Here is a 72,089-nt window from a genome sequence, read left to right on the forward strand (position 1 = left end):
ATCAGCTTAAGAAGCTTTTGGGCTGAGACAATGGTGTTTTCTAGTTATAGGAGCATGTCATCTGCAAACAGGGATTATCGGGGGAAAACCCACCCCCAATATTCAATGTGGGTTATTTTCTATTTGCCTAACCATCAGCTGCTCTGAGAAATAAAGGGAAAGAGTACAAAAGAGAGAGATTTTAAAGCTGGGTGTCCGGGGGAGACATCACATGTTGGCAGGTTCCATGATGCTCCCTGAGCCGTAAAACCAGCAAGATTTTATTAGCGATTTTCAAAAGGGGAGGGAGTGTACGCATAGGGTGTGGGTCAAGAGATCACATGCTTCACAAGGTAATAAAATATCACAAAGCAAATGGAGGCAGGGCGAGATCACAGGACCACATGACAGGGCGAAATTAAAATTGCTAATGAAGTTTTGTGTACGCATTGTCATTGATAACATCTTATCAGGAGACAGGGTTTGAGAACAGACAACCAGTCTGACCAAAATTTATTAGGCGGGAATTTCCTCGTCCTAATAAGCCTGGGAGTGCTACAGGAGACCAGGGCTTATTTCATTCCTTCGTCTTCAACCATAAAAGACAGCCACCCCCAAAGCAGCCATTTCAGAGGCCTACCCTCAGGGGCACATTCTCTTTCTCAGGGATGTTCCTTGCTGAGAAAAAGAATTGAGCGATATTTCTCCTATTTGCTTTTGAAAGAAGAGAAATATGGCTCTGTTCTGCCCAGCTCACCGACAGTCAGAGTTTAAGGTTATCTCCCTTGTTCCCTGAACATTGCTGTTATCCTGTTCTTTTTTCAAGGTGCCCAGATTTCATATTGTTCAAACACACATGCTCTACAAACCATTTGTGCAGCCAATGCAATCATCACAGGATTCTGAGGTGGCATACATCCTCCTCAGCTTGCAAAGATGACAGGATTAAGATATTAAAGTAAAGAAAGGCATAGGAAATCATAAGGTTATTGATTGGGGAAGTGATAAGTGTCCATGAAATCTTCACAATTTGTGTTCAGAGATTGCAGTAAAGACAGGTGTAAGAAATTATAAAAGTATTAATTTGGGAAACTAATAAATGTCCATGAAATCTTCACAATTTATGTTCTTCTGTCATGGCTTCAGCCAGTCCCTCCGTTCGGGGTCCCTGACTTCCCGCAACAGGGATAGCTTTACTTCCTCTCTTCCTATTCAGATGCCCTTTATTTCTTTCTCTTGCCCGATTACCCTGGCCAGAACTTCCAATATTATGTTGGATAGGAGTAATGGTAATGAGAGAGGGCATCCTTGTCTTGTTGCCGGTTTTCAAGGGGGATGCTTCCAGCTTTTACCCTTTCAGTATGATGCTGGCTGTGGGTTTGTCATATATGGGTCTTATTATTTTGAGGTATGTTCCTTCAATGCCTAGTTTATTGAGAGTTTTTAACATGAATGGATGTTGAATTTTATTGAAAGCCTTTTCTGCATCTATTGAGATAATCACGTGGTTTTTGTCTTTCGTTCTATTTCTGTTATTAATCATACTTATTGATCTGCATATGTTGAACCAACCTTGCCTCCCAGGGATAAAGCCTACTTTATTGTGGTGGGTAAGCCTTTTGATGTACTGTTAGATTCAGTTTGCTGGTAGTTTGTTGAAGATTTTTGCATTGATGTTTATCAAGGATATTGGCCTGAAGTTTTTGTTGTTGTTGTTGTTGTATCTCTCCAAGGTTTTGATATCAGGATGATGCTGGCCTCATAGAATGAGTTAGGGCAGAGTCCCTCCCTCTCAATTTTTTGGAATAGTTTCAGTAAGAGTGGTACCAGCTCTTCTTTGTACATCTGGTAGAATTCAGCTGTGAATCCCCTGGTCCTGGGCTTTTTTTCGGTTGCTAGGCTAATTTATTACTGCCTGCATTTCAGAGTTCACTATTGGTCTGTTCAGGAATTCAATTTCTTCCTGGTTCAGTCTTGGGAGTGTGTATGTGTCAGGAATTTATCAATTTCTTCTAGAGTTTCTAGTGTATGTGAGTACAGCTGTTCATAATATTCTCTGATAGTTGTTTGTATTTCTTTGGGGCTCAGTGGTAATATCTCCCTTGCCGTTTCTGATTGTGTTTATTTGAATCATCTCTCTTTTCTTCCTCATTACTCTAGCTGGTGGCCTACTGATTTTATTAATTTTTTTCAAAAAACCAGCTCGTGGATTCATTGATCTTTTGAATGGCTTTCCGTGTCTCTGTCTCCTTCAGTTCAGCTCTGATTTTGGTTATTTCTTGTCTTCTTCTAGCTTTGGGATTTGTTTACTCTTGATTCTCTAGTTCTTTTGGTTGTGATGTTAGATTGTTAGCTCAAGATCAATCTGTCTTTTTGATGTGGGCATTTGGTGCTATAAATTTCCCTCTTAACACACCTTAGCTGTGTCTGAGAGATTCTGGTATGTTATATCTTTGTTTTGATTACTTTCAAAGAACTTCTTGATTTCTGCCTTAGTTTCATTATTTACCCTAAAATCTTCCAGGAGAAGTCTTTCATGGAATTGTAATACAATTACCATGTCCATGGAATTGTAATACAATTACCATGTCCATGGAATTGTATGATTTTGAGTGAATTTCTTAGTCTTGATTTCTAAGTTGATTGAGCTGTGGTCCAGGAGATTATTTGTTATAATTTCAGTTGTTTTCCATTTGCTGAGCAGTGTTTTACTTCCAATTGTGTGATCAATTTTAGAGTATGTGCCATGTGGCAATGAGAAGAATGTACATTCTGTTGTTTTGGAGTGGAGAGTTCCATAGATGTGTATCAGGCCCATTTGATCCAGTGCAGAATTCAGGTCCCGAATGTCTTTGTTAATTTTCTACTTCAATGATCTGTCTAATATTGTCAGTGAGTCTCCCATTATTATTGCATGGGAGTCTAAGTATCTTTGAAGGTCTCTAAGAGCTTGCTTTGGGTGCTCCTGTGTTGGGTGCATATATATTTAGGAGAGCTAGATCTTCTTGTTGAATTGAACCCTTTACCATTATGTAATGCCCTTCTTTGTCTTTTATGATCTCTGTTGGTTTGAAGTCTGTTTTGTCAGAAACTAGGATTGTAACACCTGCTTTTTCTGCTTTCCATTTGCTTGGTAGATTTGTCTCCATCCCTTTATGTTGAGTCTATTTCTGTCATTGCATGTGAGATGGGTGTCTTGAAGATAGCATACCAATGGGTTTTGGTTCTTTATCCAGCTTACCACTCTGTGTCTTTTAATTGGGCCATTTGGCCCATTTACATTTAAGGTTAGTATTTATCTATGTGGATTTGATCCTTTCATCATGATGTTAGCTGCAGACTTGGTTATGTGATTGCTTTATAGTATCACTGGGCTGTGTACTTCAGTGTGATGTTGTAGTGGCCAGTAACAGTCTTTCCTTTCCATATTTAAGGCTTCCTTCAGGAACTCTTGTAAGGCAGGTCTGGTGATAACAAATTCCCTCAGCATTTGCTTGTCTGAAAGGGATCTTATTTCTCCTTTGCTCATGAAGCTTAGTTTGGCTGGATGTGAAATTCTGTGTTAGAATTTCTTTTCTTTAAGAAAGTTGAATATTAGCCCCTAATCTCTTCTGGCTTGTAGGGTTTCCACGGAGAGGTCTGCTATTGGTCTGATGTGTGTCCCTTTATAGGTGACCTAGCCTTTCTTTCCAGCTGCCTTTAACATTTTTTATTCCATTTCAACCTTGGAGAAGCTGATGATTATGTGTGTTAGGGATGATCTTCTCATGGAGCATCTTACTGGGGTTGTCTGCATTTCCTGAATTTGAATGTTGGCCTCTTTAGTTAGGTTGGGGAAGTCCTCATGGAGGACATCCTGAAATATGTTTTCCAAGTTGATTCCATTCTTCCCATCTCTTCCAGGTACACCAAGCAGTCATAGATTCAGTCTCATTACATAATTGCATATTTCTTGGTGGTTTTTTCATTCTTTTTTATATACTGTTATCTGCTTGTTTTACTTCAGAAACAGCCCTCAGGTTCTGGGATTCTTTCCTCTGTTGGTCTATTCTGCAGTTAATACTTGTGATTGCATTTTGAAATTCTTGTAGTGTGTTTTGCAGCTCTATCAGGTCAGTTACATTCTCTATACTGGCTATTTTGTTTGTCATCTCCTAAGACATTTTATCGTGATTTCTAACTTCCTTGCATTTGGTTACAATGTATTTGTGTAGCTCAGTGAACTTCTTTCCTATACTTCTATCATTTTAGCCATCTTAGCCTCAGCCTGGTTCCAAACCTTTGCACGAGAGGTGATGTAATCATTTGAAGGAAAGAAGGTACTCTGGCTTTTTGAGTTTTCAGTATTCTTGTACTGATTCTTTCTCATCTTTGTGGGCTTATCTACCTTCAACCTTTGAGGTTGCTGACCTTTGGATGGGTTTTTTTTTTTTCTTTTATCCTATTTGATGACCTTGAGGATTTGATTGTGGTATAAGGTGGATTCAGCCATCTGGCTTTGTTTCTGGAAGATTTTAGGGGGCCAACGTACAGCTCCCAACCCCTGGACTGCATGCTCTACCTCTGGGCACTTGTGTTGGGCCCCAGCTTTGTTCTCTGGCTCCTTGACATTTGGAATCTACTGTACTGGGGGGATCAAGGTGCAGTAGCTGCAGCCAAGTGCTAGTGGATGCAGAGGTGCCTGCCTCCCTGTGGGCATTCATCACAGCAGCAGAGGCAAAGCAGCTGTGGGGAGCAGGGAGCAGGGGGCCGCTGCTGGAGACTGTGTGGGCTGTTACAATGGAGGTAATGTTGGTTTGGGGCAGAGTGCTGGCTAGCTCAGGTCTGGGTGCCTTTCCTGTGCCCCACAAGCAGGAGTGATTGCTTAGGGTATGGGCAGATCCCCTGATCGCTATTTGTTGGTGAGGTGAGGCTTGCTGGCTCTCTTCCCACCAAGGCTTCATCTCCAATGGTAGTCGGCAGGGTTTGGGGGCCTACTGCACTCTCACATGCTGGCAGGGCAAGTAAAGCAAAACCCACCCGTGCAGACAGGTGCCTGCAGAGTGATGTAGGGAGTTGCTGTGGGCTTGGGAGTAGCTGCTGTGGGCTTGGGAGTTAACATGCAGGCTGGTGCACGGCCATAGGAGCTGCCATACTGGAGCTCTCCACCAGTCAAGCATGATCCACCAGCACAGAAGCTATGGTGTGGGCCCCTAGGGCACGCAAGACTGCCCTGTAAGCAGGTGTGGCCAGGCTGCGGCCCTGGGAGAGGACAGCAGACCAAGGAGTGCTCAGGTCTGACCAGCCCTGTCTGATGTGCAAGACTGCCCTGCACACATCAGGTCAGACAGTTCCCATAGTGCTAAAGTCTCTTATGGGAGCATGTTGAGCTTGAAGGGGTGGCCATGCTTGGCCATTCTCTGCTACAGATGGTCCTGTGCCAGAACCTCTGGGCTCCACATCAGCTTGCTTGCTGCTTCACCACTTTACTTGTCTCCTGGGGGCTCCACTCCAGAGAAATGTGAGTCAGCAGTAGCTCAGTGCAGTTAGCCTAGGATAGAGTTTCTGTGCTGTAAGCTCAAGCCAGGGGTTCCCTGTCTGGTGACAAGCAGTGGATGGTATGTGGGACCCGTGAGAGACAAACTGGCCTCCTCTCCTTGGGTTAAGTGTAGCTTGTTGGAGGTGTGGATAAGACACTTAGAGTCTCTGCTTCTTTGTTAGTCCGAAGTTAGCAAGGACGGTTTCACTGCCAAAGCAGAGGCAGAGAGGCTTTCACTTGCCCCTGGAGACTCTGTCCAGGAAGTTACTGAGTTGCTAGTGGCTCTAGCAGGAGGGTAGTTGGAGTCCCAGTCCTGGAAGACCTGTCTGGTGAGGAAGGTATGGGAATGAGCACCCATGTAACAGTCTAGCCACTTTTCTACAGGGATGCTGTGCTATGCTGGGGGTCCACTCCAGTCCCTAGTCACCTCAGATGTTCTAGTACCTGGAGGTATCACCAGTGAAGGCTATGAAACAGCAAAGATGGCAGACTGCTCCTCCCTCTGGGAGCTCCATCCCAAGGAGGTATGGGCCTGTTGCCAGCCCGAATACAACTGTTGGAGGTGGCTAAAGACCTCCGTAGGGAGGTCTCACCCAGTCAGGGGGAATGTGATTGGGGACCTGCTTTAAAAAGTAGCTGTTCTCATAGAGCAGCTGTGCTGTGCTGGGGATCTGCTTCAGCCCCTGGTCACCTAGGACACTCCAAAGCCTAAGGCTGGAACTACTAAGTTACCCAAACAGCAAAGATGGTGGCCCACCCCTCTCCCTGGGAGCTCCATCCCATGGAGGCCTGAAACTTCAGAGACACACCAATGGGTATAGCTAGAGACCCTGGTTGGGAGGCCCCACCCAGTGATGAGAAAGGGGATTGGGCGCCCACTTAAAAAAGCAGTGTGGCCATGCTTTCATAAGGCAGCTGTACTGTGCTGGGGTACCGCTTCTGGCCCTGGTCAATTTGGGCTCTCCAAAGCCTGAAGGCTGCAATGGCTAAGTCATCCGAACAACAAAGATGGTGGCCTGCCCTTTCTCTGGGAGATCTGTCGCAGGGAGTTTTCAAATCTTTGTCACCCACAGAACACCAGCAGGGGTAGCTGGAGGCCCCAGTTGGGAGGTCCCTCCCAGTGAGGAGGAACAGGATCAGGACCCACTTAGAGAAGCAGTCTGGCCACGTTTTGGTAGAGCATCTGTGCTGTGCTAAGGGATCCCTTCTGCCCCAGTTGGTTTGGACTTTCCAAAGCCTGAAGGCTGGAAGGGCTAAGTCACCCAAACAGCAAACATGGCGGCCTGCCCCTCCCCCTTGGAGCTCTGTCCCAGGTAGGTGCAGCACTGCTACTGGTGGCTAGCTGGAATTCCAGACCAGTAGGTCTTATCCTGTGCAGTGTTGTGGAAGTGGGGTCCGCAGACTATGGCTGCTTGGCCCCCTGGATTCAGCCTCTTTCCTAGGGGTAAGTACAGGGGTCTAACCTCTTGCTTTGCTGGAGTTGCAGTTACTTTTGCCGGAATGCCCAGGTAGCCAGAGTATATGAAGTTCCTGGTTCTCCACATACACCTGCTGTCCTGCCGGGACTCCATATAGCTCTGTGTGTGAGACTGAAGGCCCTGATGGAGTGGGCTCATGAGTGGATCTCCTGACCTGTGGGTTGCAAAAATCCATGGGAGAAGCATGGGTTCCCAGGACCACACATTCACTCACCACTTCTCTTGCCAGGGAGCTTCCCTTGGCTTTGTGTTGCTCCTGGATGTGCTGTTGTCCTGCCTTGCTTTTCTCTGTTCTCCACGGGACAAGTTATTTCCTTGATTAATCCCAATGCGAGAACCTGGATGTTTCCGTTGAAGGTACTATGTCTACTCTCACCTTCCATTCCACTCCGTGAGAGCTGCACACACTAGCTGCTTCTAGTCAGCCATCTTGGCCCTCTGGCCTATTTTTCTGTCATTACAGATTAATGTGATTTCTGAGCACAATGAAGGAGCAAAATGAAGCCTTATCTGAACCAGTGATCCAAGTCTAAGACCACACCCCCCACATCCCTTGGAGTTGACAGGAAGCTCCAGATACCCACCTCTCCATAGCCCAAACCTCAAAATCCTCCCACCCTGATGTCCCTTGAACCTATTATAACTCAACTAATGATAACATTTATCTCCATTTGTGACAGTCACCACGAGTATCCCAAGACACCTCTCAACTGCTACATTCTAACCTCCATAAGGTTGTGTCCACATCCCCTCTTTAGGTCACTCTCTCACCCCTCCCCTACTAATAAAACACAATGCACCCACGATAATTCCTCCATAGTCGAAGCCTCTTCTCTGAATGCCCCCTCTCCTGAGGACTCTGGATCCCCTGAAGCCCACTCACAAGGAGCAGATGATTTTTCTCTCCTACCACCACTGTACCACAGATCCTAAAAGTTGTGTAAGTGACTTTACTGCTTCTCATTGCTGCCTTTAGAGAGCAATCCCTCTCCTACCTCCCTAAAAACTTCCAGCTTTTGACAGCTAGTGTCACCAACCAGCTCTTATTGCTGTTGTCAGAAATATTCTCCCCTCATTTCTCAGACATTTTGTCTCTGAGAACATGGTCATTCTCAGTGGTAGTTGTCCTATCTTAATTCTTAGTGAGTTCAATGTCGATCATTCTAAAGCTAGACATGGTGGCGCTCACCATAGTCCTACCTACCCAGAAGACTAAGTTGGGAAGTTTGCCCAGGAGTTTGAGCCAGCCTGGGCAACCTAGCAAAACCCCCATCTCAAAAAAAAAATCATTCTGATAATCTGACAAACTAGCCCCTTCTGTTCCTTGAGCATTTCTCCTGCATGACATTGTCCTCAACTCCACATCAGTTACTCACTCATGTACTCACTCATGTAGCCATACCCTAGCCCTTGTCACTATAATTTTGGGAACCCCTCTGTAATCTCAATTTCAGACATCCCTCTTTCTGACCATACACCCCTCTCTTTTTAGCCCACTCACTTTGGACCCTATTTTCTTTCATCCTCACCAGAATCTCCAATCCATTGACCTTATCAGATTTTTACTGTCTCTTCTTCCCTTTATTGTCTTCTCTCTTCTCCTTTCCTAGCTCAGATGTCATGCTCAATTTACAACCACTCCTCTACATAATACCCTCCAGTATCCTGCCCCTCTCTCACTTTGTGTTGCTTGGCAAAATCACAACCCCTGGCTAAATCCAGCTATGTCCCCATGAGCCTGCACCCACACAACTAAAGCTGGCTAGGGGAAAATTCACAACCACATGACAACTCTCAGTTTAACTTCATGACCATGAACTTCAACCAGACTTTAATGCTGCTAGGCAATCATGCTACAGGTCTCCTGTCCCTTAATTTTCTGACTTTTCCAAGTTATTATTTTGTAACGTCTTTCTCCTCAAACTCCCAACACTATCTCCATATCCTGACTAACTCTTCCACTGCTTCCTATTTCAATAGAAAATTGAAGCCATCAGAAGAGAACTTCTACAGACTCCTACCACCACATCACTTCACCTACCTGCACCCACATCCGTATACATGGTCTTCCTGTTGATATCATACATGATTATTATGGGCTGAATTGTACCCCTCCAAAATTCATATGTTGTAGTCCTAACCCCCAGTATCTCATAATGTAACATAATTACCTCTTAAGTCAAAGCGAGGTCATTAAGATGGGTCCTAACCCAATACTACTGGTGCCTTTGTAAGAAGAGATAAGGACACAGATAACACAGACTGAGGGCTGACCATGTGAAGATACAGGGAGATGATGGCCATCTGCAAGCAAAGGAGAGAAGCCTCAGAAGACCAACCCTGTGAGACAATAAATGTGTGTTGTTTAAGCCACCCAATGTGTAGTATTTTGTTATAGCAATCTTAGCAAGTTAATATAATGATATTTCCAGACTGCCCTCTAAAGCCAGCCCCTCTCCTTTCCCACTAGATATCTTCTCCTATCAACTGAATGATATCACTACCTTTTTTCTCTCCCTTATCTCCAGCATTATCAATGTTGTGTTGTCTATTGGGTCATTTCAGTCAATCAGGATTAAATTATACTGTTATTTCTCATCTTTATTATATAACCCACACAAATATATATATAATCTTGGCTCCACTTCCCCACCTGCCATCACGCAATTCCCTTGCTCCCCTTTGATGCAAATCTCTTTTACAGACACATATGAAATATGTTTCTATCCATAATATAAGACATCACTTGAACCAGTGTTCCTGTCTAAGACTATACTCCCCTAGGCCTTCTACCTATATCAGTTTGGGGCCAAGAGGGAGCCCCAGATGACCATACTTTTCTATCTCCCACTAGCTCTGCCTGTTCTCTTCCTTACTCACTCTGCCCCAGCTGTAGCCTCCCTGCTGTTCCTCAAACAAGCCATACTCATTATTGTCTTAGAGCCTTTGCAATGTCTGTTTCATCTATCAGGAAAGTTCTTCCCCCAGGTAATGAGTTTGACTACTCTCTCATCCCCTTGTAATAGTGGTCTCTATTCAGTGTTCCCAATTTTTCCCCTCTCATTCTCTCTTGGGCACATTCTAATCAGGGGTCCACCTCCACAAATCTGTTGAAATTGCTCCTGTCATGGTCATGATCATGGCCATGAATGACTTCTTGTTGTTCAATCCAATGATCAATTCTTAGTCCTCACCTTACGTATCACCAGCATTGGGCACTGCTAACGAGTCACTCCTCTTTGGTTCACTTTCTTCCTGTGGCTCCCAGTTCAACACACTGTCTGATCTCACTGGGTGCTCCTTCTCAGTTTCCTTTACTGGCTTCTCCTCTTCTTCCAAACCTCTTAAAATGAGAATGCCGCAGGGCTCCGTCCCTGTTCTTTGCATTTCTGTGTGCACTCCCTTGGTGATCTCTTCCAGTCCAATAGCTAATATAAAATATTTCTAGGTTAACTTCCAAATTCATGTTTGCAGGCCAGATCTTCATCTTAAACTCCTGTCTGATACGTACAACTGCCTACTCAGCACCTCCACTCAATGTCTAATGGACATTTCAAACTCAAAATGTCATAGGCAGAACTAATCTGCTCTATAAAACCTATTGTTCCTATTGCCTTCCTCACTTCAATTGATGGCAACTCCATCTGTTCATCTGCTTGGAGCCAAAAACCTTGACATCACCTTCAATTTCTTTCTTTCTCTCCCACTACACATCCAATCCATCAGAAAATCATTTTTGCTCCACTTCAAAATGCATCCAAAATCCAACCACTTCTCACCATCTCCATTGGTACATGTAAGGTCAAATCCACCATCATATCTCTTCTGGATAACTGCAACAGCTTTCTAACATGCCTCTCTGCCTCCACGCTCATTCCCCTATGGTGGCACATTCTCAATGCAAAAATTAAAGTGATAATTTTAAAATATAAATCAAATCATGGCATTTCTCTGCTCAAAATCCTGCAAAGACACTGTATTCCACTTGGAATCAGAGTCAAAGTCCCTGCAGAAGCCTGACATTTTCTGGTTCTCCATTATATCTCTGACCTCTCATCTGCTCTCCTCATTCTGCCACAGCTGTGGCCTTCTTGCTATCCTTGAAACAGCCTGGGCTCACTCTTGCCATAAGACCATGGCAATGTCTATTCTGCCAGGAAGGAGTGCTGTTTTCCAGTAGAGCCACTCATTTAAATTATCTCACATTTTTCAAGGCTCAAATCTCACTATATCAATGAGACCTACCTGAACCATCCTACTTAATGCTGCAAACTGCCCACCCTGTTTTCTCTATCCCCCTTACCATCCTCTGTTTTTGCTTCATCACCATCTAACACACTATATAATTTATTTACTTATTATGCTAATTATCTTATTTCAGTCTTCCCCCATTGAAATGTAAGGTCTACAAGGGAAGATATCTCTGCTTTCTTCAATGATCCCAGGTACCTAGAATTGTGCCTACAATAAATATTTGTTAAATGAATCATTTTCTGGTGATTTTTGCATTATGACAAGTTAGATCATATCTGTGTGTAATCTTCTACAGTTGTTTTTTTCGCCTAACATTATGAATTTTCACCTAATATTATGCATCTCTAAACATTTTACCTGTGTTTATACTGTAACCAATAGAGGTGCATTTAAATGATATATAACATTCCATTATATGAATATTCCATAGCTAACTAATGCATTTCCATCCTCCTAGACATTTAAGTTGTTTCCAATTTTTTCTGTTACAAGCAATGCAGCAGTTAATGTTCTTGCAATAGCCTCCTCTTGGTCTATAAATGTCACCTAGAATTGAAATTGTTAGATGACATAGTACATGCATCTTCAACCGACTACACACTGCCAAATAAGTTTCCACAGTAATTGCATCAATTTACATTCATACCAGCAGTGTATGTGTCCCATTTTCCCCATATTCTTGCCAATATTTAGTATTTTCAGACTTCTTTAGCCAATTAAGTGGGTGAAAGTGAGTATCTCCCTAGTGTTTGAACCTGTATGTCCCAGATTATTTCATAAAGATGAGCATCTTTTTAAAATTATACTTTAAGTTCTGGGATACATGTGCAGAATGTGCAGATTTGTTACACAGGTATACATTTTCCATGGTGGTTTGCTGCATCCATCAACCCATCATCTACATTAGCTATTTCTCCTAATGCTATCCCTCCCCTAGTCCCCCACCCACCGACAGGCCCCAGTGTGTGATGTTCCCCTCCCTGTGTCAATGTGTTCTCATTGTTTAACTCCCACTTATGAGTGAGAACATGCAGTGTTTGGTTTCTGTTCCTGTGTTAGTTTGCTGAGAATGATGGTTTCCAGCTTCATCCATGTCCCTGAAAAGGACATGAACGAGTATGAGCATCTTTTTATAGGTTTCCTGGTTATATATATTTCCTCTTCTGTGAAGTATGTTTTCACGTCATTTGCCTGTTTTTCCTATAAGTTGTTTGTTTTTTAAGTATTGCTTCTTAGGGGTTCTTCCCATATTCTGTATCTAATTGTTGGTCAGCAATATATTTTGCAATAAGTTTCTCTAAGTCTGTTGCTGATCTTCTTTTTCAAATCCATGTTATGTTCATTTACAACAAATGTAACTGGAATAAAACTGTTTGAGGAAAAACATGACTTTTGGTATGTATGCAACTCTGCTGGTGAGAGCCATATATAAGAAAGTATCCTGTTAGGCAGATTTTCAAAATGTTTTATTTAAGTACAATATACATACACACATATCTTAGGTGTATATCTTGATAAATGTTTACAAAGTAAAGACACCCATGTAACCAGCTCTCAGATCAAGACACAGTACATTACCAACCTCCCCCCACCCCACCACAAGCTTCTTTTGTGCCCGTTTCCAGTCACTATGCCCAAGGATGATAACCACTCTCCTGACAATTAGTTTTGCCTCTTTTCTGCTTTAAATAAATGGGATCTTTCAGTATATACTCCTCTGTGTCTGGCTTCTTTTGCTCAACATTAGGTTTATGAGATTCATCCATGTTGTCATGAGTTTGTAGTTGTAGTTAGTTTATTCTCCTTTATGTGCTACGTTTTAATGTATACCACAATTCATTTATTCATTCTACTGTTGGTGGATACTTGTTTTTTTCAGTTTGGGACTATAACAAATAATGTGGTTATGAGCATATTCATAATATCTTTAGTGAATATACATATGCATTTTTCTTGGGTATATACCAAGAAATGGAGTTTCTGGTCATAAGGAATGCATAGGTTCAGCTTCAGTAGATAGAGCCAACTAGTTTTCCAAAAAGCTTGTGCCAATGATTGCTCGTCTTTTAACACTGATGTTATTTCTCATGTCTTTTATTATACAATGTTTGTGAAATCAAATATATCGATATTTTCCTTTAAAACTTGTTTTGGGATTTTGTTTAGGAAATTCTCTACTCTGGGGACATGATTTTTTTTTTTGGTTTTAAGATTTTGGTTGTGTATTTTGGTCTTTTATACATCTAGACTTTATTTTGTATAAGGCATGGATCTAGATTTTTCTTCAAGAAGAGAAACAACTGTCCCAATCACATTTATTAAATTATTCATCCTTTTTTCACTCCTTTGCAATGTCACTTCTTTCATATAGCAATTTATTGTATGTGCCTTTTCCAATTTTGTAATCAATGTTCCAAATTCCACAAAAAAATTGGCCCATTAATATTTTGATTGGAATAATATTGGATTTATGGATTAATTTGAGAAGAATGACCAATTTGCTGACTTAAAGTCTCCCCACATACAAATGGAGTATTGTTGGGAAAGACAACCCATCATGGTCCCTAAGCATTCATGCATGTTTTTTCTGAGTAGGCCAAAAATGTAAGGCACTGATGACTCTTCACCTTGGCCATTCTCAGGGCCATGTTTGCAGTGAGAAACCCTGAAGGATAAGGAAACATCACAAAGAGCCAGCTTATTTCCATTTTCTATAAAAGCAGTGGATCCTCCAAATGTGTTGTTTCTTTCCTGTAATGCAACCCACTGTGCAGCCATCCATCATTGGTCCTTTGCATTGCCCTTGTGGGATCTGGGGGGCATTGGGTACAAACACAAGCCAACAAGAAGTTCTAGCTACTGCTTTTTCTGAGTAATAAAGTCCTTTGCCTCTCACCCAAGATTCTCATGTCTTCTGACAGAATATATGAAACTGTGTGTGTCGTGTCAGGCTAATTTTAAGTTTGTAAATAGGGTCAAATTCTAGACCTTTGGTAGTTCCTGACAAGTATATTCCTCCACTTTCTGATTTTTATTGATTTTCCTTTAGTACAATCTCATACTTTTCTGCATAATGGTTTATACATCTTTGTTAGCTATCTTCCTAGTTGCCTGATAGATTTTGGGAATATCATGAATAGGTTATTTTTCCTATTGCATTTTCTAATTGATTACTGAATTCCACAGGCTTATACATGTCATTAGTATAGCTTCTCACATGGAATAATGCACTGTTTCCCTTAATAGAATGTTGGCTTCTCTTGAGAGCAGAAACCATGCTTTATTCATGTCTATATTCTCCTAATGAAACATTTAATTCAACTAATATTTATTGAGCATTGTTATGATTTAAATATGGTTTGTGCCCACCAAAACTCATATTGAGACTTAGTCCCCAATGTAACAGTGTTGAGAGGGGGTGGAACCTTTAACAGGCTTCTGGGTCATTAGAGATTCACTCTCATGAAGGGATTAAAGCAGTCTGGTGGGAGTGAGTCAGTTCTTACTCTTTGTGGGACTGGATTGGTTATGCAAGTGCAAGTTGTTGCAAAGTGAGGTTGCCTCTTGTGTTTTGTGTTTTACTCTCTTTGCCGGGACCTGGTTTCCCTTCCATTTCTCTGCCATGTTTTGCCACAGTACAAAGCCCTCATCAGAAGCTACCAGATGCAGCTGCCCAATCTTAAATTTCCCAGCCTGCAGAACCATGAGCTAAATAAACCTCTTTTGATTGTAAATGGCCCAGTTTCAGGTATTCACTTATAGCAACACAAAATGGACTAAGACAAGCATCTACTATGTATCAGATGCTAAATAAAAAGAAGTATACAATCATAAATAAAGTGGCTGCTCTCAAGAAATTTATAAAATGTGAAGAAGACAGAGCTGCAAAATATTTCTGTTAAGAAAGTCAGATTGGCCAGGTGTGGTGGCTCACGCCTATAATCCCAACACTTTGTGAGGCCGAGGCTGATGGATCACCTGAGGTCAGGAGTTCAAGAACAGCCTGGCCAACATAGGAAAACCTCGACTTTACTAAAAATACAAAAACTAGCCGGGCATGGTGGTGCACACCTGTAGTCCCAGCTACTTGGAGGCTGAGGTGGGAGAATTGCGTGAACCCAGGGGAGGCAAGATCACACCACTGCACTCCAGCATGGGTAACACAGTGGGGCTCCGTCAAAAGAAGAAAAAAAGAAAAAAAAAGTAACATTATGTATCATAACAAAGGTATGAACAAAGTACTGTGGGAATAGGGGCAGTTCATCGTGACTTGGAAGATTCTGGAAGTCTTCAAACAGTAAGTAGTGTTTCAGTTGGGCCTCAGACAGTGATCTAGACTGGTGCAGATGGAGAGCTAGGGAAGGGAGGTAACTTCTGATACCATACCTGGCATTCAGAGTCTTCCACAATATAGTCCCAAACTATCTTCCCAAACCTAGCTGCTATGTCCTCCAGGAAATAAAAGTTAGTCTTTCATGCCAAATTAATCCATCAATCATATTCTAAACTCAAAATCTTTGAGTTCCCACCTTACTGTTTTGCACTATAGCACAATGACTAAGAGCAAAGTATCTAGAGCCAGAGGAATATGGATTCTGGCCCAGATTCTACAACTTACTGGCTATGAAGTGTTGGGCAAGTAAAGCTAGAAATGGTGCTTATCTTATAGTACTGTGTGATCAATCAGGTAATTCTTGTAAAACTGGCATGGTACCTGGTGCAGAGTACAATATTATGAAGGCTACCTCTACTGTATCCATCCCTCTAATCTCAAGTCAATTAAAACATACTTACTGTATATCCACTATGTGCAATAGATTGTATTAAGTATCATGAAGAACAAAGATGAATAAGACCCTATTTCTGCCCAGCGACATGTCAGGTGGAGAATAAAAAGTATGCACACAAATAGGCCAGGTGCAGTGGCTCACGCCTGCAATCCCAGCACTTTGGGAGGATGAGGCAGGAGGATCACTTGAGGTCAGGAGTTGGAGACAAGCCTGGCCAACAGGGCAAAACCACGTCTCTACTAAGAATACAAAATTTGCTAGGCGTGGTGGCCTGCGCCTGTATTCCCAGCTACTCAGGAGGCTGAGGCAGGAGAATTGCTTTAACCCAGGAGGTGGAGGTTGCAGTGAGCTGAGATAGTGCCACTGCACTCCAGCCTGGGCAACAGAGTGAGACTCTGTCTCAAAAAAAATGTGTGTGTATATATATATATATATATATATACACAAATAATCATGAGGCAAAGCAAATCAAAAGAACTGGATTCTTCTAGCTCTGGCCCTTGATAGCATGAAAAAGTCAGACCACATGATCATCAAGACCACTTCTAAGTCTAATAATTCTATGACATCTATGATTTTAAATGTTACATCAAGGTTAATAAGTACCAGGGGAAAGTGAAAAAGAGGGAAATCTGATTCTACCTAAGGGAGTCCAAGAAGCCTGCATAGAGGAAATGACATTTGAATTGGGCCTTTAAAAATGGATAGCATTTGTTGAAGGAAGAAATGGGTGCAATGGAATTACAGGAAGAGGGGAAAAGAACAAAGAGAAATGTAGGGCGCACTTGGGAAACATCCAGTAGTCTTATGTGGTTGGGACATCGAGATTCATAATATTTAAGTAGAGGAAAATCAGGTGAAAAAAGTAAGCTGGTGTCAGATTATGGAGGACCTTGAATGTCATGCCAAGTGGTTTGGATTTTATCTTGTAAGCTATTCACATTGGACAGTGACAAGAAAATCCATTGAAAAGAGTTGTGGTAGTTGTTCAGGTATAAAATAAGAAGAGACTAAACTAAGGCTGTGGGTCTAATAATTGAAAATTAAGGAGAGAAGTCTTTTGGCGGTTTTTCATATACTACTCTGTGTATATTGTTGAATGATTTTTAATCAAACAGGTTTGGAGAGCAGGACCCATTCATTCATTCATTCTACAAATATCCATTGAGCACTTAGTATGTGCATGACAGTCTGGGCACTGGAAATAGAGTGATGAGTGAGAGAGTCAAGTTCCCTATATGTTAGTACCCTTTGTGCTGAAAGTACCAGAAAATGATGATACCATTGGAAATGGGAAGGCTAGGGACACATTGGTAGGGAGAATAAAGAGTTTAGTCTTGACATATTTGGAATGCCTATATATCAGTGAAAATATCAAGTAGGCAGTTAGATACAGATATCTTGAGCTTTTATGTACTCTATCTCAGAGTTGACCTTTTTTGTCAACTCCATCTCCATTGTCATAATACATTTTTTTAAGGTTTGCTGTTTACTTTTTGAAAACCTAAGGAATTAGTGGCATCTTTATAGATAATAACATAGTTCATTATGTTAATATATGTTATACTGAATATGTCAACATGAGGCTTCAACACATATAAATTGATTTCTTAACAGATATATATTTTTTCTCTTAAAATAGAAGGACATTGTATGTAAGAAACTCATTATAATCCCATTTATGATAATCTGCTTTACTGCTAGTAATTGTTTAAAAACAGTAAGGAATAAATAAAAATCCCAAAAAAGATGTATTGAACACTATGAAGGATATTATGAAACTTGGAGAAACATTAAAATTAGAATTTCAACCATTATTTCAACCATTATTTTTGTTTACATTAAAACTCAACAGTTGGCCGGGCGTGGTGGCCCACACCTGCAATCTCAGCACTTTGGGAGGCTGAGGCTGGCAGATCACGAGGTCAGGAGTTCAAGACCAGCCCGGCCATCATAGTGAAACCCCGTCTCTACTAAAAATACAAAAATTAGCTGGGTATGGTGGTGTCTGCCTGTAGTCCCAGCTATTCAGGAGGCTGATGCAGGAAAATCACTTGAACCCAGGAGGTGGAGGTTGCAGTGAGCCGAGATTGCGCCACCACACTCCAGCTTGGGCAACAGAGTGAGATTTCGTCTCAAAAACAAACAAAGAAACAAAAAAAAAAGCTCAACAGTTACGTTTTGCTGAAATTAAAATCTCAACAGTAATTTTGTGAAAAGAAAATCTCAGCACCTATTTCTGTACTTATTGATAAGAATAGTTAAGAAACTCTTGAGGAATAAGAATGAAGCGGGAAGACTTTCCCTATCAGATATCAAGACATTTATTATTATTACTGCTACAGGTAATAAGGCAATGCTGTACTGGCACAAGATTAGATAAATAAACTGGTGGAATAGAACAGACAGGTCAGAAATAGTCCCAATAATATATGAACACTTGGTATTTGACAGAGTTGGCATTGTAACTGAATGGGAGAAGGAAAGACTTTTTAACAAATGATATTAGGGCATTGGATATTCACAAGGAAAAAAATTAGACCTCTATTCTCATACTCTACATGAAAATTAATTCCAAGTATATTAAAAACCTAAATGTGAAAGTCAAAACCATAAAAATTGTAAATGTTATCATAGTATAAAGGAATATTTCATGATATTTTAGTATAGGAAGATTCCTTTGAAAAGACACAAAAAGCACTTACCGTAAGAAAGGATTGATAACTTCGATATCTATCTTATAATTAGAACTTATGTTTATCGAAAGAAATCATTAAAATGGAAAAGTAAGTGACAAGGTGGGGAGAGATGTATGGAACACATATAAAGGAGAAAGAACTAAAATTAAAACAACTTCTACAAATTAACTTGAAAAAGTCATACAACTCAACAGGAGAAAATGACAAATGTCTAGAATAAATGCTACACAAAAGAGGAAATCCTAATGTTCAGTAGGCATGTGAAAAGATGCTCAACATTATTAGTCATCAGGAAAATCAAATTATGAGATGCCATTTACACCAACTAGATAGGCAAAAATTAAGAAGTCTGATGATACCAAGTGTTGGCCAGCAGGTGGAGCAATGAGAACTGTTAAACCTGGCTAGTAAGGGTGTGAATTGGTACATGCCTTGAGGAAGTTAGGTATCATCCAATTAAATTGAAGGTGCTCATATTCCATAAACCAGTAATTCCATTCTTACATAAGTGCCCTAGAAATACCTGTGTTTATATACACTACCAAGAACATTGATGGTAGCACCGTTTTGTAACAGTCAAAAATAAGATTTCATCTCACCCCAGTTAAAATGGCCATTATCAAAAAGACAAAACAAAAAAAAAAAAACAGAATCTGGCAAGGATGTGGAGGAAGGGGAACTCTCATACACCGTTATTGGGAATGTAAGATGGTACAGCCATTATGGAAAACGGTATGGGTGTCCCTCAAAAAACTAAAAATAGCACTACCATTATGATTCAGCAATCTTGCTGCTGGATATATATCCAAAAAAATATTTAACAATATATTGAAGAGATATCTGCACTCCTATGTTTATTGCATCACTATTTACAAGATCCAAGTTATGGAATCAACCTAAGTGTCCATCAGTAAATAAATGGATAAAGAAAATGTGATAATATGTACACGATTTAATAGTATTCAGGTATTTAAAAAAGAATGCAATCCTGTCATTTGTGGCAACACAGATGAGCTTGAAGGATTTTATGTGAAGTGAAATAAGCCAGGCACAGAAAGACAAATATCACATGTCCTCACTCATGTGGGAGCTAAAAAGTTTCAAGGAGGTGGAGAGTAGAACTGTGGTTGCCAGAGGCTGGGAAGGGTGCTGCAGAGGGGCGAATGAAGAGAGATTGGTTAATGGGCGCAAAAATACAGTTAGAGAGAAGGAATAAGTTCTAGCGTTCAATAGCACAACAGAATGACCACAGTGTTTTGTTGTTGTTGTTGTTGTTGTTGTTGTTGTTGTTTTAGACGGAGTCTCGCTCTGTTGCCCAGGCTGGAGTGCAGTGGCATGATCTCAGCTCACTGCAAGCTCCGCCTCCCGGGTTCATGCCATTCTCTTGCCACAGCCTCCCGAGTAGCTGGGACTACAGGCACACCCCACCACGCCCAGCTATTTTTTGTATTTTTTAGTAGAGACGGGGGTTTCACCATGTTAGCCAGGATGGTCTCGATCTCCTGACCTTGTGATCCGCCCGCCTCGGCCTCCCAAAGTGCTGGGATTACAGGCGTGAGCCACCGCTCCCAGCCGTGTATTTCAAAATAGCTAGAAGAGAAGATTTGTAATGTTCCTAATGCAAAGAAATGATAAATGTTTGAGCTGATGGATATCCCAATTACCTTGATTTGATCATTACACATTGTACACATGTATCAAAATATCACGTGTACCCCATAAACATATACAATTATTATACATCAATAAAACTAATAAACTGTAAAAATAAAACCTGCAAACAACCAGAATGTTCCTCAAAGTTATCATGAATAAATCATGGTATATTTATACAATGGTAAACTGTACAGCAATAAAAATGGATCAACTACAGCTATCTGCAATATCGATGAGTCTCACAAGCAATGTGGAATGAAACAAGATAGTCACAATTCCAAGTTTAAAAAGCATTTAATGTTTGAACATCTGTAAAACAAAACTGTTGTTTAGGGATGCTTATAAGGAAGAAAACGTATAAACATACGCAAAGAAATGATTATTACAAATGTCAGCATAGGGGCTACACCTGAGATGGAGGGAGGGATGTCATCAGTGGTGGGGGGAGAGGAGTAGGTTATTAAAGGGCTCTATTTCTTGCCCTGGCTGGTTATTACATGGGTGATGGCTTTATAAATGTTCTTTAAACTGGTAATTCTCTTCTGAATGTATGTTTTCCTAATGAAATAGAAAGTAGGGTCACTAGTTGGAAATGATGAGGGAGGGAGTATTAAAAGATTTGAGGAAAGGAAGATGATATGAAAGAACCAGAGACATTGGAGAGTGAACAGACTAGAGAAATACAGTATTTTTATCTTTTCTGAAAGCTTTTTATATTGTTTCTGATTTATTATGCTTTTTCTCTCACATGCAACGATATTTTATTAACTTTAACATACTACACTATATATAGTTATCCCAGTAAAATTATAATGCTATTTAATGTTTAAAAATAAATTGTAAACGCAAAATTAAGTCAAAATATACCATATAATGATTTGTCACAAAACATTAGTAATTTATTATTTCAACTTGAGCTTTAGAAAAGCTGATGTCGTTTATATTTAGAAAAAAATGTATATCATGCATATATTGTGTTGTATGATGGCTTTTTATTCTTTTACTTTTGACTTTTTATACCAAGTAATTTTAGTGTTAAATTGTATATTTTATGTGTTTAAATAGATATAGATATTTATTACCTCCTTATTTTATTGATCTCAACTCCTAAAAGTCATTTTTAATATCAGAAAACATAGCCACATTAACATCACTAAACTAAATATTAACATTGACATTTAAAATTACTTGAAAACGACTATGCCCTTAAATTTTGCTGAGAACATTTAAGTGGAAAAAGTTGTCAGGTCTGTATAATTTTACAGTATTGCCTAGGGTTTCATATGAACCGATTTGAAAAACTCAATTATTTAAATTACAACTTACTTTAGTTGTAAATCCACGTTTATATTATAATTGCATAGCTTCAGGCTTCAACATACACAATGTAAAGTTTTTATAAGGGCAAATATAGTAAATTTAAGCAATTATTAGCAATTTAGCTTTAAAATATACTCTGAGGGGAAAGTACCCTAACTTTTTCCTCTGCTCTCACACCATGGCAATCAACACAGAATATTTCCATGTCCAAATGTGTGGGGTTTTCCCACACACTAAGTGAGCAATCAGTTCTGCAGCGAACACCAGATGGGTGTACTCCAATTCCATTCTGACACAATCTACCTGTAGATAGCGTCATATCCCACAAGCTGAGGACTGGGTTTCACAGGACTGTTCCCAGACCCTTCAGACACCAGTTGCAAATCCAAGCCTCCAGAACTTCTGACAGATGGGCTTCAATTTTTAGTTCACATGACCCCTTCTTTGGGTTTAATTTGCCAGAAAGGGCCACAGAACTTAGGGAAATACTTAACGTTTACCACTTTATTATAAAGGATATATCAAAGGACACATGAAGAGATGCATAGGGTGAGGTACTGCAGAAGGGGCTCAGAGCTTCTGTGCCCTCCCTGGGGCACCACCCTCCAGGAACCTCCACATGTGCAGCTATCTGGAAGCTCTCAAACCCCAGTGCTTTGGGGTTTTTATGGAAGCTTCATTGCATAGGCATGATTGATTAAATCATTGGCCACTGGTGATCAACTTAACCTTCCACCCCTCTTCCCTCCCTGGAGGTCGGAATGAGGTTGTTAAGTCCCAACCCTCTAATGGTGTCTTGGTCTTTCTGGTGACTAGTTCCCATCCTGAAGCAACCAGGGGCTGCCAGCCATTAGCCAATCATTAGCATACAAAAAGATATCACTTTGGAAATTCTAAGGATTTTAGGAGTTGTATGCCAGGAAACAGGATCAAAGACCAAGTGTGTATTTCACAATATCACATATACCGTGTGAGTTTTCATTTCATTATATTCTGTAATAACTGTGGCATTGTCAGAGATAAAACACAGTCTTTTAAAAAATAATTTGGATCTACAAACATTGAATCTAGGAATATTGAAAATTGATGTATGCAATTCTCAGATAGTTCAGGGAAAAAATATCCTGTGTGTGTATAGACAGAGTGCACACTTAAATAATAAAGCAAATGGGGAGAAATATTAATAATAGGGGAATTAGGGTAAAAGGGACATGGGTGTTCTTTCAGCTTTATTTATGCTTGCAACATTTTTAAAAGTTTGAAATTATTTTTAAAAAAGAAGTTAAAATGAAGAAAGGGACATGGATGGACAGAATGACATAAGTGGAAATCACCAGTGTACTTGGGAGATAAATGCATCTTTTTCCTTTCCTTATGCAGACTCTGCGTTCATACTTTCTTGAATCCACAAGTTGAGTACTGTCCCAACACATCCCGATCTGCAGATGTGGAAACTCATCTTCAGCTCTCCTGGAGCAGCCATTTTCTGCCAACCTTGGTGGCAAATGCTCTCTGACATCATACCTCCAACAATTGTATCTTTAATTTCTGTGGCATTCAGTGAGAAGTTCTCACTGCTAAATCTACAACCAAGTAAGACAAATACAGGACAAATTTGGTTCAGTAAGGACATGCAAGAGGAGGGCATTACTAAGATATCTGTAGGGGGAAACTATAACACATGTCATCTTGGAAATCCTCAAAATCCTAGAGTTGAAATAAATGGGACAGTTATACAGTGTGATTCTGTTTGTGAAATTTCAGTTCCTGAACTGGTGCTAAGAGCAAACATGCCATCAGTAACACAAACTCATCAAATGTTCCAGTTGAAAGTAATTTTTTATTATTGTTATTATTATCAGCAGCAGCATCATTATCATTAGCACAAAACTAAATCCATTATTAAAAGAAAACAAAAACACAGCCCAAAGGCATGTGTCCTGCTGACAGTGAGTCAATAACTTTATCTTTGTGTACAAGGGACAGCACCCTGAGGATATACCACATCACAGCTTGATAATCAATTCAATAATTCGACCAACGTTATTGAGCACCTAGGCACAATGGAAGATTTAAAAATGCATACAAGAATCCCTGCTTTCAATGAGTTTTACAGTCTAGTAGGAGGTATTGAAGAATACAAGAACACAGGGTCACATGAGATTAGTGACATAATGGAATCAGTACCATGTATGAAATGCTGTTAGAATCGGGCATCACAGAGGCCAGGCGCAGTGGCTCAGGCCTGTAATCCCAGCACTTTGGGAGGCTGACGTGGGTGGATCACCTGATGAGGTTGGGAGTTCAAGACCAGCCTGACCAACATGGAGAGACCCGATCTCTACTAAAAATACAAAATTTGCCGGGCATGGGTGGTGGGCGCCTGTAATTCCAGCTACTCGGGAGGCTGAGGCAGGAGAAGAATCACTTGAATCCGGAAGGCGGAGGTTGCATGAGCCGAGATCATGCCATTGGCACTCCAGTCTGGGCAACAAGAGCGAAACTCGGTCTCAAAAAAAAAAAAAAAAAAAAAAAAGAAAGAAAGAAAAGAAAAAGAAAGGGGCATCACAGAGACTAATGTTAAAGAGACTAATGTCACAGAAATTAATGTCACATTCAGTTGGGGGAAATCAAGAGGCTCCATAGAGAAGGTGACCTCTGAGCTGGGCTTTGAGGAGCTGGAAGGATTTTGGTAGACTGGCATGTGAAGAAGGAGCACTGCAGGTGGAAAGAATAGTGTGGGCCAAAGTATGGCCATGGGAAAGTTCATGGAATGTCTGGGGAGAGAACAAGAGTTCATTATGGCTAGTGTTTGGGGTTTATGTAAGTGGAGTGACAATATGTTGAAAGTTATATAAGGACCATATTTTGAATGGCTCTGATTTCTAAGGCTAAGATTAGTGATCTTTATGTCATAGTAACTACATTAACCACATCAACAAAATATGCAATTATCTGTGAAAAGATATGGTCACTTCACTTCCAGGTTTTTTAGGGAAACTCAAATGGTTTTTAGGCAATGTTATCACCTTGCTCTCAGAAATGTCCTAGCAGATAACACCAAGCAGACTATAGCAAATGTTTCTATTTTGCATGGAATTAAATCTCTTCTTTCAAAGTTTTATCCTTTCCATCCATGGGCCACACTTCTTCGCACTCCCATCTCCAGCCCCACTAGTTCTTGTGGCACCTGATGAGTTCACACAAGCCTAATTTGGGATTTCCAGTCACAGCTGCTACCCTGAAAGTAGGACCCACAGCCTTGAGAAGTGAGAGGTGGTGGTAGAGGCAGTGAACAATGTCATGAAAATGTAGCCATCTGAGTTTTATGGAATTCCCATCCTAAGAGTCAAGCATAGTTCTTTGAAATTGGAGTTCCACTCAGTTTGGTCTGGAGGACACCTAGAGGGGCCCCAAAGCTCAAAGTGCCTAAGTAAGGTCATCTTTTTAAGTTTCCACTTATTGCCAAGGAATTCCTTAAAGGAATGACACTTAATCTGGGTTACATGTTATTTAAAGGCCTCCTGGCTCTGAGGCTACTGAAGCTGTGGAGAGACTGGGGCGAACATTTCTTTTTGACTAAGGAATCCTGTTGGGCTTTGTCCTTGCTCAACAGGTTGGTAGTTGGGAACTTCTCCCATGCAATGAGTTTACAGATGCTAAAGGATGGCTGTATTAGGCAACTGAGCCAAAGAAGTAAGCTATATAGAACCAACCAGGGAAGATTTAGAATAACAAAGCTGCCATGGCCACACGTTCTGCAGCTAGTCAGTCTTCAGCTCTTTCCTGGAGTGCGACTTCCTCTGCAGGAAGTCATGGATTGCTGTAGTGAGGCCCCATGTCACACTGGACCTTAGGATGACCAGGGAGCCTCCACGGTAGATCAGGAGCAGCTTTCGACCCCGAGTGTTCCACACATCCTGGGCAGAGGCCCACAGGCTTGGCATGTTCTGCCATCCAATATGGGACTGCATATTAGCAACCAGCACAATCAGAGGATACAGAACTAGGCAGGTGATTGTTCCATTGACACTACCAGACACCAAGGCAGGAACCCAATGGGGCAGGCCTTGCTCTGCCAGGCCATCCTGGATGGGGTCCTTGAAAGAAAAATATAGAGCACTCCCCAGGCTGTTCCTGGCCAGGACAGGCCAGAAACCACGATAGTAACCCAGTGACAGCCGCCCCCAAAGCCCATAAGAGTTGAATTCCTTGAGAATGCTGAAGGTGCTGGGGAAGCGAGCTTGCTTGCGACCATCCTGGAGCACATTTTGCACCCTTTCAAAGGGACTGAGTGCCACAGCCTCCACCACGCCAGACATGAGCCCTGCAGCCCAGCGGTGTCCCAGGGTGTGTGGCCCAACAGGAGAGAGAAAGCACAGCAGGCTATCATAAGTCCCAAACAGAAGAGTCCCTTGCAACGTCTTGGAGAGAAGAGGAGGGTAGATTCCCCGGTAGAAGTATTGAGGACCTTCGTGCCAAAGCTGTCTCACAGCCTCTGACACTGCCATGGCATGGATCTGTTGCCGGAACACAACCTTATAGATAGGAAACGTCAGAAAAGTAGACATAAAGTTGGAAACGGCCCCAAGGGCGTAGGCCTGGGAATGCCAGCTTTTCTTTCCTGGAGCCTCTGCTCGTGTCCTGTGCTGAAGCTCCTTCCCGGGAGAGTGGTTCTGCTCCCCCATGCTGAAGACAACTGTGTGCAGATGGAAGAAACTGGCAAGGGTGGAAAAAAAGAGATTAGACTGACCAATTAATTCTGTTGGCAAGCATTTTCATTGCTTAATTAGAAATGAACCCTAAGAAACTCAGGTCGACGGAAACAAGCAACTCTTTGAGCCAGTTTCTGATATATAAGCACACCCTTAAGAAATTAAGAATTCATTAACTTTAAATTAAAAGAAAGGCAATCAGTTTTTCTGAACAGAGCCACCACTACAGTATTTTGCTGACACAGCAAATATTCCAATATTCAAAGGATTACAACGGAAAAACATGAAATAGAGGAGGGGAAGACTCCAAAACTTAATGCATCAACTTTCATGACATGAAACTGCATTTTATAAACTACTTGAATAATACATTACTATTCTCTTTTTTAAAAAATCTGGCACTATCTTGTAGAGGCAGAAAGGCATTTAACAGTTGAAGTGCAATGCTTTCTCTAAAAGTTGGTATTAAATTTGGGGAGGGGGAATCTCCCCTCGCCTTTCTCTCCATAGATTCCTGCCCAAGTTGTAGCTGTTTCATGGCAACGCCCAGCCCCCCTCTAGCAAGTGAGGAAAGGAAAGAGCAGCTGCTTCTGGAAGTTCAGTGCCTAAAGACTCAGCACCTGGCAACTTCTAAGCCTAACCTTGAAGACCTGTAGCTATATAATAGAGCAAGGTTTCTTAACCTCGGTGCTATTGACATTTTGGGCAGGATAATTTTTTATTCTTGGCGCCTGTCCTGTGCATTGGAGGATGTTCAGAGGCTCCCTGGCTTTGGCTCAGTGCGTGCCAGTAGCACCAGTGGTGACTTACACAGTGTGATGACCAAAAATATCTTGAGACCTTGCCAAATGTCCCCTGGGAGGCAAAACCTGGCTTAGAACCACTGTACTAGATAGAATAGGCAGTGCAAGGACCCCAAACTATTGCTCCTTACCCCAGAAAGGCCAGGAAGCAGATGGCTAGTATGAGAAGCAATTTGGAAGCCAGGACATATGAAGGAACTTTGGGATCTAAAGAAAAAATGAATGCTCAGTGCAGATCTGAGGGAGTTTGCCGGGGAGGAAAGAGGGGTTCCCTGGGCTGACGAGACAGGGTGTACAGTAGCCAGAGCTGCCACCTCAGGGAAAGGAGCACAGAGATGTGTGAGTGTGGGGCAGGAGGACAGGGGAGAGGGGGAGGGGCACGATGGCCAGGATGGAGGGCTTCCATCTACAGTGACAGGGACAAGAAGTCTGGCAGGATCTGCAGACCTACAGGTTTCATACAGAACCCTGGGCTATGTGGTGGGGGGCATGAAGGTTGGGACTCTAATTAAGCTAGCAGGCTGATGGGGGACCAGAGAGTCCAGGCTGAGGTCCCCAGGGAGGAGTGGAAGTCACACACTGCAAGAAGCCCAATGCAGCCTTCCCGAGGCTGCCAGGCCAAGAATCCGCCTTGGCGTACTATTCCTTCCAAAATCACTCCCATCAGCTCTGCTCTTCCCTAGCCCCTTCTCCCTGCTCCATCCATCTCCCCACAATCCCATTCCTATCCCCACTGCTCCATCCATATCCCCATAATCTCATTCTATACCCCCTGCTCCATCCATATCCCCACAATCTCATTCGTATCCCCCTGCTCCATCCACATCCCCACAATCTCATTCATAACCCCACCCTGTTCCATCCATATCCCCACATTCTCATTCCTATCCCCTTTGCTCCATCCATTTTGTCACAATCTTACTTTACCACCACTCCCCTCCCATGGAGCCACACTCACCTCTTGGTGGAGGGAGATGGAGGCTCAGCCTCCTGTACTCTGCCCATCACCATGTCCCCCTACCCCCACATTCCATGATGGCCTTAAGCCTCAGCCTCCTTTACCCTCATAGCCAGTACACTGGGAGGGCCCCTCTGCCTCTGACCCTTTAGCTGAGAACAGAGCAGGAGTAAAAGCTCAAGAGGCCCACTATTTGCATCCCTTTAGGCCACCTCTGGCCCCTGGCAGCCCCACTTCCATTTCTCCAGAGCCAAAGGGGACTCCTCCCAGATACCCAGGCCGCTAAATCCACAGAAGCCCCCAACAGCCCTCAGCTCTCTTACTAAAGATCTTCTTTCCAAAGTCTTACCTTCACCTAAATAAGGACAGGTGGTGAGGTAAATATTTGTCCTTTCTTCTACCTCAGAGTGCAGTAATGTTCCATTTCCTCCCTACCATTTATAAACGTGTTCACTGACACCATGAGGCAGGATGATTTAGCAGAAAGAAAACTGGGCTAGGATTTGGCAGTACAAGGATTCCCAACTATTGCACCTACCCCAGAAAGGCCAGGAAGCAGGTGGGGTAGTATGAGATAACTAGCATTCTAAGTGAGTTTTGTTATTAACTTGATGTGTGACCTTGATGTGTGACCTTTAGAAGTTCAATGACATCTTGGAGCCTTACCCACCTGAGCTGTAAATGGAGAAGAAAGGGCAAAATAATTTTTAGTCATCTCCATACTGTATCTGTCAGAGGGTGTTGATATGGGGGCATTCAGGTCAATAGTTGATAGAGGGATTGTACTTTTCAATCCCCAACTCCTGCCATTTTTGTAAATCATTTTGAGGGATTAAAGGTGAACAATAATTGAGAAACATCAAACCTTAATATGTAATCCATTTTATAAATCCAATCCTTTCCATTTTATGGGAGGGGAGTTCGTGTTTCTCCCATGTATTTTCTGTTAAGATGCCAGGCTTTTGAAAGGGCAGACAGACCCGAGACTGAATTCTGCCTCTGCCACTTACTTAGTTGTGTGACCATGAACAAGACATTTCATTCAGTCTCAGGTTCTTCAGCTACAAAACAGGGATATTAGGATCCACCTCAAAACGTTGTGGCAGAGATTAATAACATGAAATGAGAGAAAGTGGTTGAGAGGCCATAACATGGTGGCTTTGATAAGAAGTATCAAAACAAAAATGCTTCTGGACTTCAGTATCTGTGTCCACAGAACACATGCTCCTTCTGGACGCTCTCAGGACAACCATAACCAGACACAGGGGCATTTGGGAACAAATCTTCTGTTCCCAAGGGAGGCAGGGAAGCCCTTACTTCCACGAATGGGAAGGCGCAGCATAAGCAATCTAGGAGAGCCTGGCCCCTTCACATGAATTCAAAGTACAGACCACAGAATGGACCTAGAGTTGGCCTTAAGCAGATATCATCTGTACCCTATGACCTGCCTCCTATGTTTACAGCCTAGTAAAATGAGCCCAGAGGATTCCAGACTCTCCCAGCCAGTCTAGTCCACATGGGTAGCCTGTGTGACTGCCCCAGGATCCAGCCACAAATGAACGTATTTGTCTGTTCATTCAGGGTATCTCTCAGCCAGTCCTTTGGTCAGCTCACAAACATGTATTGATCATCCACTAAATCATTGCGGGTAAACCACCATGGAGCTACAGTGAATAGAATTTGGTGCCTGCCCTCAACTGCCTGGGAATCTAGCAGGGGAGACAGGTCAACAATGAGCTAAACTCTACAGAAAAACAAAATAAAGGGTACACTAATGAAGGTGGAAGCAAAAAGACAAGAGCAATTTATTCTACCTGAGAAGGGGCATATGACTCAATCCTTAACTGAGTAGAATAGAATATGCTGTTGTTAGGTAGGGGAGTAAGAGCAAGCATTCTAGGCTGAGGAAGTGGCCTAAGGTACATAGGCTTAGAAGTGTGAGTTGTGCATGGGGCTGGCCTACCCCATGTGTGAGAAGCAAATAGAGCTGTGGTTGACAGAGAGGAGCCCATTTAAGATGAGGGCCACATTTGTCTTCCCCACTGCATTGTGCTGTAGGGCACAGACATGGGCTCTGGATTCAGCCAGCCCTGGGTTTGAATTTCACTCTGTCACTTCCTAGCTTTATAACCTTGGCCAAGTTTCATCATCTTGCTGATCCTCAGTATCCTTATATGTAAAATGATTGTCATGAAGGATGCATGAGACAAAGTACAGAAAGTGCTTAGCATAGCACCTGGTATATAAGTTGCTCCATAAGTTATATTAGTAGTTTCATTTTTAAAAAATGAGATCAGGTAATTTATAGATTCAATGCCATCACCATTAAGCTACCAATGACTTTCTTCACAGAATTGGAAAAAACTGCTTTAAAGTTCATATGGAGCCAAAAAAGACCCCGCATTGCCAAGACCATCCCAAGCCAAAAGAACAAAGCTGGAGGCATCACGCTACCTGACTTCAAACTATACTACAAGGCTACAGTAACCAAAACAGCATGGTACTGGTACCAAAACAGAGATATAGACCAATAGAACAGAACAGAGCCCTCAGAAATAATACCACACATCTACAGCCATCTGATCTTTGACAAACCTGAGAGAAACAAGAAATGGGGAAAGGATTCCCTATTTAATAAATGGTGCTGGGAAAATTGGCTAGCCATAAGTAGAAAGCTGAATCTGGATCTTTTCCTTACTCCTTATACGAAAATTAATTCAAGATGGATTAGAGACTTAAATGTTAGACCTAAAACCATAAAAACCCTAGAAGAAAACCTAGGTAATACCATTCAGGACATAGGCATGGGCAAGGACTTCATTTCTAAAACACCAAAAGCAATGGCAATAAAAGCCAAAATTGACAAATGGGATCTAATTAAACTAAAGAGCTTCTGCACAGCAAAAGAAACTACCATCAGAGTGAACAGGCAACCTACAGAATGGGAGAAAGTTTTTGCAATCTACCCATCTGACAAAGGGCTAATATCCAGAACATACAGAGAACTCAAACAAATTGACAAGAAAAAAACAACCCCATCAAAAAGTGGGCAAAGGGTATGAACAGACACTTCTCAAAAGAAGACATTCATACAGCCAACAGACACATGAAAAAATGCTCATCATCACTCGCCATCAGAGAAATGCAAATCAAAACCACAATGAGATACCATCTCACACCAGTTAGAATGGCAATCATTAAAAAGTCAGGAAACAGGTGCTGGAGAGGATGTGGAGAAATAGGAACACTTTTACACTGTTGGTGGGATGGTAAACTAGTTCAATCATTGTGGAAAACAGTGTGGCGATTCCTCAAGGATCTAGAACTAGAAATACCATTTGACCCAGCCATCCCATTACTGGGGATATACGCAAAGGATTATAAGTCATGCTACTATAAAGACACATGTACACGTATGTTTATTGCAGCACTATTCACAATAGCAAAGACTTGGAATCAACCCAAATGTCCATCAGTGACAGACTGGATTAAGAAAATGTGGCACATATACACCATGGAATACTATGCAGCCATAAAAAGGATGAGTTTGTGTCCTTTGTTGGGACATGGATGCAGCTGGAAACTATCATTCTCAGCAAACTTTCGCAAGAACAGAAAACCAAATACCGCATGTTCTCACTCATAGGTGGGAATTGAACAATGAGATCACTTGGACACAGGAAGGGGAGCATCACACACCGGGTCCTATTGTGGGGAGGGGGTAGGGGGAAGGGATAGCATTAGGAGATATACCTAATGTAAAGGACGAGTTAATGGGTGCAGCACACCAGCATGGCACATGTATACATATGTAACAAACCTGCACGTTGTGCACATGTACCCTAGAACTTAAAGTATTATATATATATATATATATATATATACACACACACACACACACACACAATTTTAAAAGTCAAAAAAATTAGATAATAGGAATAAAGGCACAATTACAATTAAATTGTTCTAAAGGCTGCAATTGGTCTAATGAACTGGGTCATCTGCAGAATGCATTTTGGACTGCTTGTTTGGAAGGCAGCAAAGAAGAGTTTTCATGGGCTTTGGTGTTTGACATCCCTGGCCTGCAGTCTCAGTGCCTCCACTTACAAGTTGTGAAGCCTAACACAAGTTATGTAACATCCCTGAAATTCAGTTTCCCTGTCTGCAAAATGGGATACAATGGCTGTCTCAACAGGGTTACTGAGAAGCTTAAAAGAGATAACAGATAGAAAGTTCCTGGCACAAAGGAGGCAGGCAGCCAAAGGCAGCTATTATTGTTTCAGCTGAAAGCTTTATCTCCAAACCTTCAAGCCTTTAAGGTTTATTTTTTGAAATTAGAAAATGTGGTCTCATTAGAGCCATCAGTTGGAACACACTCACACACATGAGGCCAGAGATAGGATATCCTGTATCCAACTTGAGCCAGGTTGCTAATATTCCCCCCATCCCTGCATGAAGAGTCCCTTGCTTTGTTCTAGTAGCCCAACCCTGGCCACTTTACACAATCCATTTCCCATCATTATTTTTGTCAGAGCTCTGAGACCTATTCTTGGTTTTATGTGATTCCATCCCTACCAAGTCCAGCTGCAAATACCTAATTTGGTGATGAAGCCAATTTAAACACTGAACAAGAGTCTTCTGGGAGGCAAGAGTCAGATGTCATGGGACAGGGGAGCAGAAGCAAAAGTCTGAAGGAAACCTAAGAGCTACTGCCAGCATCACCCCTGAGTGTGCAAGGTGAGCAACCTGCCTTATCCATACATCCACACTTTCCACCCTCCACCACCACTACCCCACTATTCCATCCACAGGCCGTGATCCTGAGATGGAAGGTGCTTTATCTCCAAATTTATATTGTTTACTCCAAGGAACTCTAGATCTTGGGGTTGTAAATAAGAGGGTGGAAAGGAGCAAGTGAAGTACCTTGGCAGACTGAAGATGAAGCCAACAGCAGCTGAAGGGCATCAGACTGTTTACTTGCTTCTAAACATCAGGAGTCAAGAACAGGCCCCACAGGAGCCTCCTAGCCACACTATACATAAAGGAAGTAATACCTGCTCTCTAAGTCAGGGAAAAATGGAGCAGGTTTTCCAGCCACTGCCTTCACGGCCATTCACTTTGGACAACCCTGCATGCCGTTTCCATGGAGTTGCTCCTTCTCTGGGGCCAGTGATGCCAAATCCAGCAAAGGAGAAGTCCCCTGAAGAGCTCACAGAAGGGCAACCTAGCAACCTGTCCTTGAGCCAGGAAATGAAAGAGCTATATCAGCAACAGAGAGCTGTGGTTTGGGGGTTAGGTTAAATGGGGTTTTATTTCTCACACTTCTTCGTCAAGCATGGCTTGAAGAAGGAAGATGTTATGACAGACCCATTTGAAAATCTGCAAAGCTGTGGACTCAGAAGAATGTACGGAGTCCAGATTCTTTGCATACAATTCCAGGAAGGACCGCGGGTAGGAATCTGCTCTGGAGTTACATTTCATGACAGATATGCCATGGACAGATACACTGATAACAGGCCCATTTACTTATAACCTTCAGCATCACGTGGTGGTGTTTAGAACAGTGGTTCACGAATCTCTCTACACCTCAGAATCAACTACAGGGCTGGTTAAAACTACAAATCACACTCTTCATGCCTAGTCCTAGTACATCAAAATCCCCCAGGGGTAAGGCCCAATAAGCTGCATTTATAACAAGCTCTCCAAAATGGGTCGGAGGCAGCCCACCTTGTACTCACACTTTGGTTAATAGCATGAGTTCTGGATTCAGAGACTTGGTTCAAATTTTGGCTTCACCTTGTATTTTCAGATAAATCATTTTACCTCTCTGAGCCTGGCCTCTTTGGGGTCACAAAGGGCTGTAGAAATAATGTTGCTTTTAAAAAACAGGCAGCTTGTGTTAAAAAAACAAAAAAGCAAAAGAAAAAAAGATTAATAATAATAAAAAAAGAAACAAGAAAGAAAAGTGTCAAAAAGAGTTTCCTCTTCTGTACAATGGGCACCATAAAGGTTGCCTCCATCTTCCCTCAGCCCTGTCCCCACTACCTCCTCACCCCCTCCCTCAGCACTATCATCACATTGAGACTGCTGTTGAGATGGTTTGAGACTACCTGTGCAAAAATACTCTCCAGGCAGCGCTGCAGGGCAAAGAATTAGCATCTAGAGAGCAACATACAGGTGCTAGGTTGGATGCTGTAACTTATTTGCTGCAGGATACAGGCCAAAACGAGTAACCTCTCTCTCTCTGGCTCAGTTTCTTCATCTGTGAAATGGAGATAACGGTTCTTGCTCACCAATTCTATGCAATCCCAAGTTGGTCCTCCCATCCTGGCCTTGGTTTTTCTCCACTATCCCTTAATCTGACAGAACAGAGGAGTGTTGGCAAGGGGCAGCCTTTGAAGTCAGACATGTTGACTTGGGTGTCAGCTCTTAGCTCTGCACTTCCTAACTGTACTGCCTGGGTGCTTCAGTCCTTTCCTGTTAAATGGGTACGCTGCTACCTCCTTCACAGGGCTGCTGAGAAGAGGAAAGGAGATGTCCACGCAGGCGCCTCTGCACACAAAAAGCACTCAGTAAACGCTGTTTCCCCCCTTCCGCCTATACAAAGGTGAGGAACTCTCATTGTTCACTTGGTTTCTGTCCCACCTCGTGTTTAAGGCATCCGGTCTCAAAGCCGGGAGGAGAGCCGAGGTGGAAGGGGATAGGGAGAAGGGAAGCGATGGGGTAGCAGCAAACTCACGGATGAAAGGGAAATGGGCCCAGTCCGTGCTTCCGAGCTGCACTTGACGCCGTGCCGGCTCCCGCGCCTGTCTGCCGCAGCCCCCGCCCTCCCGCACCCCCTTCTTGCTAGCAGTAGCTTCGGGGCCGGAGGCTGCGCGGGGAGGCCGCCCCCTCGCCCCGCTGATTGGCCGCGTCGCCCGGCTCGTCACGCTCTTTTGTCTCAATGGGCAGAGACTGAAAGCAACCGCTGCTGCCCGGAGGGCCGAACTGGAGGGTGGGCGCAGCCTTGGCTGCCTTGGGAACCGCGCTGCCTCAACTCGGCTACCCCTTGCTGGGCGGTCATGCGAAGCTCTCGCTAGGTCTGGCAGCCCCGGGTCGCTTAGCGGCCGAGGAGGCGCCAGAGATACCGTTCCCCTGCAGAGCTACGGGGACCGGAAGGCAAAACAGAGCTGTCGACGCGGGAGCACATGCTGCCTACCAGTGGAGCGCAGGTAAAGAAAGAGCGCGCGATTGCCCGGCGCGGAGAGGGGTGGTGGAAGCCCCGCCAGGACTGGGCGGCGCCTGGCTTGGAGAATCAGTAACTGCGAGGCAGGGGATGGAGCATTCCCTTGGCCTGGTTGCGCTGAGGAAGGAGTTGTGGTTCATCTGGATGCTGCCAACTGGGTAGGATTTAGGATTTGCCTGGATTAAGGTGGGTCGTGGTGTTGTCGGAGATCGGGGGTGTTGTCGGGCATCGGGGGTGGGGGTGTGTTCGGGGAGGTGGCAAGGGGCGGGAGGAGACGATCGCAAGCTGTCTTGAACCCCTTTTGCATCTCCTCCTCTCTTCCTGGGAAGGAATATGGGGGTGGGAGGTTATCCAACTTCCAGTCTCTTTCTCCCTGGCAGGTCATCAAAGCCAAATCCGAACTTGGATTCTGTGCGGCGGATTGCAGAGCTGGTAGGGCGAGGGTCTCCCGGAGGAAATGTAAGGCGGGGTGGGGATGGGGGCAGGAGGCACTTTGGCTTGCGTTCAGAAGGGAACTTTCCGCCTGGTGACAGTGAAGCTGGTGGAGAGGAGGTATCAGGTTTTCAGATGAAGCTGCTTCCAATCCTTCCTTTCCCTCCTTCGCGTCACAGTCTTGAGGCCCTGAGGACTGGGACCTGCGACCCCCAGTGGACAAAAGTCGGCTCTACCCCAGAGGTTAATTTTCTCACGGCAGGCACCTGTTGCAGAGGCTGCACGTAAAATAAAGGCGAACGCTAGTTTCCGAGTTCATGTAAGAATCTGAGAAATAACGGGGGAAACGTTGACAAGGGGATGTGATTGAGACCTGAGGCCATGAGGTTAATGGTTTCTTATTACCATAAATCTGTGACCCACAACCATTGAGTTCCGTTTTGAGGGCCCAGTATAAGCTCCAAACACTATGTCATCTAGAATTAGAAGCAACAGTTGTCGCCCCTCCTGGAGTACAGGCAGGAGTGGATGGATGTGGCTCTGAAAAACTACCTACTAGTCCAAGGAAACCTGCTAGCTCTGGAATGTTGTAATTGCCAGTCTCCTGCAGGGTATTGTTAAGGCACTGGGCAGATATAAAATGCACTACAACGTTATTCAGGAAGATCGAGAATGCTACTACAGACTGCTTCCCCACAGCCCACTATCTTATTAACCGTTTTTATTTTCCTTAGAATCCCTACTGAAATACAAGGCAGGCACAGCCCATGAACGTTGCTTTGGAGAATCCTGCAGATAAGGCTTATTCCAAAAAGCGCGAGTATCTTGTTGTATTCAGATACCCTATCGTCGTCAGTCATGGCTAGCATCATTGCGCGTGTGGGTAACAGCAGGCAGCAGAATGCACCTTTGCCGCCTTGGGCCCATTCCATGTTGAGGTCTCTGGGGAGGAGTCTCGGTCCTTTCATGGTCAACATGGCAGAGAGAAACATGAAGTTGTTCTCGGGGAGAGTGGTGCCAGCCCAGGGGAAAGAAACCTTTGAAAACTGGCTGATCCAAGTCAATGGGGTCCTGCCAGATTGGAGTATGTCTGAGGAGGAAAAACTCAAGCGCTTGATGAAAACACTTAGGGGCCCTGCCCGGGAGGTCATGCGTTTGCTTCAGGCGGCCAACCCCAACCTAAGTGTAGCAGATTTCTTGCGGGCCATGAAATTGGTGTTTGGGGAGTTTGAAAGCAGTGTGACTGCCCATGGTAAATTTGTTAACACCCTGCAGGCACTAGGGGAGAAAGCCTCCCTTTATGTGATCCGTTTAGAGTTGCAGCTCCAGAATTCAGGCTGGCATCCTAGCTGAGAAAGATGCAAACCAGACTGGCTTGCAACAGCTTCTTTTAGGCACCGAGCTGAATAGGGACCTGTGCTTCAGGCTTAAATTTAAGCATCTTCTCAGGATGTATGCAAATGCGCAGGAGCGGCTTCCCAATTTCCTGGAGTTAATCAAGATGATAAGGGAGGAAGAGGATTGGGATGATGCTTTTATTAAACGGAAGCGGCCGAAAAGGTCTGGGCCAATTATGGAGAAGGCAGCCAGCCCTGTGGCATTTCAGGGTGCCCAGTCAATAACAATCGGCAGTGCTAACTGTAACTGCAACGTGATAGAAATAGATGATACCCTTGATGACTCCGATGAGGATGTGATCCTGGTGGTGTCTCTGGACCCTCCACTGACACCCACAGGTGTCCCTCCCTTCAGAGGAAGAGCCAGACCTCTGGATCAAGTGCTGGTTATTGATTCCCCCAACAATTCTGGGGCTCAGTCTCTTTCTACCAGTGGTGGTTCTGGGTATAAGAATGATGGTCCTGGGAATATTTGTAGAGCCAGGAAGTGAAAATACACAATCTGCTGTTCATATTGTGGTAAGGAGGGCCACTCAGAAGAAACCTGTGACAATGAGAGCAACAAGGCCCAGGTTTTTGAGAATCTGATCATCACCCTGCAGGAGCTGACACATACAGAGGACAGGTCAAAAGACGTCCCTGGAGAACACAGTGATGCTTTTGAGCCACAGTAAGGATCTAGACCCAGCCCTAAATGAGTTCTTAACTGTATTCAGAGTAATGGGAATAACAGGAGAGGAGGGTGGGTTTCTAACTGCATGAATCCACAAAGCAGTTTTCCTTTGGGAAAGAGAAGAGGTCTTGCATACCAGCACAGTGGAGGGGAATGGTGTGACCTCTGTCCATGCTCCCTTCTCTGCTGGCTTAAGAGTCTGTTCTCCATGTGTCTATTTCTTTGATGACTTTCTACTTTTTATGAAAGGAGCAACTTTTCAATAAACCTTCAAAAATAAAGGAAGATACAAAAACTAAAGTACAAATTACCTGAAACTCAGCACCCTTTTGTAACCATTGTCAGCCCTTTGGTGAATGTCCTTCCAGATATCTCCCTGTACCTGTGTACCCAGATAGATACATGTATAGATAAGAGTGATCAAATATAAATGCTGTTCTATACTGTGTATTTTTCACCAAATAATATATCTTGTGGACTTCTATGTCAATGAATATATATAAACATCTTATTTCATATCTCTGTGTGATGTTACTTTTAGAAAGATAAAGAAAAATGAAACTAAATATAGAAGCTATAAGTGGGGGTCATACTAGGAGGATGGGTTTTTATCAACCTCATTTATAGGAAAGGAGAAAGGAAACTGAAATGGACTGAATATCTCCCATACAACCCCTTAACTGACCTGTCTCCTAGGTCATAAAGCCAACTCCTGCACCCATGAGTTAATAATGTTCCAATGTTTTCTTCTTGAATATATCATGAGACATCAGATGGGGAACAGCAGGGACAAAAATTGAAAATGGGTATTCCAGAGGCTCCATTCCTGTTTGTATTGGGAAGGGACAACTACTCCTGCCCCATCTCTTGACCTCAGATTAGAGGGTGATAAAAGATGACATGTGACCTCTATCCCCGAGGGTCCCAACTTTCTTGTAGGTACAGTAGTCCCTATCCTCACAAAGAGGTCAAGACTGGCAAGGTGCAGGGAGGAATGATTTCATTTAAGGCAGGGAGTGGAGTGAAATGAATGCAGACCTGAGGACCTGAGGGAGTTTGCCTGGGAGGAAAGAGGGGGCCCCTGGGCTGACGAGACAGGGTGTGCAGCAGCCAGAGCTGGCACCTCAGGGAAAGGAGCACAGAGCTATGTAGGTGGAGGACAGAAGGACAGGGGGAGAGGGGAAGGGGTATGATGGCCAGGCTGGTGGGCTCCCATCTACAGTGACAGGGACAGGAGGCCTGGCAGAAACTGCAGACCCACAGGTTTCACACAGAACCCTGGGCTATGTGGTGGGAGGAGTGGAGGTTGGGACTCTAATTAGGCTAGCAGACCGATGGGGGACAAAAGGGTCTAGGCTGAGTCCCCCAGGGAGGGGTAGAAGCCACACACTGCAAGGAGCCCAATGCAGCCTTCCCAGGGCTGCCAGGCCCAGAATCTGCCTTGGAGTGCTCTCCTTCCAGAATCACCCCCAACTCTGCTCTTCCCTGGTCCCTTTCTCTTGCTTCATCCACATCCCCATAATCCCATTCCTATCCCCACTGCTCCATCCATATCCCCACAATCTCATTCCTATCCTCACTGTTCCATCCATGTCCCCACAATCTCATTCCTATCACCCTGCTCCATCCATATCCCCACAATCACATTCCTATCCCCTCTGCTCAATCCATGTCCTCACAGTCTCATTCATACCCGCCCTGCTCCATTCATATCCCTACAATCCCATTCAGTTCCCTCCTGCTCCATGCATATCCTCACAATCTCATTCAGATCCTTCCTGCTCCATCTGTATCCTCAGTCTCATTCCTATCCCCCCGCTCCATCCATATCCCCACAGTCTCATTCAGATCCCCCCTCCTTCATCCATATCCCCGCAATCTCATTCAGATCCCCCCTGCCCCATCCATATCCCCACAATCTCATTCATATCCCCCCTGCTCCATCCATATCCCCACAGTCTCATTCAGATCTCCCTGCTTCATCCATATCCCCGCAATCTCATTCCTATCCCCCTTGCTCCATCCATTTTCTCACAATTGCACTTTACCACCACTCCCCTTCCCTGGAGCCACACTCACCTCTTGGTGGGGGGAGATGGAGGCTCAGCCTCATGTGCTCTGCCCATCATCACCTCCCCCTCCTCCGCATTCCATGATGGCCTTAAGCCTCAGCCTCCTTAATGCTCATGTCCAGTAGACTGGGAGGGCCCCTCTGCCTCTGACCTTTTAGCTGAGAACTGAGCAGGAGTAAAGGTTCAAGAGACCCACTTTTTGCATCCATCTGGGGCACCTCTGGCCCCTGGCAGCCACCTCCATCTCACCACAGGCGAAGAGGAACCCACCACCCAGGCAGGAGGCAGCTTCATCAAGCCCCCAAAGCCACAGGGTCCCCCAACACTACCTGGCTCTTACAGCCCCTTATTCCTTCCTACCTCTCCTGCAATCTATCCTTGGAGGGGATTTGCCCACTCATCTCTCCAAGATTAGAATATAGTTCCACTTCCTGCTCACCTTTTCTCAAATTCAATCTATAAATGCTATTGAATGATTTACCTAGATATGCTGTCATGATTTCTTTCTGAAACCAGGTAGAGTGAAAAGAGGAGTAAATGCTACACCTACCCCCACCCTCCTTTTCACTGGAATTAGCTTGGAGGTTCAAGATCATTACTTTGAAACCCTGCTCTGTAATTCATCCCCTTTCCTTCCCCCCTCATCCTGTCCTCTGTTGTGTAAACCTGAAACTGTCTAAATTTTTACTTCACCAAAATGATGCAAAAGTGATACTTTTTATTTCCTTTTGTGTCACACTGGCTTTCCTTTATTCAAGAAGTATGTATTTTGCCCAATTGGAAGACATAGAAGACTTGGAGTGATCACAGGGTTAAGTGAAAGAAGGCTTTTAGAAAATTTTGTGTTCAATACCCTTCATTTATAATTATTGTTTTTTCCTTTCCTTTCTCCCTTCATTCTCATTAGTTGCTAAGAGATGAAAATTGCTCTTTTGTCTTGTCAGGAGACACCAGCCTTTGAATGACCTCCTTTTGCATTATCTCCCTCCTTCTTGATACTATTTTCCCTTGTTTCCATGACATCATCTCACGGTTTCCCTCTCCCAGATCTTTTTGGTGCCTACTTCTCAGTCTCTTTTGCTGAATATTCTTTCCCTTCCTGATCCTTCCGCAATAGCAATAAAAATTTAAATCACTGCAAGTGCGATTTATTCCAAGCTTATTACATGCCAGGCACCCAGTGCCAAACCTTTAAAACGCATTATTAGCTTTTCATAGCAACTCCCTCAAGATAAGTATTACTTTCTATTTCTAATTTGCTACTAATTTAATTACTATTAATTGACACATATTTCAGATGATGAAACAGGCCGGGAAGTTAGAAAACGTACTTAGGATCATGTAGTTATTTAGTGGTACAGTCAAGGATAAGACACTGGACTGACTGACCCCAAAGTCTGTGTTCCTTACTTGAGTTAGCCCTCATGTGCACAGGACCCTATGAGGTTGGTGTTATTATTATATAGAGATGATACGTGAGGAAAACAAGGTCAACAGACATAATTAGCCAAACGTCACAGCAGCAAGTGGCTTGTGCGCCATACACAAGGATGCAGCCTTTAAAGAATACTTGTTTGACACAGGCTTTTTCCACCTTTCTTTCACATTCTCTCCTTGCTGCAGCTATCCCTCCTGCTGCCTGGCAACCATCCTCTCTCCCTTCAGAGTTGCATTATCACATTCAGTTCAGGTATCAAGTTTCCAGTCTATGCTTTTGGTGCAAATGGTTTTGAATTTGAAGTATGCAAGAGGAGACAGCTGCAACAGTGAGTGGAGGAGAGATAAATTGTTCAATTTGTGGTGCTGGGGAGAACTTCATTACCTGATTGGAAAAAAGGCCAGTTTCCTTTCTCCCATGACACTAAATATGAATCCCAGACACATTTGAGAAGTAAATGTAGATTTTATGCAATTATGTACTAATCATATATTTTTTCATATATTTTTAATCATATATTTTGTTGTTATAAAATGAATAAAAGGAATCAAATGTTCAAAAGCAACCCCTTTGAAAGCTGCAACACAATACATGTTAAATCTCTGGGTTGGAGAGAACTTTCTATAGTTAAGACTAATGAAAGAAAGTATAAAGGAAAAGATCGATAATTCAGAAGACAGCATTAACAAAAATACCAATAGTAAGCTGAGAAACACTGGCAACAAATATGATGGACGGGGGCAGGGTTGGCAACAAATAAGAGAAGCAATAATAACAACAAATCTGTATTGTGTTTAGACAGTTAACATTTATTAAGGTCTTACAAAGTGCCAGGCATATTCTACAAGCTCTACATGGCTTTATCCTTCATCCCATTCTTACAACAAGCCCTGAGATAAATCTTATTTTAAAATTTCCACATTCTAAAACACTCTAACGGGGGGGGGGGCGGTTGGGGCGGAGGGAAGTGCATAAAATATAAATTTACAACTTAACAAATTATTATAGAGCAAATTACCATAAAGATCAAGAAACAGAACACACCAGAACTCCAGAAATTCCTGTAAGTCCTTGCCCAATCACAACCTCTTTCCTCTCTCCCAAACCAAACCAAACCAAACACTCTCATGACAGTTTTGGCTATTGCTTTCTTACTTTTCTTTATAGCTTTACCACTCAAATATAGATGCCCAAACACTATTGTTTCTTGAGCTTTATGTAAATAGAACCATAATGCATATACCCTTCTGTATCCAGCTCATTGCCCTTACAATTATGCTTCTGAGATTCAACCTGGTTGCATGTGGCATTGGTTCATCATTCCCAGTATTGTGTTACAGCTTTCCATTCTATGACTTTACAAGAATTTATCCTTTTACTGTCAATGGACATTTGCGCTGTTTCCAGTTTGGGACAATTATGAAAACTGTTGCTAAGAACATATTTTTAATGTTTCCTGGTACATATGTGCACACACAATGTATATATGTAGGAGAGGAATTGCTGGCTCATAGATTATGTATATTTTCAACTTCACTAGACACCACCAAACTGTATACCAAAGTTGTACCAATTCCCACTTCCACCATCAGTGTTTGAGAGTTCCTGTTGCTCCACATTCTCACAAACACTTGACACTGTCAACAAAGCTTCATAACTTTTGCTTCAGGTTTTGTATGTCTATTATTACATTTTGTTCAAGGTAATTGTGTATGCTACTATAAATGAAATATTGGTTTAAATTTCATTTTCTAAGTGCTTATTGATGGTGTATAGAAATATAACTGGTATTTTGATGTTGATATTATATACTGACTTTGCTAGTCTCTCTTAATAATTTTAATCTGTAGCTTCCTTAGAATTTTTCTGCATACACAAGCACATCATCTGTGAATGATGGCAGTTTTACTTCTTCTTTACCAATCCATATACATTTCTTTTTCTTACCTTACTGCATTGACTGGGACCTAGAGTACAAGAAGTAGTGAGAAGAGACATTCTTGTCTTATTCCTGAACTCAAGGGGACCACTTTGAACAATTCAACGTTAAGTGGATGCTTGCTGCAGGTTTTTAGTAAATACCACTTATCAGTTTAAAAATGTTTCTTTCCATTCCTAATTTACCATATGTTTTTAAAATAATCAATGGATGCTGAATTTTATGAAATGCTTTTTCTGTATCTATTAAGATTATCATATGCTTCTTTCTCATTTATTAGGTAAAATGCTAAATTACATTATTTGTGTTTCTAATAGTAAACCAACCAGGCATTCCTGGAATAAACAAGATTTTGTCCTGATTTATTACAATTGTTATATATTGCTGGATTCAATTTGCTAATATTTTGTTTAGGATTTTTAGATCTATGTCTGTAAGAGAGAGTCACCTATAATTTTCCTCTCTGTATAATGTCTTTGTGAGATTTTGGTATCAAAGTTTTGCTGGTCTCCTAAAACTAGTTGAGGAATACAATTCTCCTTTGGCTTTCTTCATTTAAAAACCAGGCAACTGAGGCCCAAGGTGTTTAGATTTTTTTTTTTTTTTTTTTTTTTGAGACGGAGTCTTGCTCTGTCACCCAGGCTGGAGTGCAGTGGCCGGATCTCAGCTCACTGCAAGCTCCTCTTCTCGGGTTCACGCCATTCTCCTGCCTCAGCCTCCCAAGTAGCTGGGACTACAGGCACCCGCCACTTCGCCCGGCTAGTTTTTTTGTATTTTTTAGTAGAGACGGGGTTTCACCGTATTAGCCAGGATGGTCTCGATCTCCTGACCTCATGATCCGCCCGTCTCGGCCTCCCAAAGTGCTGGGATTACAGGCTTGAGCCACCGCGCCCGGCCTAGATTATTTTTCATAACTGCATTAAATCCAATTATTTACTTGTATCCATGATTTATTAAGCCAGCCTCTTTAGAGCTAGTCATTACCTTGTTTCCATTGTTTCACTGTTATAAACCCACTGAGAACAGCATCCTTATTCACATACAGGTTTGTACATGTGAACAATTATTTCCTGAGGATACATTCCTAGAGGTGATGTTGCTGGAACAAGCACTATGTTTCACAGGAACCAGAGCAGAAAGAGAGGTGGCCTGTGACACATCCTACTTTAGTAGCTCTGGCTCACATTCAGGGCCCTTCCTCATCTCTTAACTTGCTGGGAATACCCTTTAACTCTGAGCTACTAGAGACTTTAATACTTAAAAATATTTAAAGGTCAATTCAGCTCTAAGAAACTCTCCAAATTAAGTTTTCAAATGATTTGGCAGGAGGAGGGGGTTGTTTTTAACATTTTCAATGGAACTTTCCAAACCCACATGAAATTACAGAAAATGAATGATGAATTCCCATGTACCCATCACTCAGCTTCAAGAATTATCAATATGTTGCATAACTTGTCTCATCTATAGTCCCCCACATTTTGATGAAGTATTTTAAAGCAATTACTAGATATCACATCAAATGGTATGATTCATATATATGTGTGTGTGTATATGTATGTGTATGTGTGTATATATATATATACACATATAGACAGAGAGAGAGAGAGAGAGAGAGAGAGAGAGAGAGAGATGGCAATCGTACTCTGTTTCCCAGGCTGGTCTCAAATTCCTGGCCTCAAGTGATCCTCCCGCCTTGGTCTCCCAAAGTGTTGGGATTACAGGTGTGAACCACCATCCCTGGCCTGATTCTTCTGTATTCTACCCATGGTTCTACCTCCCCTTTTTGTTCCAGAATTTTTATTGGGGTAAAAGTTACAAAAAATTCACCATTTTGACCATTTTAAAGTGTACAATTCAGTGGCATTTAGTACACATTCCAAATATTTTTTATTTGTACATTTCTTATATTCTGAGTCCATTTTTCCAGAATTTTATTAGTTTTTTGTACAAATTTAGATGTCTCCTGATTTCTTTTTTTTTTTTTTTTTGAGATGGAGTCTCGCTCTGTCACCCAGGCTGGAATGCAGTGGTGGGATTTCTTCTCAGCAGATGCAGACACTTCTCTGAAGACCAACAGCAGAATTGAAGTCTCAGGATGGGTAAAAGCTTCTGTAAACATCCAGATCCACAGCCCCAACCACTTTCCCTTCACCCTGGCTGAATACCACATCTTGAGGCAATCAACTACTAAAAGGCTGCTCAAACTCCCTTTTTCTGTAATGAGACTACTTCACCCCCCTTTTTATTTGGCTACTCTAAATTCTCCTTTTATAGGAATACAAGAGCCCTCAATGACTTCTTGAGGAAAAAGAAGATAATCACAAATTCAGTTTCAACAAGCAGGACATTTTGCTATACTGCACCAACTAAGCCATGTTCCTCAATCCAGCTTTTGGGAGTTTGAGAGGAAATACCTCTCAGAGCAGGGAGTCAAGGAGATATATTTGTATTCCAATCTGAAAACTGTACTTTGTATAAAGGTGGCTGGTCAGGTTGCTTGTGGAGGGGTTGGGTGGTTGGACAAGAAGAGGGATGTGATTTGGGCATTCCTGAACCTTTGGCTCCTTATCCTCACAGGAGGAAAGGAACTTGGGCAAAGTAGTTAACTTCTCCGCTTCAGCTTCCTGATCAGTAAAACGGAGACAATAACAGGAAGTCCCTGACAGGGTTGTGGTGAGAATTAAATGAAGGAACACTTGAGAAGTCTTTAAAAGAGCGCCTGGTGCACTGTTAAGTACTGTGCCACAGAATGCCATCATAACGACACCAATCGCTTCTCTCCAAACTCTCTGAGCACCCTTGTAGATGGATTACCTAAACCATCCCTCCCAGACCCTTCACATAGGATGTCATTAAAGGCAGTAAAGCTACTCTCTCTCGTGTGCAGGGGAAAAGAATATAATCCCTTTATAAGCTAACCAAATAAATTCTCTCAGAGCACGAACTGCCCTTGCATGAAGAACATACCTCCGGGGATGCTTGCTTAGTTGGGGAGGTGAGTGAGGCTCTCTGGACCTAGCTGAGATGGCCCGGATCTAAAGGAAGAGAGCAGCTCAAATTCTCCACAGAATAACTTAGAAACTTTGAAGGATGGGAGCTGGTAAGCCAAAGAGGTGAGGGAGCTCTAGGGTCAGGCAGGAAGCTCAATGGAAGAGAAATTTGAGATAAATTGTTCTAATATTCTTCTGTGTAGTTTGCTGATTTGTTGATTTTTTTTTTCCTTTTTTTTCCTTTTTTTAAATTATACTTTAAGTTCTGGGATACATGTGCAGAACATGCAGGTTACATAGGTATACACATGCCATGGTGGTTTGCTGCATCCATCAACCTGTCATCTGCATTAGGTATTTCTGCTAATGCTATCCCTCCCCTAGCCCCCCACCCCACAACACGCCCCACTGTGTGATGTTCCCCTCCCTGTGTCCATGTGTTCTCATTGTTCAACTCCCACTTACAGGTGAGAATGTGCAGTGTTTGGTTATTCTGTTCCTGTGTTAGTTTGCTGATAACGATGGTTTCCAGCTTCATCCATGTCCCTCCAAAGGACATGAACTCATTCTTTTTTTATATCTGTATAGTATTCCATGGTGTATATGTGCCACATTTTCCTTATCCAGTCTATCATTGATGGGCATTTGGGTTGGTTCCAAGACTTTGCTATTATGAATAGTGCTGCAATAAACATATATGTGCATGTGTCTTTATAGTAGAATGATTTATAATCCTTTGGGTACATACACAGTAATGGGATTGCTAGGTCAAATGGTATTTCTGGTTCTAGATCCTTGAGGAATCGCCACACTGTCTTCCACAATGGTTGCACTAATTTACACTCCCACCAACAGTGTAAAAGTGTTCCTATTTCTCCACAGCCTCGCCAGCATATGTTGTTTCCTGACTTTTTAATGATCGCCATTCTACCTGGCATGAGATGGTATTTCATTGTAGTTTTGATTTGTATTTCTCTAATGACCAGTGATGATGAGCGTTTTTTCATGTTTGTTGGCCGCATAAATGTCTTCTTTTGAGAAGTGTCTGTTCATATCCTTTGCCTACTTTTTGATGGGGTTGTTTTTCTCTTGTAAATTGGTTAATGTTTTACTGGTTAGCCTTTCAAAACAATTTCTGGCCAGGCACAGTGGCTCATGCCTGTAATCCCAACACTTTGGGAGGCTCCGGAGGATTGCTGAAGCCAAGAGTTCGAGACCAACCTGGGCAACCCAGCAAGACCCCATCTCTACAAAAAATAAAAATGAAAAAATTAGCCAGGCATAGTGGCACATGCCTGTAGTCCTAGCTGCTTGGGGAACTGAGGCAGGAGGATCATTTGAGCCCAGGAAGTTGAGGCTGCAGTGAGCTATGATCATGCCACTACACTCCAGCCTGGGTGACAAAGCAAGACCCTGTCTCAAAATAAAAATAAATTCAATTAAAAAATTTATTGTAACATTGTTTAGTGTAGTACATGCTCAACTAAAAAGAAATAACTTTTTTTTCTTTCTTTTCTTTTCTTTTTTTTTTTTTGAGACAAAGTCTCATTGTCGCCCAGGCTGGAGTGCAGTGGCATGATCTTGGCTCACTGCAACCTCCACCTCCTGGTTTCAAGAGATTCTATTGCCTCAGTCTCCCTAGTAGCTGGGATTACAGGCACACACCACCATGCCCAGCTAATGTTTATATTTTTAGTAGAGAAGGGGTTTTGCCATGTTGGCCAGGCTGGTCTCAAAACTCCTGACCTCAAGTGATCTGCCCGCCTCGGCCTCCCAAAGTGCTGGAATTACAGGTGTGAGTCACCACGCCCAGCCCAAAAAACACCTTTCACAGAAAGGGGAAAAAGTAGAAGTGAAAGTTCCCCAGCTCCCCACAGTCTGGTCTGGGGTGTGTTCTTCCAGATGATGCTTTTACACAAACACAAACATATCTATTCTTGTTCTTTTTCTATAAAAGTTGGGTCATAGCAGGTACATGGTTCTGAGACTCTATTTCGTATTGCCTGCTGTGCTAAAATAAACCCTCTCCACTGTCCCAAACCTTCAGCAACATCCTGCTACTTGCCTTGTGCTGTTTATGCTCTTTGGACCAGCTGCTTGAGAGTTTTCTCTCAGTGAAAGGAAGAAATTATAGTTTCACCTCACTACAATCATATGGTAATAACAGCTACTGCTTATGGTACCCCTGCTGTGTCTGGCAGTCTCTTTGGTGCTTTACTTGAATTCTCATACCCATTCCTCACAACAACGCCTTGGAAGTCGGTCCCACTATTATCCTATGTGGGTTCACAGATGAAAACTCAAGGCTCAAAAGGTAATGAGTGGGAAATTAAGGAGAAAAGCACATATGCTGGAGGCAGGACTTGGGCATTCAGCATCTCCTTAAATCTTTACAATGACCTTATGAGGGAGCTTTCACCCCAAATGAGGACACTGAGGCTGCAGAGTTCACAGAGCAAGCAGCATTCCTGTTCTCTGCCAGGATGAAGCCACTGAAAGTTCATAAGTACATCCATCCCTTTCCGTAAAACTTGATGAAAGAAAGCTAGCAAAGATCTGAAAACATGGAGGTACACACAGTGCTCAGTGATTGCAAAACTCAATATAATAAAGATGTCAATCTTCCCCAAAGTTATCTATAGATTTAACCTGATTACTATCAAAATCCCAAAGGGATTTTTCACAGATATACACAAGTTGGCCCAGCATGGTGGCTCATGCCTGTAATCCCAGCACTTTGGGAGGTTGAGGCGAGAGGATCACTTGGGGCCAGGAGTTTGAGACCAACCTAGGCAACATTACGAGACCCAGCCTCTACCAAAAAAAAAAAAAAAAAAATTAAAAATTAGCCAGGTGTGGTGGCACATGCCTGCAGTCTTAGCTACTTGGGAGGCTGAGGTAGGAGGATCATTTTAGCCCAAGAGTTTGAGGCTGCAGTGAGCTACAATCACGTCACTGCACTCCAGTCTGGGCAAAAGCACTTGTTAGGGGGAGATAGAAGAGGAAAAGAAACTCTCAAAACTCAACAGTAAAAAAGACATAAAGATTCCATTAAAAGGCTTGGCACAGTGGCTCACACCTGTATTCCCAGCACTTTGGGATGCTGAGTTGAGAGGATCACTTGAGGCCAGGGGTTTGAGACAAGCCTGGGCAACATAGTGACACCCTATCTCTAAAAAAAATTAAAACATTAGTCAGGTATGATGGTGCACATCTGTGGTCCTGGGTACTCAGGAGGCTGAGGCAGGAGAATCACTTGAGTCCATGTCAAAGTTTCAGTGAGACATGATTGCGCCACTGTACTCAATCCGGGTGACAGAGTGAGACCCTGTCTCCAAAAAAAAAGTAAAAAATAGATTCCATTAGAAAATGAGCAATATATGAACAGAATTTCACCAAAAAGAATACGCAGATGGCAAAAAACATGTTCAACATCATTACTCACTAAGAAATGCAAATTAAAACCACAATAAGCTAAGGTATCATTGTACACCTATACGAATGGCTAAAATAAAAAACAGTAATACCAAATGTTCACAAGGATGCGGAAAAAATGAATCTCTCATACAATGATGTTAGGAATATAAAATGGTAAGGCTCTGGAAATCATTCTGGCAATTTCCTATGAGACTAAACGTGTACTTATCATATGACCCTGCAAGTGCACTCTTGGGCATTTATCCCAGAGAAATGAAAACTTATAGTCACACAAAAACCTGCATGCTGATGTTCACAGCAGCTTTATCTGTAATTGCAAAACCAGGAAACAACCCAAATGTCCATCAAGTAGTAATTGGATAAAGAAATTCTGGTCTGTCCACCCAAGGGAATACTATTGAGCTGGAACAAACTACTGATACACACAACAACCCAGATGCAACTCAAAAGGATTACATTTGGTGAAGAACGTCAATCCCAAAAGACTACATGGTATAGGACTCTATTTATGTAACATTCTTGAAATTAGAAAATTTTAGAGATACAGAACAGATTAATCATTGCCAGGGAGCAAGGATGGGGCAGAGTGGGTATGATTATGAAGGGGAAGCACAAGGGAGGTCATTGAACAGTTTTATATCATGACTGTGGTGGTTGTTAAACCTATACATGGGATAAGACCACATAGAAAAACACATGCACATACAAATGCATGTAAAATGGTGAAAATTAGGTCTATATTCTAGTTAACAATCTTGTAATAATTTCCTGAATTTGATATTGTACTATAATAACATAAGGTGCCACCATTAGAGGAAGCATGGTTTCAGGTACATGGGACTCTATGTACTTTTGCAACTTCCTTGTGACTCTATAATTATTTTAAGATAATTTTTTAAAATAACTAGTGTGGGGCCGGGTGCGGTGGCTCATGCCTATAATCCCAGCACTTTAGGAGGCCAAAGTGGGCAGATCATTTCAGGTCAGGAGTTCGAGACCAGCCTGGCCAATATGATGAAACTGAGTGTCTAATAAAAATACAAAAATTAGTTGGGCATGGTGGCACATGCCTGTAATCGCAGCTACTCGGGAGGCTGAAGCACAAGAATGGCTTGAACTGGTGAGGTGGAGGTTGCAGTGAGCCGAGATCACGCCACTGCACTCCAGGCTTGGTGATAGAGCTAGACTCTGTCTCAAAAAAAAACAAAAAACAAAAAAACTAGTGTGGGATTCCAGGGTGGCAGAAAGTAGCCTTAGCGAATTTCTTTGCTAGACTTGTTTTTCCTGTGTTAGCTGTCTTCTATGCACAGCTGGGGTAGTTTAAAAATTCCTCCTCCTTTCGACAAGTTTTACAAACAGTGCTAAAAAGAAGTGTATCAGTGCTTCTTTGTAAAAAGCATTATTATGTTTTCTTAAGTGAGTTATTTTAATATTTACAAATAAAAATTATATATACATGGTGAAAATATTAGTACTTTTAGACCCTAAAGAGCTTTTGCTAATGTAGGTTACAGAGCTATCAATATTTATTATATTAGAAATCAAAAGTGCAAATTTTTAAAATATGTATTAATGCATTTAAAATAATAAATCCACTGATTATTGTACATAAAATGTTATTAAAATAATTGCATTTTCATAAACGAAGATTTTAGGAATGTTTTACATTTCTGAAAATCTCTTAAATGTCTGCCTCAGTACAAGACAGCTAGATTCTCATATTTGCTTCTGCATTTAATGTTGTAACATGCTGTTTTGGATAAATCATATGAAGACAAATCCAACCTCATGGAGATATGTAGTTGGAAAAAGGATTTCCCAGTCACTTGAAAGGGTCTCAGTCTCAGGTGTCTCCAGGACTCCTCACACCACACTTTAAGAACCAATATGTTAGAGAGACATATTGAAACATTTTCAGATAAAAAAAGTCAGCAATTTGCATTAAAGTACTCCAAAACACACACACACATACACAGACACACACACACACACCCCCATGTACATATAGTTGATTCATTATTTGTGGCAGTTATATTCTATAAAGTCACCTTAACCAATGAATTACCAAATACCAAGCCACTGCTCCTAGTAGAAATACAGGTTTAGGTTCCTGGGAGCCTCTCATTGCATTCCTTAAAATGATCAATACACACAACCTTGTTTTATGTATGCTTCTGTCTAAAGACACCCTCTTTAATATATATTTCTTAAAATAATACATTATATGCAGTATTTTATAGTAAACCACTAGCTAAGAAGGGTTTAACATTTTCCTGATCCTGGGTTAACATAACCATAAATTTCTTTGGTTTTCAAAAGCCTCACAACCATGCTGTCCACTATGCTTTTTCTAATCAGTAGTTATCTCATGAATCTACAAATTTTGCTGCTTTTCCATTTATTCCATAGCTTCATCACACACTAAAGATGTTACTTTAGCACCATACAGAGTGTCTTCACACATAGATTGGCAAATTTCCTATTCCTTTTTCTGGATGTACTGTGTTGCTGATTTATTAACATTGAACTCACAGCAGACAGCGTTATAAATCATGCCTAATGGAAGCCTATCTAACACATGTATTTTCCCCTATAGGGAACATCACTGCCTTCTGGCTCTTAGAAACACTAGACGGTACTTCAGCACTATGATTGGGGGCCATTTTAAACAGTGAAATCACCAACAAAAGCCATAAAAATATCACTAAATCAACTATGAAAAGAACACTTACTTACAGTATGAGAGCAGAAACAAGAACATCGCCTTTTCTAACCTCAGCTGGGAATACTGAGTGCCTGACAACTAAATTGTTTTGCCACTCTGTGCAGGTCTATGAATGACTATTGAAAGCACTGCAAGTATCGATTTGGGGTTACAGATAAGTTTGAAGTAAGTGAACTTGCAAATATGCAATCTGTGAATAATAAGAATCAACTTTTTATATATGTGTATATATATATAACTACATTTATATATATAAGAATCAACTATATATATAACTATATATATGTAGTTTTATTTATATATATAAAACTACAGACACATATATATATCCACACAAATATGTGTGTGTGTGCCATTCAAATGATGAGCAGAAATTGTAATTGTTGAAGCTGGATGATAGGTATATGGGGATTCATTTCACTAGTCTAATTTTGTGTATGTTTGCAATTTTCCATAAGATAAAGTTTTGTAAAGTGGTTTATTTTGGACTGCATTGCATTTCCACTTTCTTTAATTCCTTACCAGCATGCAGAAGTCTGCAGCTGTCAAAGGTGAAGTTCAAGTGACATTTTGGGACAAACTGCCATCCACCACCAACCCAACCTACCACACATCCTCCTGGGGGGTACTAATCCAGTACGCACTCCCTGCTATAACAGGGACAGTGACAGGCAGAATTGTAACATCAATAGCTCTTTCTCTTGGAGAGAACCTCTGGGTCAGAGGCAATGGAACCCTGTATTATTTTGAGAGCCCACTGAGCCCAGACCAGCTGATTCTGTGGAAGTGTGGTTTTAACGTGCATGTATGGCTTTAGCAGAAGGTAACTTGGATTCTGGTCCAAGGGTGTGGATTCCAATCACTTAACTCCAGCCTGGGTTGAGTCAGCAGTCTAGAGAAAGGGCCTCAGTCAAACAATCCTTAGGAGATCCAGTACTGTCCAACTAACCTTCATATATTCTCTCCACTCTAGTACATGGATATGCTTGACATTTTTAAAGAACAGGAAGCAGGTAGACACTTCCTATTTTACAAGGTGAAGCATCCCACTATCCTTCTATGCAAGATCAGTCCCTCCAGCAGAGTTTTGCATCTCATCCTTTCCCTTACCTTCTCATAAACCTCATGCATCAGCCATCTCCTCTCTCTTCCCCATCTTCAACATTCTCTTTCTCCTAACTCTTCCCCATCAGCATATGCACACTCCCAAGTCTCTGTCATCTTCATAAAAATTCTCCCTCGATCTTATGTGACCCTCCCACTACATCAGATCTTTCCAAGTTTAACGGAAATATAACGTGCATGTATGGTTTCCACTACTTCAATGCCCAATGTTCCAGTTATATTCTGCTGTATAATAAACCACCCCAAAACTTGGGGCTTAAAACAATAATAATTTAATTATACTCACGACTGTGTGGGTGAGGAATGTGGGCAAAGCTCACTAGATAATTCTGCTGTCCCATGTGCCATCTACTGAGGTCACTCAGTGGTATCCAGCTGGCTGGCTAGGTTGTTTTGGAGGGACCAAGATGACTTCCTTTATATGTGTGGCGCATTGGTGGGGATAACTGGAAAGCTGGGCTCAGCTGGGCTGTGCGCTCTCTCTCCATGTTGTCTCTGGACCTCTCCATTTGGTTTCTCCAGCAGGGCAGTCAGACTTCTTACATGGTTCCTGAGGGATCCAAAAGACCAAGGCAAAAGTTACAGGATTCTTAAAACCTATCCTTGGCAGTCAAGCAGCATTAATTCCCTGCATTCTTTCAGTTAAACTTTTGTACAGGGCCCACCAGATTCAACAGTAGAGGGACTACACAGAGGTACAGTTACTTGGAGGCTTGGTTGATAGGAGTCACATGTTACAGACTACCGCCCCCATGTACTCCTCAAACCGCTGCATTCCCCATCACTCCACTGAAATTGTAATCTTTGAGGTAAAGACAGATGTCTTAGTTGTTAAATCCAATAGATGCCTGTCAGTACTTGTTTTGCTTGTTTTTTTGTTTGTTTTTATTTGTTTTGTTTTTTGTTTTTTGTTTTTGGAATTGGACCCTATTGACCACTAAATTCCTTCTTGAAATTCTCCTCCCCTAGCTTCTGTATATCACCTTTCCTTGTCTTTTCCTCAGTCTCCTAAAGTGACTTATTTCTTAGGCTCTCCCCTTATCTACTGGGCTTTGCTATCAGTTCTCTTCTCACTCTGCATATGCTACCTAGTTATATCAACTACACCTATAGCCTCATCTATCACTTAACTACTGGTGGTTCCTCAATATATATCTCCATCCCAGACTTCTCTCCAGTGATCCAGAATCTCATGTACTCACCTAGATGTCCAGCGGGTACTTCAAACAGCCAAAGCTTAATTCATCTTCCTTACACATGCTCTCTTCCTTGTCTTTTCTCTCCTGTATTTACCACCCGCCTAGAAGCCCAAGGCTGAAACTTGGAAGTCATCCTTAACTCTACCATCTCTCCTATTATACTGAATACAGTTTGTCACTGATCCCCAACCATTCAGCTTGCTAAAAAGCTTGTCAATTTATCTATTCCTCTCCATCCTAAATACTAGGTCTCTGGCAGAGGACTAGATAGGGTCTCAGTTCATCATTCTGATCTGTAAACCATATAGAAATTAACATTTACTATAATAAACTCAAACACCTTTTTTTATAAAGCAGAGGTGATCTAGAGATATCAGGACAAGAGATATTTAATGAGTTAAACTCCACATGGGGAGAAGCACTCAAGTTGGTAGCAATGGGATGTTGCCTTTCGGTAACCTCTAGGGTGAGGTTACTTCAGTTCCTGGGAAGCCCCAAGTGGGGGCTTATTGGCTAATCAAGCTCCTTATACCCCTGAGCATGCCATCCTGAAACATCATCGCATTTAGTGTGATTATAAAAACTGCCTTAATTAAGCCTCATCATCCGGATCTCACATCCAGATTGTGTGTACAATTTCTTAATACATTGCCAGCACATCGTGGCTACACACACCACAGGTTATATCACAGTGACCAGACAGATTCTGGCTTCTAGTAAATGACCAAATAGCTCCTATCAAACCCATCCTCCTTCAGATGTAACAACAATACACTCTGGACAATTTGTTTTTTAATTACATGCAAGTATTGACAAGCAACCCAAGGCAGGCAGAAACTGGAGGACGATCTACATTTAAAAGAAGAGACCAAAACTAGATGAGATTCCCATTTTTAAGACTTTGAACCACAGGGTAGGCCCCAATCAGTTCCCTGATGGGTGAACCTTACTGACTTGAAGACAAGAGGACAGAGTTCAGAGTTTCCACAGCAGCTGAAAATTGTGGGGATAAAATCTTGGAATGGAGATAGCCAGATAGGCAGGGTCCTGAATTCTGTGTATAAACTCTACCCAAATCTCTGGCCGACCTCTGAATTATGCACTCATGGGACAGTCTCCAAACAGTCTGTATAAGACTAAAAGAACTGACTAGAGACTTCAGTTGCTGCCTGCCACAAGGGACACAGAGCATGGAATTCGAGTTTAGTCACGTTAAATGCTGCTAAAACAAAAATGTCAATATTTTTCAGAGGGATATAATGGAATCCAGTTTCTCTAGAACATGTCCTGTGCAATATCCAGGAGACAAGTCAAAATGACTGAACATTGTTTGAGGAAAATCAAAATGATTGAACATGTTTCCTATGGGAAACAGGAAAATGTAACCTACACCAAAGAAAAAAGGCAATCAATGAAGACTGACCCTGAGATGACTGACATGTTAGAATTAGCAGACAGGAATTTTTAACCAGCTATTATTATGATTCCCAAGGACACAGAGGAAAATATGCTCGTAATGAATAGTGACCAGCTGTACTGCAACCATGTAAAGATGAGCAGCCTATAGAGGTGGGTGGCTGGTTCACAGTCTAGAAGATAGAAGAGACTGGGAGTGGCAAGCCTGGCCAGGACCTACAGTACCCACCAACACTATCTTAGTTCAGATTCTTACTCTTTTTCATGTAGACCATTAAAACAGTCTCAAAAATTGCCTCCCTGCTTCTGGTTACTATTTACTATGACCCCCCCCCCCAACACACACAGAGACCCTAAACACATCTACAGTGATTCCAGAATTACCTATTTGAACACAGGTTTAATTAGGACTTTACTGATTCCAAGTAACAGAAACACCATTTGGGCCAAAGAGTTAATTTACTGGAAGTTTCACATAATCATAAGTAGATGAGCGTCAAGGACAAGTACAATCAGAGACTCAAACATGAACAGGAATCTTTCAATTGCTCATCCTGTAAGTTCACTTCATTCTCTGAAACAAGTTTCCTCCCCGTGGCTGTAAAATGGGCCACCAGCAGTTTCTGGCCACATAATCTCCTAGCTGTGCCACAAAACCAAGAGGCAATATTTTCCCTCAATTAGATTTTTAAAATTCGAAGAAAAACATTCTGATTGTCCTGACCTAGACCACATGCCACACCTCAACCAATCAAATCAACTGTGGCCATGGAGACAGGTACTGTGATTGGAAGCTCTCAAGAGCACTGAATGGCTGGACAGGAGAGGAGCAGCGCACCAGAGTCACAGAGGGGTTCATTTCCAGGGCAAAGGAAGGACTCTGGGAAAAGAAACTTTCAAATGATAAAGGTCTAACAGGTTTCCTGTGGTCACCACTTCAATTTGTGGCAATATCGTCCTCCATGCAAATGTCAGCGTTCTGGGATTTCTCTTACAGCAGAGACTTCTGTTGTTCCCCAATATCTGTTCTCCCCTTCCCCCTACCCAGTATTTTACTGCGTGAAACATAAATGCAATGACCAGAGGACAAGTGTCACATGGTGGAGACGATGGGACAGAAAGTCCATACGTTATTTTGGATGGCTAATAAGTCACAGCTGAACCTGATGCTAACTGACAACCCCCTCACTCCCCACATCTAATCAAGGCAAAACAACACTGAAGTTAAGAGTGTGGGTTACAGCCAAACCACTTGAGTTTGAATCTAGGCTCTGCCACTTACTAGTTCTGTTCAGCACATTACTTTATCTCTCTGTTCCTGCTTCCTTAGGCATAAAATGATGTTAATGTACCTCATAGGTTGGTTGTGAGAATTAAGATCATTCACGTAAGCACTTAGAACAGTGCTCAATGAGTATTAACTACCATTTTCAAGGCGTCTCAATTTTACCTACTAAAGATCTTGGAAGACAGTGTCTTCTTTCACAGCCCAAAAGTCACTTTACATCACTTCAATGAGCCATTGCCTCCTCCACAGCGTCCTCCACATTGCCTCAGCCTGAACTTTCTGAAACACCTTGATCTGACCATGTTACTCCTATTGGAAACCCCTCAATGATTCTTCCTTTCCTACAAAATAAAGCCTTAACTTCTTAGCCTGGTGACCAAGGTTCCTTGCATAAGGGCCCAAATGGCCTTTCTGGGCTCATCTCCTGCCACTCGTCCACGATGCCCCAAAGCCCAGTCACACTGAACTATTCTCTACCATCAACTTCCTACCTGCCTCTGAAGTACTAACAACTCCCGTGTTCCCTCCCTCCTTAACTCTTTCCTCTGTTGGCTGCTGTGGCACCACACCCTCCTGGTTTTCTTCCAATCGCCCTGGCTATTCTTTTTCCATCTTTCTCACAGGTTACTCATTCTTCAGCCCATCTGTGTCAAGGTTCCCAGGTTCCATCCTTAGCCCACTTCCTGTTTCACTGCATGTCCTGCCCCGGAGTGATGGCATCCCCTGGCAAGTTTCTAAGCTCCACCGACAGCCTCATGATCCCCGGATTTTCACTCCTAACCTTTCCTGAGTTTTTGTTTCAAATATCCTGATATATCACACCCCCTGAATAGACACCTCAACTTCAGCATGTCCAAAACCAAACTCACGTTCCCCACCCCAAACCCACTTCCCCTCTTTACTCTGAACCTGCTGCTGGCACCACCATCACCCAAGCCTGGAATTCTTCGATCTGCACATCTAAGAAATGACCAAATCCTAATTCATGTCCTCAATAACTCTCCAACCTGCCTTCTCTCTATACTCACTGCCACTGCTCTTGTTCTGGCCCAAATCCCCTCTAGCACAGACTCTGCCATAGTCACCTCCCTGCCTGCCTCCACTCACTCCTCCAATCCAATGGGCAACCTGTTACCCACCTCCAGCGAAAATCTCATCATGTCACTGCTCTGCTTGAAACTCTTCACTAGTTCCCACTGCTCCGTCAGACACAATTATTCTGTGCCTCATACTAGTTAAATATCTACTATTTACTGGAGCCTATGCTAAGTATGAGGAATGCTTGAAATGGCTGCTGCCTTTTAAGGAATTTACCATCTATCTGAGAAGACAGACATATAAATAACCACTAATAACATGATGTAATAAGTCCTGTGATAGACACACCAACAGAGTACTACAGGAGCACAAGACTTAGGGGTAGGAACCACATCTTCCTAATCTTTGTATCTCCAATATCTGATACCAAGTTTGATTAACTAGAGAATTTTATCTAAATACTGAAAGGATGTCCATCTCTGAGCCTCAGCTTCCCACTATATAAAATGGCTCACAACTCACATATCAAAGTATATAATTATGTATGTTACATATAACATACATACTATATACGTGTATAATATGCATACATACGTATATAATATGCATAATATGCATGCATATTATATATGTATATATGTCTGATATAGTGCCAGAAGTCTCAAAATATGTCAGTTTTGCTTCTCCCCTCACCCCTTTAACTCCATCCATGGGAGGCATAGCAGAGGAAACAGCAGGTCAGTGATGTAAGAATTAGAAGCCCAACAACTGAAGAACTGGAAACAGCATCATTTCTGTCCTCTGGTAATGATAGAGTGGCTGCAGCACCAGGCAGCTCCAAAACAGCCTTGGGCAGGAACAGCAGTGCTCCAATACCATCAGAACAAAGGGAAAGAAATCATGACTTGAACTTTCGTGGACAGGAGAAAAAATCTGACGTGGACATAAACGTGGACTTCTAGATGGATAAGGGCTGCTCTTTTCCTCCACTACTTGAATCCTTCTGCAATATCGCCACCTGGTGGCTATCTAGCATCCCTTTACTTAATTCCCCAGTGCAGTTTGCTCTGAAAGCCCACTGCACTGTGAAAGTTCTGGAAGGGAACAGCCTAGCTCAGTGAACTGTTCTCGGAAATGCTCAGAGTTTATCATATTCTTCTCCATGTCCTGCAAAGTATCTTGTACTCAAGCTCTGTTATAGCACCTCTCATTGTATTACAATTGTTTACCTGCACACATTCATTCATGCACCCAACAAATTTATAAGTGTCGTGCCTAGGACAGGCAGAGACACAATGATAAACAAAACCAGTTGACCGCATAAACAAAGAATTAAACATGTACACACAGAATTAAAATAGCCATATTTCCAACCACTATAGAATAATTATTATAATCTCTAACATTTGTTGAGCACTGAATACTGTATCTGTATTATCCCATTTAATGCTCACAACTCAGTGAGGTAAATAATATGATTATCCTCATGTTACAGATGAAGCAAAAGAGCAACAGAAAGGTTGGGTAAATTGTCCATAGTCACACAGCCAGGAAATGCTAGAGCTTGGATTCAAGCCTGCCCTGGGTCCAGAACCCATGCAATAGCTTAAAAAAAAAAAAAAAAAACCAACTACTGTCCCCATAACCCCGCCTCAATGCATGTTTGATGATTCAATAAATAAAAACCTTGTACCTCCAAAACTCAAGGAGATAAAAGTTCAGGTAGTAGAATCTCGTAGTAGGAGGTTAAGCTGATCAGGAACTTGACTCCATCCCTCTGAATCTCACCTAGCCCCTGGAAATATGCTCTGCTTGATCCCTGCCTCTACTGTAGCCCTGCACCCGCCAAGCCCCAAAGTGAGTGCTCCTCCTTTCATGTGTGAACAAACATAAACCTGAAAAAGCCAGTCCTTCAAGATGGATCTTGAGCAGCTCACTGGGCCTAAATGTATAATAAAGCCAACAAGCCGTTTTACTGACTAGGGGTCACACACATACTCTGAGGTCCCTGAAAACCAGCACTCTTGTATTTCAGACTTTCAGCGCTTCCCTGAACCAACCAATCATTGGCTCATCTGACTCAGCCAATCAGAGCTCAGCTGTGTTGACCAATCAGGGCTCAGCTATATGGACCAACCAGAACTCAGCTGCATTGACCAATCAGAACTAACCATGCTTCAATCCTTCGTTATAAATGTACTATTGTTTTACACTGGAGGCTAAGACTCCTGAGTTTGCAAACAGTTCACTGGAACAGAGTCTCTTTCCTCCAGTCTCCTTTTCAGACCTTTTGTTCACAGATGTTCTGTCTCAAATATAGCCCCCCCAAAAAAAACAAAACAAAAAAACAAAACAAAACAAAAAACACTCCATATGATCCTTCCTAACATGATAGAGACTGTTGGCATTTTCAAGATGCTACCAAATTCTAAAAGTGAACAGAACAGAAATAAATTTCAGAAAGCATTCAAAAACAGTTTCTATTTTGACCACACTCACACGGTTTTTAGGCTTTGTGCATTTGATATTTGGATTTATGGCTAGACTCAGAGATTTAAAATGTGGCTGCCCACCAGCCAGCATAGTGGCTCACGCCTGTAATCCCAGCACTTTGGGAGGCTGAGGCAGGAAGATCGCTTGAGGCCAGGAGTTTGAGACCAGCCTGAGTAACATAGGGAGACAGCATCTCTAGAAAAAAATACAAAATTTAGCCGGGCATGGTGGCGTGCCTGTACTTTCAGTTACTGGGGAGGCTGAAGTGTGAGGATCACTTAAGCCCATGAGGCAGAGGTTGTGAAAAAGGAAAAGTTCTCTTGTCCCCCTTGCAGGGTGTGCAATGTGGGGTATAAGCTCACTTATTCAGTGCCCCGCTGCTCAAACCTCTATGGGAGCATACGGATGGGCAGGGAGCCCCATAGCAGTGTCTAGGGGTGAATGTTTACAGCTGAAGCCCCAATGGGCGTGTGTTACAGGGTGTTCTTTTAGTTTAGCTGCCCGTAGGCAGCTTGCATTAGCTCAATTAGACCCCTACCTTATCGCAAGGACAGAGAGCTTTCTGTATCCTGGAGTTCTTGCCTTGGTGTACTGGAGGAATCAGATCACACGTGGGCTTGGAGAATGAGTTCAAGATTTTATTAAGTGGAAGTAGCTCTCAGTAGATGGGGGAACCAGAAGGGAGATGGCTTTCCTCTGGAGTCAGGCTGCTCACGACCCAGGCTTTTTTCTGACTGCCCTAGCCAAACTCCATGTCGTTCTGCCGGTCGATGGCCTCCCAGTGTGCTGGTACCTATCAGTGCATTCATCTCCACATCCAGCCACCTGTGTGTTCCTCCACTGATGTGCTCCTCTCAAAGCTCAGCCACATGTGTGTCTGCCTGCTGGTGTCTTGGGGTTTTCATAGGCACAGGATGGTGGTATGGCAGGCCAGGATGGTCTTGGGAAATGCAACATTTGGGCAGGAAAACAAAAATGCCTGTCCTCATCTAGGTCCATGGGCATAGGCCCGGGGATAGAGCCCTAGCCAGGGACCACACTCTTGCCTCCTTCCATATCATTGAAAGGGATCATGCTCTTCCCTTCCCAGTACTTCCCTTTCCCCTTCCATATCAGTTGCAGTGAGCTGAAATGGTACCACTGCACTCCAGCCTGGGTGAGAGAGTAAGACCCTGTCTCAAAAATAAAAATTGGCTGAGCGCGGTGGCTCACTCCTGTAATCCCAGCACTCTGGGAGACCGAGCCCAGTGAATCACTTGAGGCCAGGAGTTCAACACCAGCTTGGCCAACATGGTAAAACCCCATCTCTACTAAAAATACAAAATTAGCTGGGCATGGTGGCGCATGCCTGTAATCCCAGCTATTTGTGAGGCTGAGGCAGGGGAATCGCTAGAACCTGGGAGGCGGAGGTTGCAGTGAGCCAAGATTGCACCACTGCACTCCAGCCTAAGCAACAGAGCGAGAAACTCCATCTCAAAAAAAATAAATATAGGCCGGGCACGGTGGCTCATGCCTGTAATCCCAGCACTTTGAGAGGCCAAGGCAGACAGATCACAAGGTCAAGAGATCGAGACCATCCTGGCCAACATGGCAAAACCCCATCTCTACTAAAAATACAAAAATTAGCTGGGTGTGGTGGTGTGCGCCTGTAGTCCCAGCTACTTGGGAGACTGAAGCAGGAGAATCACTTGAACCCAGGAGGCGGAGGTTGCAGTGAGCCAAGATTGTATCACTGCACTCCAGCCTGGTGACAGAGCAAGACTCCATCTCAATAAATAAACAAACACACAAATAAATAAAATAAAAATAAAATAAAATGGCTTTTAGTAAATACTCTGTGCAAGACATTGTGCATTGAACTACTGATGCATTCTCTCATTTAAACTTCTCACCAAACCTGTGAAGCAGGTAGATATTCCCATTCTACAAAGATAATAGGACCAAAGAGATAAAGTAAGTTTCCCAGGGTCACACAGCCAATAAGCAGAAGATCTGGCATTTGAACTTAAGTTGTCTGACATCAGGTCTTGAATTTTTTATGACTACGATATACAGCCTCCTCTCCTTATTTATTTATTTATTTTGAGACAGTCTCACTCTGTTACCCAGGCTGCAGTGCAGTAGTGGGATCAAGGCTCAGCGCAGCCTGGACCTCCCGATCTCAAGAAGCAATCTTCCCACCTCAGCCTCCCAAGCAGCTAGGACTACAGGCATGTGCCACCACACCCTGATAATTTCTGTCTTTTTTGTAGAGACAGGATTCCGGTGTTTTTTGTTGTTGTTGTTGTTTTTTGTGGGTAGGGATCACAGAATAGTTTCTGGCTTTCCTCCAGGGATAAGCCTGGGTTTTATTCTTGCATTAGCCCAGTGAGGGGAAATAATTACGTATAATCTTCATGGCTTGTGTTAAATTTAACTACTTCTTACTCACCACCTATTTTCTTCAACTAATCAGCTCTTGCTCACTCTGTAGGACTAGGTCAAAACTCATAGCTCCTGCAGGAAGCCTTCCCTGGTCTCTCCAATTACCCCCTTTAACGTTGGTCTCTCCCAAATTCATTCTAAAGGAGAGGTACAAGTCTAATAAATTTTCTGGGGAATACCATAAACAGCAGAGGAAATTGGCAGTCCATCTCTGGGGGGGAAAAAATGAGCTCAAACGTATCTCCAGATGTTTTCATATGTCTATGAGCACAGAAACAGTCTGACAGGGACAAAAACAACATGGTCTCACTGGCTGCCTATAGTTCTCACCCACTGGCCTGCTCGTGAATACAGCCCGGCCTCCACCCAGGACAGTCTTTTAGAGTCCTGAAGAGACAGGAGAAGGCCACCTTAAGCATTTTGTTGCTCAGTCCAAATCCTGCCCACCGCTAAGAAGTTCTGACCCAAATATATACATATATCAAGATTATTATTTCATGTGGAGATCTGATTATGGCCCAGGCAAAACAGAAACCTATGAGTAGGGACTTTCAGAATAGCCGAGTAAGACCCTCCAAAAAATCTGCTCCTCAAATCAGTGATGAGAATATTGGCAAAATTGTTAAAATCAAGTTTTTCAATATGCTGGAAATTATCCAAAAGCTTGCAGCAATCTAAGGAGCATTTATTCAAGAAAACAACTGAATCTTGGCAAAAACACTGATCTTTGTGGCCTTTTAACTTGCTCTATTCACATCCCCTGCTCTACTGCTCAGTGATGGCCTTGAAAACCAGAAGCCTTGCAATTGCAGTAAGCTGTGAATTCCAGCTGCTGGGACAACTGGATATGCGTCTGGAAAACAAAGCTGGGCTCCTACTTTATACCACATGCCAAACTTACCTGAAAACAAAACAAAGGCATAGGACAGAAAAATATAAAACTCCTAGAAAACACAGGTGTAAATCTTCAAAACCTTAGACATTCACATGAATTTTTACAATAAAAGAAGTGACTGAGACATGTTGTACCTTGGCCCATAACCATGTGGTCATTTGGTAGCCATACTCAACATTTATAACCAGTATCTCTGAATGCTCACTGATTAAACAATTCCAACAGTACAAGGACTTCTACTTCTCTTTTTTTCCAGACAGGGTCTCACTCTGTCACCCAGGCTGGAATGATCACAGCTCACTGCAGTCTCCACCTCCTTGGCTCAAGCGATCCTCCCACCTCAGCCTCCTGAGTAGCTGGGACCACAGGCATGCACCACCACGCCTGGCTAATTTTTGAATTTTCTGTAGAGATGGGGTTTCACCATTGTTGCCAGGCTGGTCTCATACTGGGCTCAAGCGACCCACCTGCTTTGGCCTCCCAAATTGCTGGGATTACAAGTGTGAGCCACCACACCCAGCCCTAGAACTTCCATTCTTACCTACAGATAGAATAGGTTACCCAGCAAAAATTACTGATGCATATAAAATCTAAAATGTGGCCACATATGGAGACTTTAAAAGTGAACCAGCATTCTCACTACTATGTCTTTTAAAAGAAAAAGTGTTCAGGATCGGCCTGGGCAACATGGTTAAACCCTGTCTATACAAAAAACACAAAAATTAGCTGGGCATGGTGGCAGTCTCCCGTAGTCCCAGCTATTTGGGAGGCTGAGGTGGGAGGATTGTTTGAGCCTGGGAGTCGAGGCTGCAGTGAGCCATGATCTCACCGTTGCACTCCAACTGTCAACACAGTGGGACCCTGTTTCAAAAAAAGTGAACCAGATTCTGCCAGATTAAAAGAATGAAACTTCCATACATGTCATTGGAAATAACATTGTGTTTTCATCTCACACAATGAGACAGAGGTGAGCAAATGTCCTTTCAATCTCTGATAACTAGGTACTATTATCAAGGAAGACTGAACAGCTAAACGTCTTCACAGTTTCAACACTAATGGCAGCCATGTGTCATATGTTAAACACCTCAAATAAGATATACTGAGGCAAACATTCACATAACCACAGCAAAGTAGAAATTGTTTTTTATAAACAACTCAAGATAATTGGCTGAAAATGATTAGTGAGACTTCCTCAAAGGCTCGTCAGCATAGGCAACTACAATATTAAATCTTGTTACTCTGATTTCCGGCAAGATGGCCAAATAGGAAAAGCTCTGGTCTGCAGCTCCCAGCGAGACCGAGGCAGAAGGCGGGTGATTTCTCAAGGTCAGGAGATGGAGACCATTCTGGCTAACATGGTGAAACTCTGTCTCTACTAAAAATACAAAAAACAATTAGCTGGGCATGGTGGCGAGCGCCTGCAGTCCCAGCTACTCGGGAGGCTGAGGCAGCAGAATGGCGTCAACCTGGGAGGCGGAACTTGCAGTGAGCCGAGATGGGCCACTGCACTCCAGCCTGGGTGACAGAGCGAGACTCCATCTCAAAAACAAACAAACAAACAAAACAGAAAGTGGGTGATTTCTGCATTTCCAACTGAGGCAAACAGGGTCTGGAGCAGACCTCCAGCAAACTCCAACTGACTTATTACAAGGAAAACTAACAAAGAAAGGAATTCCATCAACATCAACAAAAAGGACGTTGACACCAAAACCCCATCCATAGGTCACGAACATCAAAGACCAAAGGTAGACAAAACCACAAAGATGGGGAGAAACCAGTGCAGAAAGGCTGAAAATTCCAAAAACCAGAATGCCTCTTTTCCTTCAAAGGATCACAACTCCTCATCAGCAGGGAACAAAACTGGACAGAGAATGAGTTTGACGAACTGACAGAAGTAGGCTTCAGAAGGTGGGTAATAACAAACTCCTCCAAGCTAAAGGAGCATGTTCTAACCCAATGCAAGGAAGCTAAGAACCTTGAGAAAAGGTTAGACGAATGGCTAAATAGAATAACCAGTGTAGAGAAGAACATAAATGACCTGATGGAGCTGAAAAACACAGCACAAGAACTTCGTGAAGCATACACAAGTTTCAATAGCCAAATCAAGAGGAAGAAAGGATATCAGTGATTGAAGATCAACTTAATGAAATGAAGTAAGAAGACAAGATTAGAGAAAAAAGAGTGAAAAGAAAAGAACAAACCCTCCAAGAAATATGGGACTATGTGAAAAGACCAAATCTACGTTTGACTGGTGTACCTGAAAGTGACAGGGAGAATGGAACCAAGTTGGAAAACACTCTTCAGGATATTATCCAGGAGAACTTCCCCAACGTAGCAAGGCAGGCCAACATTCAAATTCAGGAAATACAGAGAACACCACAGAGATATTCCTCAAGAAGAGCAACCCCAAGACACATATCATCAGATTCACCAAGGTTGAAATGAAAGAAAAAATGTTAAGGGCAGTCAGAGAGAAAGGTCGAATTACCCACAAAGGGAAGCCCATCAGATTAACAGCAGAACAGCCAGAAGAGAGTGGGGGCCAATATTCAACATTCTTAAAGAAAAGACTTTTCAGGCCGGGCGCGGTGGCTCAAGCCTGTAATCCCAGCACTTTGGGAGGCCGAGACGGGCGGATCACGAGGTCAGGAGATCAAGACCATCCTGGCTAACACGGTGAAACCCCGTCTCTACTAAAAAATAAAAAAAACTCGCCGGGTGAGGTGGCGGGCGCCTGTAGTCCCAGCTACTTGGGAGGCTGAGGCAGGAGAATGGCGTAAACTCGGGAGGCGGAGCTTGCAGTGAGCTGAGATCCGGCCACTGCACTCCAGCCCGGGCGACACAGCGAGACTCTGTCTCAAATAAATAAATAAATAAATAAATAAATAAAAAAAAAAGAAAAGACTTCAACCCAGAATTTCACATCCAGCCAAACTAAGCTTCGTATGTGAAGGAGAAATAAAAGCCTTTACAGACAAGCAAATGCTGAGAGATTTTGTCACCATCAGGCCTGCCTTACAAGAGCTCCTGAAGGAAGCACTAAACATGTAAAGGAAAAACCAGTAGCAGCCACTGCAAAAACATGCCAAATTGTAAAGACCATGATGCTATGAAGAAACTGCATCAACTAACGGGCAGAATAACCAGCTAGCATCATAATGACAGGATAAAATTCACATATAACAATATTAACCTTGAATGTAAATGGGCTACATGCCCAAATTAAAAGACACAGACTGGCAAATTGGATAAAGAGTCAAGACCCATCAGTGTGCTGTATTCTGGAGACCCATCTAATGTGCAACGACACACAGAGGCTCAAAATAAAGGGATGGAGGAAGATCTACCAAGCAAATGGAAAGCAAAAAAAGCAGGGGTTGCAATCCTAGTCTCTGATAAAACAGACCTTAAACAGTGGAGGTCCACTCCAGACCCTGTTTGCCTCAGTTGGAAATGCAGACATCACTGGCCTTCTGCGTCAATCTCGCTGGGAATTGCAGACCAGAGCTGTTCCTATTCAGCCATCTTGCTGGAAATCAGAGTAACAAGATTTAATATTGTAGTTGCCTATGATGACAAGCCTTTGAGGAAGTCTCACTAACCATTTTGAGCCAATTATCTTGAGTTGTTTACAAAACGATCAAAAGAGACAAACAAGGCCATTACATAATGGTAAAGGGATCAATGCAACAAATATATCCTAAATATACATGCACCCAATACAGGAGCACCTAGATTCATAAAGCAAATTCTTAGAGACCTACAAAGAGATTTAGACTCTGACACAATAATAGTGGGAGACTTTAACACCCCATTGTCAATATTAGACAGATCAACGAGACAGAAAATTAACAAGGATATCCAGGACTTGAACTCAGCTCTGGACCAAGCAGACCTAACAAACATCTACAGAACTCTTCACCCCAAATCAACAGAATATACATTCTTCTCAGCACCGCATTGCATGTATTCTAAGATTGACCACATAATTGGAAGTAAAACACTCCTCAGCAAATGTAAAACAGCAGAAATCACAACAAACTGTCTCTCAGACCACAGTGCAATCAAATTATAAGTCAGGATTAAGAAACTCACTTAAAACTGCACAAATACATGGCAACTGAACAATCTGCTCCTGAATGACTACCAGGCAAATAACAAAATGAGGCAGAAATAAAGATGTTCTTTGAAACCAATGAGAACAAAGACATAACGTATCAGAATCTCTGGGGCACTTTAAAGCAATGTGTAGAGGGAAATTTATAGCACTAAATGCCTACAAGAGAAAGCAGGAAGATTAAAATCAACACCCTAATATCACAATTAAAAGAACTAGAGAAGCAAGAACAAACAAATTCAAAAGCTAGCAGAAGACAAGAAATAACTAAGATCAGAGCAGAACTGAAGGAGACAGAGACACGAAAAACCCTTCAAAAACAATCAATGAACCCAGGAGCTGGTTTTTTGAAAAGATTAAACAGAATAGATAGACCACTAGCCAGACTAATAAAGAAGAAAAGAGAGAAGAATCAAATAGACACAATAAAAAATGATAAACGGGATATCACCACCAATCCCACAGAACTACAAACTACCATCAGAGAATACTATAAACACCTCGATGCAAATAAACTAGAAAATCTAGAAGAAATGGATGAATTCCTGCACATATACACCCTCCCAAGACCAAACCAGGAAGAAGTAGAATCTCTGAGTAGACCAATAACAGGTTCTGAAATTGAGGCAGTAATTAATAGCCTACCACCCAAAAAAAGTCCAGGACCAGACGGATTCACAGCCGAATTCTACCGGACGTACAAAGAGGAGCTGGTACCATTCCTTCTGAAACTATTCTAAACAATAGAAAAAGAGGGAATCCTGCCTAACTCATTTTATGAGGCCAGCATCATCCTGATACCAAAACCTGGCAGAGACACAACAAAAAGAGAATTTCAGACCAATATCCCTGATGAACATCAATGTGAAAATCCTCAATAAAATACTGGCATACCGAATCCAGCAGCACATCAAAAAGCTTATCCACCACGAGCAACTCAGCTTCATCCCTGAGATGCAAGGCTGGTTCAACATATGCAAATCAATAAACATAATCAATCACATAAACAGAACAAATGACAAAAACCACGATTATCTCAACAGATGCAGAAAAGGCCTTCGACAAAATTCAACAGCCCTTCACGCTAAAAACTCTCAATAAACTAGGTATTGATGGAACGTATCTCAAAATAATAAGAGCTATTTATGACAAACCCACAGCCAATATCACACTGACTGGGCAAAAACTGGAAGCATTCCCTTTGAAAACCAGCACAAGACAAGGATGACCTCTTTAACCACTCCTATTCAACTTAGTATTGGAAGTTCTGGCTAGGGCAATCAGGCAAGAGAAAGAAATAAAGGGTATTCAATTAGGAAAAGAAGAAGTTAAATTGTCTCTGTTTGCAAATGACATGATTGTATATTTAGAAAGCTCCATCTCTCAGCCCAAAATCTCCTTAAGCTGATAAGAAACTTCTGCGAAGTCTCAGGATACAAAATCAATGTGCAAAAATCACAAGCATTCCTATACACCAATAACAGACAGAGAGCCAAATCATAAGTGAACTCCCATTCAATTCACAGATGCCACAAAGAAAATAAAATACCTAGGAATCCAAATTTCAAGGAATGTGAAGGACCTCTTCAAGGAGAACTACAAACCACTGCTCAACGAAATAAAAGAAGACACAAACAAATGGAAGAAGATTCCATGCTCATGGGTAGGAAGAATCAATATCGTGAAAATGACCATACTGACCAGAGTAATTCATAGATTCAATGCTATCCCCATCAAACTACCACTGACTTTCTTCACAGAAATGGAAAAAAAACTACTTTAAAGTTCATATGGAACCAAAAAAGAGTCCACATAGCCAAGACAAACCTAAGCAAAAAGAACAAAGCTGGAGGCATCACGCTACCTGACTTCAAACTATACTACAAGGCTACAGTAACCAAAACAGCATGGTTCTGTACCAAAACAGAAAGATAGACCAATGGAACAGAACGGAGGCCTCAGAAATAACACCACACATCTACAACCATCTGATCTTTGACAAACCTGACAAAAACAAGAAATGGGGAAAGGATTCCCTATTTAATAAATGGTGTTAGGAAAACTGGCTAGCCACATGCAGAAAGCAGAAGCTGGAATCTTTCCTTACGCCTTATATAAAAATTAATTCAAGGTGGATTAAAGACTTAAACGTGAGACCTAAAACCATGAAAACCCTAGAAGAAAACCTAGGCAATACCATTCAGGGCATAGGGATGGGCAAAGACTTCATGACTAAAACACCAAAAGTAGTGGCAACAAAGGCCAAAATAGACAAATAGGATCTAATTAAACTAAAGAGCTACCACACAACAAAAGAAACTATCAGCAGTGAACAGGCAACCTACAGAATGGGAGAAAATTTTTGCAATCTACCCATCTGACAAAGGGTTAATATCGAGAATCTACAAAGAACTTAAATTTACAAGAAAAAATCGAACAACTCCGCCAAAAAACGGGCAAAGGATACGAACAGACATTTCTCAAAAGAAGACATTTATGTAGCCAACAAACTTATGAAGAAATGCTCATCATCACTGGTCATTAGAGCAATGCAAATCAAAACTACAATGAGATACCATCTCATGCCAATTAGAATGGCGATCATTAAAAAGTCAGGAAACAACAGATGCTGGAGAGGATGTGGAGAAATAGGAATGCTTTTACACTGTTGGTGGGAGTGTAAATTAGTGCAACCACTGTGGAAGACAGTGTGGTGATTCCTCAAGGATCTAGAACCGGAAATAACATTTGACCCAGCAATCCCATTACTGGGTATATACCCAAAGGATAATAAATCATTGTACTATAAAGACACATGCACATGTATGTTTACTGCAGCACTATCCACAATAGCAAAGTCTTGGAACCAACCCAAATGCCCATCAATGACAGACTGGATAAAGAAAATGTGGCATATATACATCATGGAATACTATGTAGCCATAAAAAGGATGAGTTCATGCCCTTTGCAGGGACATGGATGAAACTGGAAACCATCATTCTCAGCAAAGTAACACAAGAAGAAAAAAACCAAACACCACATGTTCTCACTCATAAATAGGAGTTGAACAATGACAACACATGGACACAGGGAGGGGAACATCACACGCTGGGGCCTGTCAGGGGGTTGGGGGCTGGGGGAGGGACAGCATTAGGAGAAATACCTAATGCAAATGATGAGTTGATGGGTGCAGCAAACCAACATGTCACATGTATACCTATGTAACAAACCTGCACGTTGTGTACATGTACCCCAGAACTTAAAGTATAATAACAAAAAAAGAAAAAAAAATCTTGTTACTCACTGAATAGTTGGCCAATGTTAATATTATTACTACTTTTTACTTACAAAAAACTCCACACACTTCTGTTAGTTTTAATCAAGATGTTCAGTTAAAAAATAAATAGTTCAAGATCTTACTTTAAAAGGAGGCACAATTATCTATGGATTTTTCATTTATCCACAGCAATTTCATTTAGCATAATAGATAAATTCTCTTTCCATTTTCTCCTTTACTGTCCACTCTGAAGTCTCTGGGATCAAAGCACCCCTCATCAGCAGCAAAGCAAAATGCTTTGTGTACCAGCCTGTTTC

The 72,089-nt window shown here is 42.3% G+C and overlaps 2 protein-coding genes across 2 annotated transcripts; one reads left to right on the forward strand and one right to left on the reverse strand.

Moving 5' to 3' along the window:
* Positions 1–25,458: 25,458 nt before the first annotated feature.
* Positions 25,459–26,382, reverse strand: SLC25A53 (solute carrier family 25 member 53). The gene has a single exon (XM_025371665.1). The coding sequence runs from the start codon at positions 26,380–26,382 to the stop codon at positions 25,459–25,461; it is 924 nt and encodes a 307-aa protein (XP_025227450.1).
* A 10,303-nt stretch (positions 26,383–36,685) lies between these two features.
* ZCCHC18 (zinc finger CCHC-type containing 18) lies at positions 36,686–38,406 on the forward strand. The gene is given in 2 exon segments (XM_025372772.1): positions 36,686–37,158; positions 37,160–38,406. Coding segments are annotated over 2 exon segments (1,212 nt in total). The 3' UTR covers positions 37,899–38,406.
* Positions 38,407–72,089: the final 33,683 nt, after the last annotated feature.

This window comes from Theropithecus gelada, chromosome X (assembly GCF_003255815.1).
Source record: "Theropithecus gelada isolate Dixy chromosome X, Tgel_1.0, whole genome shotgun sequence".
Taxonomy (NCBI): domain Eukaryota; kingdom Metazoa; phylum Chordata; class Mammalia; order Primates; family Cercopithecidae; genus Theropithecus; species Theropithecus gelada.

Coding starts and splice junctions, on each gene's coding strand:
- SLC25A53 (XM_025371665.1), bottom strand. CDS start 26,382: ATGGGGGAGCAGAACCACTCTCCCGGGAAGGAGCTTCAGCACAGGACA.